At 42.4% G+C, this 72089-nt stretch overlaps 1 protein-coding gene and 2 pseudogenes across 1 annotated transcript; all 3 read right to left on the bottom strand.

Moving 5' to 3' along the window:
• Positions 1-29209: 29209 nt before the first annotated feature.
• On the bottom strand, positions 29210-51489 carry LOC147891309 (uncharacterized). The gene is made up of 6 exons (XM_087389916.1): positions 51339-51489; positions 50484-51297; positions 50208-50312; positions 48935-49020; positions 29566-29640; positions 29210-29421 (listed from the first exon to the last, which is right to left on the bottom strand). Exons 2-6 carry the CDS (start codon positions 50679-50681, stop codon positions 29355-29357), a joined length of 531 nt encoding a protein of 176 aa, XP_087246042.1. The 5' UTR covers positions 50682-51297; positions 51339-51489; the 3' UTR covers positions 29210-29354.
• A 2360-nt stretch (positions 51490-53849) lies between these two features.
• LOC147891308 (uncharacterized) lies at positions 53850-56526 on the bottom strand (annotated as a pseudogene).
• A 3-nt stretch (positions 56527-56529) lies between these two features.
• Positions 56530-57355, bottom strand: LOC147891307 (uncharacterized; annotated as a pseudogene).
• Between the last annotated feature and the right edge of the window lie 14734 nt (positions 57356-72089).

Genomic DNA, 72089 nt, shown 5'->3' with positions numbered 1-72089 from the left:
AGATAGATAGTGTCTTCTTGCTCCCTATCATGGGAAACCTTGCTTTAAATCTAGTATAACAACTTGGTTAATAATTTATAAAATTCATATTTTGATGCACATAATTTTTTAGATGGTGCAAAAGGCATGATATTCATCTAAATCATACCTTGTCATTTGATTTGAAATGTAGCATTATGCCATTTGGATTTGACAAATAAAAAGATGCACGGATGTTAAGAACTCATCTTTTGGGTCAAAACAAAAGATACAGAGATGTGAAAATGTCATCTTTTGGGCTTACAAATCATGCAACAAGCAATGGAAATCACAATCAATAATTTCTAAAAATTTTGACTTATATTAAATCCTAAGAGGGACAAACTCTAACTGAATGATGTGGACCTATGGCCTCAACTTGACCCAATTTGTTGGCCTTACAAGATTGCATACACTAGACTAGCAGTCGCTCTTATCACTAACTACAAGCCCATTGAGATGCTCTAGTTGACTCTGATAAGAGCTCCAATACCATCACCTCTTTGCAAGATCATGGCCTAAAAAGGAAGAATGATACCACCATCTCCACAATTATAGAATCCAAGAGATCGATGCATATGTCTAGGACAAGTGGAGAAGATGACCAAGTGGAAATCATGCACAAGCCAATCACCCAACCTACCAATCAATTGCACTACCCTTGCATGCACCAATCACATTCCTTCAACCAACTTTGGCTTTGATGTATTGAAGCCAACCATCATTTGACATCTCACCAAACAAGGCCCATGCCAAACCTTTTGGAATGAATGGTTGATGCTTCCTCTATTGCACATACGTTATCCTTTGAGCTAGCCTTAAGTTGCTCATCCCTTTGCTTCTTGTAGCACTGCTTCTCAATATGACCTTGTTGTCCAAAATAATGACAGAACTTATCATCATTTTGTGCCTTGCTAGAACCTTATTTCTTCTCCTTACTTTATACATTATTTCACCACTAGGTTGCAAGGACTCTTCCCACATTTATTCACTTAGTAATAGAGAAAGACAATCTAGATATTTAGCACCATCATCCATGTGCCTAACACTATTATTATATCTAGGGGGTAAGCTCTTTAGCAAGATAGTCTTTTTATTTATCTTCAACCCTATTCCCGAGATCATTGAGTTGCTTCAAAAGTTCTTGCATCCGGTTAAGGAAATTCCTTAGACTATTAGCTTCCTTCACAATTCAAGTGTTAACATGGCTTTTGAGTGTTTCATTTGCATCCAAACAATGTCTCTAGAATAGTCCAGTTCTCTCTGTAGTTTTGCTTGTGTCAATGTGATGAAATAGTCAGCTCCAAGTGCCTGTCCCATTAAACCAATGGCCTTCTCATTCTTGTTCTCTCATGTTGATATTCAATCAGCTTCATGAAGACCACTTTTGTGCCTCTTCTCAGTACCTGCAAACAACACTCCTTAGTGCTTTCTTATAAAGAGGAATTGTGTAGCTAGTTGCTTTTCGATATGAATTTCATGTTCAATTTGACATTGGTGCTCTCAAGAGCCATTTCCTTCCTCAAAGATTTCATTTCCACATTGCCAAGGAGATACTTCTCAAATTCTTAACACCTGAATGATTATACGCAAACACTCAATAGGCTTACTGAATTGGTTTGGCTCTGATACCAATTATTGGGTTTTGGAGACTCTACACTCAAGTATCACGTTGTATATAATAACTCCCAGAGTTTGAGTTACTGTTTATACATAAAATGACTATATACATCAAAGAGCTATTGAACTTAGACAGTGTGATCATCACAATTAAAAGATCTCAATGGAAATAACTGTGAAGAATTTTTCATGAAAATGACTTATATTGAAGAGACATTGATGACTCAAGGAGGAGAAAACTCGACTTATATCGAAAAGACATTGAAGACTCGAGGAGGAAAAAACTCTAGACTATTGACCTTAAGATAGAGTAGCTACTCTTATGATTAACTAAAGGTCCATGAATATGCTCTAGTCAACTCTCATAAGAGCTCCAATGCCACCAACACTTTGCAAGCTCAAGGCCTGAAAAAGTAAGAACAACACCACCATCTCTCCACAATTATAAAAGCCAAGAGATCCATGCAAATGCTGGGGGCATGTGGAGAGCATACACAAGACAATCACCCAGGGTGCCAATCAATTGTACTACCCTTCCATGCACCAATCACATTCTTCAACCAGCTTTGGCTTCAATGTTTCCAAGCCAATCATCATTTGGCAACTCACCAAAAATGAGGCCCATGCCAAAACTTTGAGAATGAACACCGACGAAGAATGTCTACCACTAATCCACCCCATGAGGGAGTACCACAAGGAGACATACCCAACAAGAGAGAGAGGATAGGAGAGGACAAAAGAGGAGGAAGGGGGAGAGAGAGAGAGAGAGAGAGAGAGAAAGAGAGTTCTCTCACATCAATGTTATAAAGGATATAAAGCTTTATGCAAGTGCCACACGAGTAAACCCCCCAATTGGTGAAAAATACCATTAGTTAGGGGTGTGCGATAGAAGATGGGGGGGGGGTTCTAGATAGTTTCACCACTGGCACCTGCATGTGCCACATGTGCGGTGGAGGATAGTTAGGGGGCTATTAAGAGCCCTCTCTTGGCTAATCAAATTAAATCAAAGCAGGGTGTGCATGATGAGAGTAACACGCCATGATGTGGAGGCGATACCATTGTGGCATGATAAAGTTGTGTGTGTGGAGATGGAGGCTGATGCGCACGAGGATGAAGGGGAAGAGGATGGCTAGGGTGTGAGTGGTTCTGCATGGAAAGGCTAACGATGAGGAGGAATCAGATGGACTAGAGTATGATGTAAGTTCTATCGTTGTAAAGGAGATTTTATAGTAAGTCATGTTGTCGCCGATTGAAGTTCTGTCATAGCAAGTCATGTTGATGCTGATTGTTTTCAAACCTTGCAGGATGAATAAAAGGAGGGAAATCCCTACAAAGAGCAGTAAGAAGAGTGAAGGGCCAAAGGTGATAGAGCTCAGTGTTACAGTAGGAGTGGTAAGTGGGGCCGTTGATGTCAATGGTCTACATTCAAGAATCAATAGATTCTTGGAGGAGGTGTGCATGTCAAGTTTTTGCACCATGGAGAGAGGTGGTGCACTGTACCACCTTCACTTTCAAATGGTAATACATATTAGTGCATGCATCATATAGAGTGTGAATGAAATCATCCAAAGGTATCTCAGTTGGGATGTAGAGTGGCCACTCAATGGGTTGATAATGTGTCGAACCCTCAAGCAACGAAATCTACATACTATACTTACCAAGGCATGTTGGGATACTATATGAAGGACTTTGGACAGCCTCACTTCAAGAGAATTTCCAAGGATGTAACTTCAGCTGACTTGCAAGATGGAATTGAGTTGTGCATATGCTATGGAGCTAACGAAATGAAGAATTTGTGTGTGGTAATTTATGTTCTAGAGGATTGGATTTCCATGGAATTTGTTACAATAGGTTTGTAATTTCGTGTATTACTTCCGTCAGGGTTCAGGAATTCTGTTTAAGCAACAACAATCGAACAATTTTAAAGAAACGATTCAAATTTTCAATTATACAAAAGATGCAACTCTTATTCACTCCAATAAAATGCTATGCCCAAAGGGCTTACAAAAGTACTTTTTGCAAAAACTATTTACACCCATGGGGCTCAAAACCTTTTCATGCGATGTGTGTCATAGTATGGGATGGATTCACGAGTGGAAGAAAGTTAGGAGCTCAAGGTACTATGCTGGTGCTGGATTCGCTTGTCTCAGAACTAAAGATTGGTCCCTTCTCTGGGCGATGTTTCCTCATCGATTCCAATGACTCATTCTTACTTTCATTTCAGTCACTGAACTCTCACTGCATAAAGAAAAATTATGGTCCTATGTTTCCTTTGCATTGCATCAAACCATATTTGTAATACCTTGATCCAAAGTCAATCACACCCTTTATGTCATTGTCAGCTCGCAAGGTTGGCTTGTTCATGCATTGTTGCAGTCTAAGCAAATGGTACTCACATCACTTGGCATGAGGGCAAACGATGCAATCATACTCTTCCACAAGCATTGGGCTCATGTACTATCCATACCTTTCCCTTGAAACAGAATCACCCAAGATGCTGTTGGTAGTAACTTCCACTTTGAAGCATTCTCAACAGGCACTTACTTAGCATCAGTGCATGATGGCAACCCTTAAGTAAAGGCTATGTACATCAGAGAAGGCCTTGGAAGAAGCAAAAGCTGTAGTGTTAACTAATGCTATTGTTCTAAAGCAACTCAAAGATGAAGTGGCAGGCTTATGAACAACATTATAGTACACGAACCCTTTTGTCATCATCCTCAGATAAGGGGCATACTGCAAGCAATGCAATTGTCAGCAATGATGAGTATACACATCTCTTTTGCAACTTTGGTGGTCATGGAAAAAATGAAATGCTTCCCCCCTTTAATGAATCATCTATTCAATTTACGCAACTTACAATCTCATTTGTTCCACTTCCGTGGTCTTCTCCATGTAAGCATGTTGTACATGAGAAAAAATAACGCAATGAGAAATTGTGAGAGGTCTAGGGTGCACGTAAATAAATCTTGATTTCTCCAAGAAGATAAACATCAAGAACAATTAGTAAATAAAATCATCACATGTACTTCCTTTAACGAGGCCCTGTAGGTTATCATATGGAATGTAGAGATACATAATTTTTTAATAAAGTAGACCCATTAGTACATGTCCCCCACGATTTGGGCATTCATTAGATTTTCAAAATATGTGATGATAGAGGTTTATGTCCCGAAGTTGAGCTCTAAGACAACAAAGATGTGTGGGACGAAAGCACAAGCTGCAAGGAATCGGGGTCATATGCCAATTGAAACCGCCGCTTGTTAGTGGATATAAATGTCTAAATTCAATGATGGCTCCTTTTCTTATGGCACATTGCATGCATGCGCTAACAAGCGCATGTGAGCATGTGCACAAATGAGAGAGAGAGAGAGTATTTTTAACTATACACATATAACTAGTATAACTAAATTGCTTGCACGTTTATATTCCCCCATTATGTGGGTAATCTTGTTGTGTTCTATCAAGAGATTTTTTTTAAACTCCTTTTCCGAAAAAACACTAATAGAAGCGCGGTGGGCAATGGGCACTCGGTTCAATTAAGTGGCACGTCCAAAGTCTGGCAAGAACATTAAAGAAAGAGCAACGCCAAACAGCCGTTGGAGAGATTTTATGCCTCGAGGGGAATTCTGGGAAGAGGTACGTTGCCAACACAAATCATTTGCCAAAGGCGATACGAAAATTGTTGTGTTATCTGAGAGGAAACCTCCGAGACAGATCCCTCGGACCTCAATGCTTGGCCAAGCTGTCTAATAAAAAAAACTAAACCTAGAAGTTGGGAATTCAACTTGGAATTGTATTTTCAAAGCGTTCGTTCAGGACGATTTGACGTACAATCGACACTAGCGAAAGATGCTGCTCCAAACTTGAAAGGCCAATAGCTGAATAATAAGTAGGGAAGATACAATAATACGACACGGCCGGTGCTGCGATCACGGAGACATGCATGTCACATGCAATGCAGCGTGAATGGCTTTTTGTAGAAGCTGATTTCACGTCACCTGGAATAGCATTAAGAATGTGCAGATTTTTTCACGGACTCACCTGGAGTCAGGCCTACCAAACGAACAGTAGAGGCAGAATAATAAGTTATTTAAATCATGATTGACGTTACGCAGTTTGTCCGCCATCGTTGGGAATATTATATCGGATAAAACTAAGAATCGTGTGGCTGCAAGGTGTGGGCTGTTGAGTGGAGGACGGGATGGACATGTCACATGTGCGTGTTTGAGGCAGGCTGGCAAAACAACGCTTTATGGGCTGGCATTCATGCTTAAATCCAAGGTCTGAGGATTCGGAAATATCAATGTAGGGTCCTGGTTATTGGCCATTGCAATGCTCGTCAGCAAGAAAGGTTGGTAGAGACCAGTCGCCATGGCTGTGTGGTGGAGCTTTTGAGCTCATGCTCTGATGCGTTTATATCATTAGATGCCGTCGCTGCGCAGTTAATATCCTCCCAAAGTTCCTCAACCCACATGGGTCTTGACTCTTGTTGTTGTAGTTGTCAACTACCCTCGCGCTGTGAGACCCCGTTGTGCATTCGTCTTTTGAGGATTTGAACCTTTGAAGTTCTCCGCGTGAGCATTAGTAGCTCCCAAGAGGGGTTGAGCGTAAAAATTGCAAGCACTACGTCAAGGAAGATCAGCAATATTTTACATATATACACACACACACATGTGTTTGTATACTATGTGTGCACACACACGCACACATGTATGCATGTATGTATGTATGTATGTAGTAGCACTAAGGGTTGAATGTCAATAGTTTGTTGTGGAGCTTGAGGCAATAAGACCTTTACAAGAGAGTTATAATCTATTAAACCATCCCTACAATGCCTGCCTAGAATCCTAGGTTGGCCTTCAAGCTAGAGATCTAGCTCGACATCAGAATTATAGGCCAAGATTCATGATTGAGTGTGCTAATACTCTCTAATACAATCCTTAGGGATGCATTATTAGAAAAACCTACATACAATGTGCCTTCAAGGATTACTTTCTTTTATAACTTTGAAAATTAAAGAGCTCTCAAGGAAAAGACAATAACATGTACCAATTATCAAAAGAAAATTAAATAATATCATCATGCAAGTAACAAGAAGAATCTTCAAAGGCATCTCACAAAATCATGAGTAAAAGGGGTCTCAATTTCCAACACAGTATTCGCTACAAGAAGCTACTAGAAGTTCCATGAGTGCTATTTGCTTTTCCCTAAGTACTCAAGTAATACATCTCTATAATAGTAGATGTGTGCATAATCTCAAACCATCATTTCTTGATAGGTATGTGCTAAGGGCCGTGGAATTTATTGGCAAGCAACCAAGCTTGTGTTCCCTACCCACCTACTGGCCAAGCTTGTGACTATTTTCATTCCCTACCCACCTACTGGCCAAGACAAATGTGGGTCAGCAGGTCAAGAAGGGGGATGAGAATAAGCACTCCGAAGTGCCCCTTTTCTCATGCCCCTTCCTGTTGAGAGTTGTGGTGCCATGAGCACATAGATTAAAGGCTAAGGTATGGTATAGGAAAGAATTAAAGTAGCCACCCTAGGATGTGGACTACATGATGTGGAGATGTGGATTGAGGATATCCACAAGGAGAGATGTGGATGAGAGGATCCCACATGGTTTGACTATTCTAAAGGCTCTCTCTATATAAGAAGCCTATATTGTATTGTTGATGATAGAGATTGCAATAAATCGATTGTTATCTACCTTATGTCTCTCTCATGGTGTTACGATCCTCCTTGATCCCTCACTTTCTCATGGTATCAGAGCTTAGGTCTAGCTCTCCTAGATTAGTTGTAGGTACACCTTAGGTGCTCATGTTTTTTTTTTTTTTTCTCTTAGATGTAGAGAAAGAGTGATCTTCACTTGAGCTCTTCATTCCCTTCATGCTATCTTGTGAGAGTATTCTTAGAGACAGAGAGGTAGACTATCTTCAAAGTCCTATCCTTATTACAACCATTGACCTCTATAGTAGCTATCTACACCCACCTTCAATTAGCCTCTTTCAAAAGCTCCCGGCTCTGTGGTTGCGCAACAAACTTTAGTCTCTCCAGCCATGCCATAGTTCTAGACTACGAATAGATGGGCCACATCAACAACCAGGCTCCCACTAGTTCGAGCTCTTGTAGCTCATGCAAATTGGCTGCAATGACTGCAACAAGGCATCTCCTGCCCTTCCTCATCATCTCGTTGTCGTAGCAGCCGCCCGCCATCTGATTCTACGACTCCCAAGCTATCTCAAGACAACACCACAGCCGCTCACGTCAGACTTTCCTCCAGCACTCACGGACGGGCGACTCAAAGCCAATGGGCTCCCACTTCCACAGCTGACTCCAACAGCGACACATTCTACAAAATACGCCTCTATGTTCAGCTTACCTCGTCAATCGATCTTCACCAACACAGCTCTTTAAAAGCCTCCATCTGCAAGCCTCAAAAGGAGCGACGCTCATGACAAGCTCTGCGTATCCATATGCCTTGCAACAAGCCCACCGGCCATTTGTTAGCTTTTCACTCCTTTATTTCTCATGCACGTTTTCTTCATTGAGGTACTTGTGTGAAAGTGGAAAAAAGTGTCAACAAAAGAATTTCTTATGGGATATTAACCAATTGAAGGGGAAGGTTTTCATACTTGGAAGACCAAGTCACTTAAGTACCTCTTAATGTACAAAGGTTTGTGGCCTATATCCAGTGCATAAAGCGGATTGACATGACTACTAATGAAGAGGACATTGAAGAGGAAGCACTAGTTATTATTGCTCTTAAACTTCATCCCAAACTTGATCATTTATAGCGGGATGCTATGTCATCAAAAATGACATGGAATGAGTTGGATCCACTCTATGGAGCAAGTGGCAAGCACTCCCATATTGCAATCAAAGTCAAATTCTTTGAAGTTATTCTTGTCTAAAATTAAAAGTTGAATAATTTTATTAGGCACCTCCATAGTATCACAACACAATTGTCCACCATTGATGCTAAGGTGGAAGAGGAGGATGTCATTGTAGTGCTCTTGAAGAGCATGACCGAACCTAGTGCTCTTGAAGAGCATGACCGAACCTTATGAGAATCTCATCACATAAAGCATCTCCCTAAGCCCAATTTGGAAAGGGCAAGCCTTATCAATGGGTCATGGAAAGAAGAAAAAGTTTTATGCTGGCTTCAAATGTAATTTCGACAAGAAGAAGGGTCATGATGAGGCCCACTATTTTTTGAAGTGGTGAAATTGGTCATCTTGCAAAAGATTGCAAGAAGCCTCATGAGGTGGGAAACTTTGTACGCTCATCGGATGACACCTCTAATGGAATCCTCTAAGTGAAAGATGGACGTGCATCTGCCACATGGTATGTAATGTTGCATGTAATTCTCAACATGTAAGTTTCACAACATGTTGGCATTGAGAGGGGATGTTGGAAATCCCTTTCAAATGTTGTACGTAATTCTCAACATGTAAGTTTCACAAGTTGGCATTGAGAGGGGATGTTAGAAATCCCTTTCAAACATAAGCAAGATAGTACATGGGTGAGTAGGTGTTGGCTAGCCAATGAGATGCAGGCTAGAGGTTTTAGGGATGAGGACCCTAATCCTAATTTTTTGTATAAGAACACACATGGGTGGAGTGTGAGTGTGGAATGAAATCCAATCTTGAAGTTGGATAATCTCTTGTTCATTCTTGCTCCCTCTCTCTCGTGTTTTCCATTGAGATCCTTCTCTTGCATTGTGAGCTTCCAACCTCCTTGAGTGTTTCTTCTCTAGTAGATCATTTCAATCCATGTTTCTAACAAGAGCTGCATTCTCATCTTTTACATCCTATAGCCCAAGTCAAATGGGAGTCAAGGAGGAAAGGGGGATGAAATTATGGGCTCCCTTCCCTTTTGCATCTATGCTATGGATGATATATTTATGGGTAAACACATGGTCTATATGAAGAAAATTGTATGATATACTTTTGGGTTATATATTTGTGGGTAAACACATGGTCTATATAAGGATAATTGGATCAATTTCATTTCTTTTGGGTTATATATTTGTGGGTAAACACATGGTCTATTTTTGTGGGTGAACACATGGTCTATATAAAGATAATTGGATCAATTTCATTTCTTGGATGGTTCCTTGTTGACAAGATAAAGTATTTTTTTAAATTAATTCCTAGGATCTCTCACTTGAAAAGAATACGATTGGAATGGGTGTATTTTTCCACTAGGCTACCAGTGGAGTTCCCTAGGCACAAACATTCTATATTGGAATGTCTTCTCCAAAGAATTTTCATATGGAGTTACAAAGATTGTCTTCGAATTCACTATGGATGAGAAATATAATCACTCTTGATTTGGTAATAGTGATGAGAAATATAATCACTCTTGATTTGGTATACCACTTCCCAATCATTCATCTTCATGCAAAGAATGTAGATTTTATGCCACGTAGGGCATACACACTACTTGTATAGTTCAACTATCTCTATAATTGTGGTGAGACTTAAAGACTATCCCTTTGAAGTTTGACCCCCCAATGATCCTCTTATGCAAGAGATGTTTTAATGGTGCAGCTTATAGGTCTAGAAATTATTAATGGGTTCCTTTTGGGAGAATGTTGCAAATTGAGACACCCAAGATTGACAAAGAGTAAGGAGATGTGTCGTTAAAGCAAGGAGAGTTTTCGTTAAAGCAATTATTTGATGCAAGTAGGACCTTCTTTTTTGAGGAAGGCCATAGGTTCCTTTTCTATCATACAAGGCTAGGTAATGTGTTCATTTATGGGGTGTAATAAAATCACAATGCCTTTGCAAGTGAGTTGAATACTTGACTAGAATTTTCTATTATTGATGCAATGGATTGGTGTCCTTCCCTCATGACTATCTCAATGATATTCTTGTGAACAAATGGTTGTTACTGTGGAAATTCATGGGCCTTGGCAATGTGGTCATTGATATATTCTCTAGCATCGACAAACTTGGCTGACAGCGCAAGGTCATGTTGCATCATTTTCATGGCATAGAGAAGGATGAGAAGTTACAATGTACCTTAGAGGATTTACCAATTGTGGAGTAGAATTTGTGACATGTATTCATATTGTTAACAATGGACCTATGATTTCTCCACTATGAATACGAAGGGTCCACATTGTCATATTGATTATTTTCTTCCTATTTTCAGGTTACATATGAGCATGTAAATACATGTACACACACACACACATATGTTACATATACACACATATATATGTATACATATACATAAATATCATATATATGTAACTACTCATGTATATTCTCTAATTTAGTTTTATATATATATATTCATGTATATTTATATATAACCATATATATAATTATTCTAGATGTAGTCATATCTTTCCATCAACCTTACATAGGGCATACAACCTTACTAACCCAACCTGCATATGGCCACATAGTGTAAGCTAGCCGATCCCAACCCAATGTAGTGCAAGGAGGTTGAGGGGGTAGGAGCGTCTAGGGTTCAGGGGGAGAGAGAAGAAGGATGAGGAGAGTCTAAGGAGGTGAGGGGAGGTGCAAAGGTATGACTAAGGAGGGGGACATAGTAGCTTAGTTACTCACTTTTTTTAAAAACTTGGGAGGAGGAGGGGGGTAGGGGGGGCTACTTTTTCACGGGTGGGACAGAATGATTAATTGAAATTTTTCAATTAAAATTTGACTAGGGGACTATAATGGCACACACACATATAATTCAAGAGGAGGAGATCTATTGTACAATGCTTCCATGTGGCATAGTGGAGGTCCCACAATCCTTCAGTGCCGGATATCCTTTACCAATAGCTAGACCATGTGGATTATTTGTCCAAGGACCTACTTTCCTGATACAATGCCTTGGGATAAGCACACAAAATTGGCCTTGAAGGCCTAGAAAATACACTTTGATTGTTGGACATCTCTATTGTCAATGTGTAGATGGAGTTCTTGGCAATGGGTTATGCCACACAAGCGAGCACTTGTGTTGCAAGCAGCTAACTCAGGTCCATCAAGAGACATTTCCAAGGGGAGTTAACTACCATAAAAGACTTACAGGTAGGCTTATAGTGGTAAACCTTGTTCAAATATGCTCAAACTAAGTGTATGCAATGTGATGTCTATCAATGCATTAGATGGTTATTTGCCAATCAGTCTATGCAACCTACTCATCCATGGGAAGCCTTTCAAAGATGGGGATTGGAATTTGTTGGTCCTTTCAATCTTGTTAGGTTTAGATAGAATAAATACATCATTGTCACCACTAGCTATGCTATTAAGTGGGCAAATGCTAAGGCACTCTGAGAAAACTTGGCTAGGAACACTACTAAGTTCATTTTTTATATATGGATGCCCTTAGCAACTTGTACTATCCACATGGCAATGGGGAAGTTGAGTCAATAAACAAAACACTTAAACTCATCCTCACAAAGACAATGCGATCTGCTAAGGGTGAAACTTCAGCCTACTCGGTGGGCATATAGAACTACTTATAAGATCACTACAAATCTTACTCCCTTTCATATGGCCTTTGGGTTGGAAGAATTTGTTCCCTTAGATTTTATTGATCAGGGTCTTATTATTGCTATTGAGCATCACTTGGATGAGTAAGAAGCAATCGAGAGGTGATTGCATCAGCTAAGCCACCTGGATGAGTTACACCTCCGAGCAACTTGGATGAGTTACACCTCGTAGTAGGTGATACAACTAGGAGAAAGGCATGGCATGATTGGCATATTGTGCATAAGCATTTTAAGAAGGGTATGCTTGTGTTACTCTATAATGCTAATTTAGGGCCCCTCAAAACTAATTTCAAATTGAGATGGTAGAGTCCCTACCTACCAGCTGAAGTCTTTCCCAATGGGACAATTCCAACTTGAAGATTTGCAAGAGAATGTATTGTCTAAGTTGAACAATGGGAGTAAAGTGAAGCTGCACCAAGCAATGGGCTCCTTGGATAGATAGGATTTGAATGCAAACCACTCGATCAACAATGCCTTGGTGAACTTCACACCAACGAGAGTGCCAGTTAGCTATTTGTTGGTAATAATGGAAGAGATAAATGGCATGCCGAAATGTGGTAGTTTAAATATTGTGGGCACATTAATGCAGAATCATCATGCTAAAGAAAGCATGCAACCATTGATCTAATAAGATGTCTAATTGTAGATTACATTTGGCCCAGTCATCATCCCCATTTGCATCCTCAATCTTAAACTGCTTCCACACTTCCTTCATCTACAACAACTTCCATCTTTTTGTCATCTTCGCTAGCTTCTTTGCTTCCATTGTGCCCAATCATTTATTGTGCTATCTAGTCTTCTTCTCCATCATCCTCATCCCCATTCAGTTGTGCTATGCAGTATTCTTGATCATGGAGGAGCACAAAGAGCGGTCGAATTTCTTGAGGAGGAGGAGGGCACCCTTTGATGTGTCACCTCCACACCCCATCAAAAACTTCAAAACTGACATCCTCACAAGGATTTTGTAGGCCAATAATCTCATGAAGTTTGCAATTCTCTGTGAAAAAAGCTATGGAACAAAGTGTTGGCTAAAGAAATTTTGGATTCCTACAATGAAGAAGACTACAGTGTCATCATCAATGACCCCCATCTCAGTTCACGGTTGTTGCTAAAGAAAGCCTTCAAGCTCAAGTCATGTTCAAATCCTGGGATGCTTGCTGTTGCTGATGCTAAACGGTGTGGCATATACTTTGATGATGGTAGTTATTCATCCTCACAAGGCTACTCATCAGCAAAGCATTCGATAAGAGCCTAAGGACAACGTGAAGGTTTTGATATGAGTTCATCGGGCTAAAAAAGAGTGTGGGTTATGTCCTATGATAGTATGTGGCATGGATGATCGATCACATGACGATGGAGGATAACTTAGCTATGGATGGGCTCACCATATTAGAGAGGGCATTTGAATCACAACTAAGGGTAGTATGCAGAGACCAAATGCACTGGAAGCTCGGCATCTTTGGATGCTACAACACCGTCTATACCATGGCCAAATGCACTTCTATCACCAAGTGAAGCAGGCCCATCAGGGGCCCAAAATCATGAACACCTGGAAGGGGGTGAACGTAAAAATGAGGACTTGGAGCAAGAGAAGGGTAAGGAATAGGAACAAGGATAGGGACAAGAGGATAACAGCCACAACATGAATGGGAGCTAAGCAACCAAGATGACCAAGAGCAGCATATTGACAAAGGTACTGAGGAGAAGTCACAGGAGTAGGAATAGTAGGATAAGGTTGCGAGAGATACATAAGAAAAGATGCCAGAGTGGAATAGCAATGAAGGCACCTCTAAGCAACAAAATTAGGACAAGCTAGAGGGGAACAAGGGCATCTTCGAGGGTTTGGAACAAGATTTTGCTAAGGGGGCAAAAGGCGAAGGAACACCCTAGCAATAGGAAGAAGAGGTTCCACCCTAAGAGTAAAGGAAGGCTGAAGGAGTGGATGAGGGCAATGTCGAGTAGCCCTCATTGAAGCTAGCCAAGTAGCAATTTGAGCAACAAAGGGGTGGTACAACTTGATCCACCACTATTACCTTGCCATTGCCCCTTGCCTCTACCAAGCTTGCCCCATGCTAAACCATTTCCCCTTGATCTAATGTTAACTCAAGATTATCATTAGGATCGAGTTGCAACAACTGTTTCCTAGTGGCAACCTTGGGGGGCCACTAAGAAATATGTAAGATAGCACATGTGAACGTGTGATCAACATAAGGGGTTTTATGTTTTTATGGAGTTACAGAAAACATACATACATAAGGGGTTTTTTAATTCAAAAAGTGAAAATTTTCATACATAAGCGATACTTTAATCATTTCAAAATTTACAAAAGGGGTGTATATAGGTTATGAAAATCTGTAGGTAGGGGGAATCTATAATACCCATTGATCATATGTGTTATATGTTTGTTATACTCTTATTACTCCAAAATTTTGATAAAAAGTCATAAGCTTTTCCTTTAGATGCAGCACCAGGAGGAAATAACAATGTTCTTCAAGGAGGATATATTAGTTTGAGATGGGTCGAGGCTAACTTGACTATAGACTGCAAGACTCTCCAAGAGCAACTGGGAAATAGAATGTAGTCTATGATGAGGTGGTCCAAAACTACCCCCAGCTACAGAGCAAGCCCATATCAAGACTTTGGCAACCTTCAATTCTTGCAAAGTAGATACTTAGAGTGCTTGTTGCCAAGTCCAAGAGTGAGGTCATGGTCACCATGGGGAAGAATATTTACTTGACACATGCATTGAAGAGTATGCAACAAAAGGTCTCGACCCCAGACAACACCAGGAAGCTCGGTCCCAGATAGAAGTACTCAAAAAGTAAAATGCATGGCTACAACAAGCTATTGTTGTTGCTAAAAACAAAGATCTCAAGGAGGAGAATGCCACTTACAGCACGCAACTTTGGAGCTTTACACCCAACTTCAATCACTCATCCATCTCCTCCAAGCTCTCAAAAAACACCCAAACAAGATGCCTCATGATAGCCATGATACCACGGTGGTTTGGATTGTCAAGCTAGTGTGTGTGAACTACCATTGCCAAGTAGCCACATGGGTACCTCGGAATCGAAGTTAATTGAAGGCAAATGTAGCTCACAAATAAAGGTTGATGTAGGCTCTTTTAATGCTCAACCTAATAAGCTGAGTAGAGTGCAAGAGCACAACTACACAGATGTACTGCAATTTTGAAGATGCTTCAATACAAGTTAAAATTTTGACTGACACAAGTGATGTGGGAGTGCTGAGTGAGTAGACTTTGTAGGCTGAGATCATTTTGCCAACACAAGATCTCCCCATTAGCTATCCTAGCTTTTGAAGTTTTGCATCGAGTGGGGTCGGGAGGAGATGCCTATATGATATCAGTACTATTGGCGGGGCAGATGGAGGAAATGTAGTTCACTACCGCAATCTATGCATTAAGGTGTACTTGGGCTATTGTAGCCTATTATATCAGTATACAACATAGCAATTAAAGCCTTCGACCATTTTGTCAAAGAGAACACCTAACGCTAGCACAATATTTTCAAGACAAAGCTCCAATTGATAGTTGCTCGGATTCACCAATTGCCTGATCTCCCTTCTTATTACTCCAACATTTTGTGGGAGCTTGAGAATCTTATTAACAGTCATGTTATGAAGGCAGCGGCAATGTGAAATAACAAGATCTAGGCACTAAGTGGTAGGAGAGGGGTGACCCAAGTCCAACACTATACTACAAATTTTGTAGCAACACTGGACATCACCAAGCCACACAAAGACCCAGTGGCCAAAGTGTTGACTATGGATTGGCTCACAAACTCAGAGCAGCCCCCAATTGACATCAACTCACTGTATCTATCGCCACCTCAATTTGAAGCTGAGTGCCCAACCTCTCCTCCCCAATGCTCTACAATGGATAAAACTAGCCCTTCTCATCTGCCAGCTCCTCCGTGCCCCCACTTTGATGAAGGCACCATTGACATTAGCAACCACATGGCTTCAACCCACGAGCATCAATGTTTGAGAAGTGACTAGTCCTTGCCAGTTTGTGAGGACATGACTAAGAGTAGCCAAGGCAAAATGTTAGCTCTCAGGTTAGGCTAATATGGAGCTATAAGCTGAAGTGCAATCACCAAGTGCCGACCTACATGGAAGCAGTGGAGCCTTGACCAAGCAACGTTTTGCAATAGACATGCAAAAGATTGCGACAGTTTCACCAATCAGCAAAGAGGAATGATGCACCAAGCACCACCACACATAGAAGGTAGTTTCATTTAGTTTGGTTGAATTTTTTTATACACTCTCACCGAAGTTACTTGGTTGATATTTTGCTGGTTTATAATCCATAGCCAAAGTCACATTTTCAAAGAAAAACCTAAAAGTCAAAGAGAAAAACTTGAAAGTACTTGACTAGTTTCTTAACATCGTGGTACTCTTTTATATAAAATTATGGTGTGGAAGAGTGGGGGTACCAAATCCAAATTATAGCAAATCCATTAGGAAAAAAGGGAGATCATTTTGGATCCCTATAAGATTCATAACTTCTTTTTTCTTTCATCCAAAATAGCAAAAATAATAAAACACTCAATAAAATACATACAAACATGTCAGAGGATGGAGGGATAAAGATATTCTTCTATATTCAACCCTCATATCCCAAGATATTTTGCATTCAATGCTCCTATAAGCCAATTCTTATTATGATCAATTTTGCAACTGTCTAGAAAATTCATTTAGCTTCTCTATTAGGACCACATTAACTAATACTTCCATATCCTTGTTGCTCAGAAAAATGGCAACATGCAACCACAACACTACAAAACTGTCCAATAAGAAATGACACCACCATCTTCATATTGAGGTAGTGGTACAATATGCACCTCTACCAAAACAATAATACATATGTTTGATGCAAAGAGAGAACATGAGGAGGGAAGGCTTATAGCATATCGACTTATGGCAAGTTTTTTAGTAGACATTTATCCAAAATGTCTACTCCTCCATTTTCTAATCTAACAACATTGCTAAAATTTGTGGGTGATGGAAATAAAAGTATGCATGGATATATCATAGCTCAATCTAAAGTTGCCCAAATGTATAAGTGTTTATATGAGCAAGAGGTGAGCACAAAATTGCAATAAATAATTGAAAGCTCCATATTAAAAGAGCAACTATAGAACAAAATTGAAGAACATAAAAAAACAAAGGAGAAGCTGTAGAAATAAAAAATGAAAGCAACTCTATTGGGGAATAGGCTTAGAAATGGAAAATTTTGCAACATTGCAGAATTAAAAGCAGGCAATGGAGGGTGCAATTGGCAAGTTCTAGAAGCAGAGTAAGTTTTTTTTTTTGCTTTCACTATTTTGAATTTAGAACGAATAAAATGTTTAATATTGTTGTGTTAATGGAAATTGAGAAAAACTCTTATGTGTGCATGCTTGTTGTATAAAAAGGAGAATGTTGATCCCAATGCCCTTCTAGTGAAAAAAATGAAAGCATTATTGTCAACTACTATTGCAATTAGTATGCTTGAGGGAAGAAAATTTAAAACCACCAAACATGATGTGCAATAGTTTGTATTGATGTGAACTTAATCTAAGGGGCTCTTGATGAGAGTGGAGTTAGCAACAAAGGTTACTCCTCTACAGGCCCCCCAAGCACTTGAGGGGCTATGCTAGACTTGGTCAATATGACTCCAAACATGGTCATGTTTGTAGTCAAAACGATTGGTGTTATATGAACAAGTCCATTTATTATGTTATAGTGTCTACATTCTACATATTTAAAAAGTTTTGTTGAAAATTCTTTGTTTCATAAGAGCTTGAATGTATCATGCTACACATGGGCATACTGTTTTTCCAACCATCATTGTATATCAATAGTTTGAACATGTATACTTATATTAATAATGAATAATTTCAACAAGAGCATAATCAATTATACTAAAAGGGCATCGTTATTAGCTTCATGTGAATGGGAAGATTGTCTTAAACAAATATTTAAAAAAGGATCCCTAGAGCTTGGCTAAGGGCTATGCCAACACAATCCCTAGCTGAGCTCTGGGGGATCCATCACACAAGTTCATGGTGACATGAATGTGATTCATAATTGGTGTGCATAATGGGTGATCCATGCACAAAATTCTTACTTTAAGGCTCAAATAAAGATAGCAAGAAAACCCTTAATCTCACAAAGTTATAAGTTTTTAGTATTCCCTTTCAAGTATTTTCCATTCACAACTCAAAAAAAGCTCACAAAAAAATGAAAAAGCTCACATGCAAAGCTCCCAAAGACATATCCCTCTGGATCGTGCTAAGTCTAGTCTACAAATCATTGGAAGAACTAAGGAGGCTCAAAGTACACTAAACAAGACATGAGAGGGAGACATAATTAGGCACACTCAATCTATTTAAATGTATATCAACAATACTGATAGGATTCTTATATAGAGAGAGCCTTTAGAATATTTAACACTTGTGGATCCACATCTCTCCTTGTGGATGTCCTTGATCCACATGTTCACATCATTTAGTCCACATCCTAGGGTGGCTACTCTAATATGTTCCTACATCATACCTTAGCCTCTAATTATGTGCACATGGCACCACATCTCAACACCTCCCCTTGGTGCCATCATCCATTAGCTCTTGCAAGGTGGTCAAATGTGAGTTACAAATCCATCACCTCCCCTTAGTGCATACATTGCTACTTAAGGTGGTCTAGTGTGGTTTTTACATGTCAATACCTCCCCTGAGTGCTTGCATGGCTACTTGCAGGTGGTCAAGTTTGATTACAAGAACATAGGCTAAAGGTGGAAAGGTTGTTGCTTCTGTTTGCTTGATGCATGATGCTTTGTTCCTCCATGTACCTTAATGCTTATGTGTGGATTCCATGTTCTGTGATATGGTCATCTCACGCACTATTTCTTTTGGCATGCTTTTTGCATTTATGCATTCTTTTACCATTTGTTGCAAAGGTCTTACCATGAGCTTAGTTTTGCTTCAATGGCAATGTCTAATTGCATACAGTGATTCTAACTTGACAGCTACGTAGAGCTCAAAAAGGTTATCACTTTTCCTTTTTGGAGCATGTGCAAATTCTTCTTGGCTTGCAAGTTATGGCTTGTTGAAGTTTTATGAAGAAGAGGGGCAATTGATGATGTGGCACATGGATTCACATGTAGCATTCCAAACTTTTCTTAGTAAGATGCTGACTGCTTGGTTGGCACAATTTATGTGGCATGCTAATGTAGCACTATAGATAAGAACTCCCATGTGGCCAAGTCTAAACCAAGCCTTGACTCAACTTCTATCTAAGCCTATCTACCAGCTAACCTTATGTGCCACGTGTCATTTCCATCTGGCCAAAGATCTAAGATCCACAAATCTACTATGATGGAGGCTTTTAGCATCACTGAGAACAAGGTTTGGCTATTACCCTTCTACCTCATCATATATTGCATTGTAGGTGGTTGGTCTCTATCGCGTTTGAAGCCTTTACTATGTCTGTTGGTCATGTGTCATGGCTGTGTTGAGTTTGCATTTGTCATCATCATAAATCCTCAAATCATCTTGGTTGGTTGTTTGCATCAATTACCTCTAGGTTGTTGATTGCTGCTCCTTGTGGTCTGATTTCCATTGATGTCCTACGCGTTGGCTTCTGCCTCATGCTTGTAAGCTTCTAGCCTATGGCTGTTGTGCATCGTTGAAGTAGCAACTACCTTATGCTGAGTCTGCTTGTCGATCATGCTGAGGCTTTGAGGGAGTTGTCTAGCATCATTGTTTACTGAATCATGTGTTGGGAGGCTGTGTAGAAGTCGGCATTTGCTGAGACGATTGAGGCTATTGTTGGAAAGCTTGTTTGGGCCACCGTTTGTGCATCATTGCCCTTGAGTCTTAGCGAGGCTTGGCACTATGGCTATCCATGAAGAGGCTATTGTCTCTGCATTGTTGCACTTGTACTACTAGTGCTACACTTTGAGATGTCATCTTGTCAATGAGTAGGAGGAGATGTTTCTGAGAGAAACTATATGATATAGATTAACCTCCAAACAAGAAAGCATAGATTTTCCTCAACCTTGAATGCTTCATTGCCTAACGTGTGTTGGAGATGCTTTGCTTGCATCAATACGGTAGCAGAATGGTAGTGCAATCTATTGTAGTCTTCCTTTCTTTGTAGTATCTTTTCTTCACAGGAGAAGTCAACTCTGTGGGTAGATTTCAATCCATAAGGGCTAATCTATAAGGATATTAGTGTGCCATTATTTCTTCTCTATACAACAACATGATAAAATGAATTAACACACACTAATCTATCCACTAGGCTTTATAACAACCATAGCTCTGATACCATGAGAAAGATACGAATCGTGCTAAGCCTAGTCAACACCAGATCATTGGAAGAACTAAGGAGGCTCAAAGTATAGTAAGCAAGCCATGAGAGGGAGACATAAGTAGGCACACTCAATCTATTAAAATGTATATCAATAATACATGATAGGCTTCTTATATAGAGCGATCCTTTAAAATAGTCAACACTTGTGGGATCCTGTGATCCACATCTCTCCTTGTGGATGTCCTTGATCCACATGTTCACATCATGTAGTCCACATCCTAGGGTGGCTACTTTAATACATTCTTACACCATATCTTAGCCTCTGATTATGTGCACATGGCACCATATCTCAACAATCGACAATTCCACAAAGAAGTAGTTGGCTACTCGGTTATTGCAACAACATGGTCAGAGACCCCTGGTACATGTACTTGTCACCCCTAGCCAAAAGCATAGAGCCCTTTTAAATTTTCCAACTCCCAAAAACAAAGATGGTATGAAAACCAGCGTCATCTAGTTGACCCATGACTCTTGGTCAACTTAGGCACATGTCTCACCCTTTTCAAAACAAATGCAGACCCGTTTACAAAACAAAATTTTATGTCACTTGATGCCACTATGCACAAGCATAGTTATTTCCAAGATGCACACAACCTGTCTTTCCACTGTCATAAGTAGAAAATCATTCTCTATGTGGAGGAACATGGAATGGAGCACCAGAATCCAAAATCCAATCCTAGGAACATGCATCATCTGAAGTGGTAAGCAACTTAGCAAGTAGAGTAGACATGAAGAGAATGTCATTGTCACTTTCATCAGTGACTACATTGATCTCCTTGATCTTCACTTTTCCTTTGTCCTCCCTTGCTCTCTTCTTATTTGCACCCCAATTTGAATTCTTTTTCTTATCCTTTTTCTCTCTTTTCAGCTTGTAGCAGTCCTTTTTCATGTGGCCCTTCTTGCCACAATGATAACACTCAATGTTCTATGCCCAAGATTTGCTACAAGACTTCCCTCTTTCTTGGAACCTCCCCCTGGACTGTGATCTGCCCCTTTGCACATTTAAGGCTGCATCCTGTTGGGGTAAGTATGATCAAGGGCTTGCTCTATGGTGCATGTGTGCATCTAGGGGAGTCACATGTGTGTTTGTGTGTGTTGTAAAGGCAGATCAAGTGCTATGATGTGTCTAGTGTGTGACCTAAGTGATGATGTAAGACAAAAATCTTTGACAGCTCTGTTCTCTACCTATAAACCACCATTGCCCAAACCCTCTGAGATGCAAACTCCTCTTGTATGGGCAAACTTCTAGCTGCAAGCTTTTAGTGAAATTTTGACTGTATGTGAAATGCCAACACTCACACTCCCTGATGCCTTTTCTTGCAATGCGACTTGCTAGAGCAGCCATTCCAAAATTCCTCTAAGCCAAGCTTGCACAATAGTATGAGCTAGCTCTTATCCAAATTTAAAGGGAAATGGTCCACCAAGGAGGGAGAAACAGTAAAAAAACCAGTCGACTTTCAAGCTACTAGCTATGGCAATGTGATGCAGCATTTTGACTCTCCCTTGCTAGTAGCCCTTCTTTGGTATAAGGCCCTTCTTCCTGCATAAAGCTATAAGCTATGAGAATTGCACCCTCCAAGTTTTAGTCTCTGTTTTGGATAGTTTTGACAATGTTGTGAGTTTGATGCTACATTAGATGCTACTTTAGCATTTCTGATGTTTTAAAGTGTTGAATAGCTTCAGTACAAGTATGGCTATAGCTTTGCTTTAAGTTGCTACACTTGGATTTGCTTGGAATGCTTTCATTTAGCCACCTCTATGAAGCATGCAAGTGAAAGCATCATTTCCATTATGTTTTGTAGTATGGAATTTGGTTACAAGCCTTTGCTATTCTAAATGCTTGTATTTTGAAGGTCTTCAACTCTTTCTAGCCTTGTAAGAGAGTAGACACTGCCCATTCTGGGTTAGACCCTCTCATGGCTACCATCTTGAATATGGATAAGTTCAATGGTAAAGGCTTTCACACATGGTAGATGAAGGTTAAGTTTGCATTGATGAGGGAAAACCTTTGGGGGCTTGTCAAATTGGCTTCAACTTCTTCTTCAACAACCTCTAATGCTAGAGAATCCTCAGCTCTGACATGCCTGGCAAGAGATCTTGCTGGAGAGGAGAAAGCCTATGGCATCATTGCTCTTGCCTTAGGAGATGACTATATTCATCACATCTCTGATTTAGAGTCTCCTTCAGAAGCTTGGCAGAAGCTTGACATTATTTTTGGTGCTAGCTCTCACATCTCAAAATTGTCACTTAAGATTGCTTTCTTTGAATTGAAGATGGTTAGTGGCACTCCTTTGGCTGCTCGTGTCAATCATATGCAGAGTCTCATGACTTAACTTGCTTCTATCAACTCTTCAATCACTACAGATGATGCAATGGCAATGTTGCTCAAAAGTATGCCTGAAGATTATGATCATGTTGTTACCATTTTGAAAAATCTTCCTAATCCTAATCTTGAAGGTCTTATTTCTGCTCTTCAAGAAGAAGAAAGGCACATGGAACTCCAGAGAGGCAATGACACAGCCTACCAGAGAGGCAATGACATAGGCTATGCCATAAAAATTCAAAGGGGCAAGTTTTCACCTTGCAAACATTGTGGGAAGACTAATCACCTCTCAAAAGATTGCTTCAAGATCAATCCATGCAAACATTGTGGGAAAAACAATCACCATGAAAAGTATTGTAAAGCCAAAAAGGAAGAAACTACAAAGAAACTGCCAATCTACTTTCATTTGATGAGTCTCCACATGATGAAGACTATGCCTTTTGGGCACTTTGTCTTTTTGTTTATCATCACTTGGTCAAATTTTGAGGTTCTCTACCTAGAGTAGTACTCCAAAAAGAATATGTAAATCAACTCTGTTCACCATATGATGTAGACCATGTGATATGTGTTTTGTCTATCCCATTTCTGTGAAACTCACACCCTTGGGAACCCTTGCTAGCATGAGATCCTAGCCATAGATTAATCCTTGACCACCATGAGATGGCATGAGAAACTATGAGACTAGATGAATCCTTGACACTACAAGAGGCAATCCCTTGAGGGGGCTTTTTTGGGGTAAGTATGATCAAGGGCTTGCTTTATGGTGCATGTGTGCATCTAGGGGAGTCACATGTGTGTGTGTGTGTGTGTGTGTGTGTGTGTGTGTGTGTGTGTGTGTGTGTGTGTGTGTGTTGTAAAGGCACATCAAGTGCTATGATGTGTCTAGTGTGTGACCTAAGTGATGATGTGAAACAAAGGCAATCCCATTGATGTAGGGACTGATTCCCACTGATGTAGTGGCTGATTGCCACTTCCCATGGAAGGTATTACCTTCTCCCCCTTTCTATAAAAGAGAGTGTTCTCTCTCACAATCATAATAGAGATTTCATTGTGCTCTCACACCTCTTGCAGGATGCATATATTCTATCCTATGGTATCCTACACATCCTACTTTTTGCCTTCCATGGATTTCCATCTAATATCCTTGGCCAACAAGCTACCCACAACATCATCAAACTTTAGTACTCCACCAGGTGCAGAGTTGCTAACAGCTATACGGAAGGTATCCCATGAGGATGACAATGAACATAAGCAGAATATTTCTTTTGTCTCCATCTCAAAATTCAGCTTCTGAGTGTGAAGCTAGGTGAAAATAATATTGAATTCATTCAAGTGAGAAGAAATGGACACCCCTTCCTTCATCTAAAGCTCAAATAACCTCTTCATGAGGTAAACTTTATTAGAGGCAGTTTCCTTCTCATAAGTGGCACATAATTTCTTTCACAAATCTTCCATAGTCTTCTCATTGACTACTATGAAATAAACTAACTCTACAAGATGAAGTCTAATAGTAGACTTTGATAATGCATCCACTCATCCCAATCATCCAGAGACATAGTTGCAGGCTAGCTACAATCCCTTCCACAAAGAAAAGTTTATCCCATCAAACTTTTAATGTTGAAAGACTCCTTTTCAGACATGGAAGAGGATTTCATGATGCAAATAAAGCAAAATCCCAAATGTTAGTGCCTACAAGAAAGAATCACACTAAATACCAGGTGCACCCAAATGTGTATGCCACAATAGAGTGCAATATCACCAAAACTCAAAGCTCGAAGCATCAAAATGCACTATGCATCCATATGACCAAATCTAGCCCAAAACAAAATGCCAACTGTGATGGCAATCCAAATGCCAATAAGTGCTAAATGCCTCAAGCATATGCATCAATAATATCTCATCCAAGAGAGCATAGCACTATCAGTGCATCAATTGCAATTTATAAAAGGTGCCCTCAACATAAAATTGCATCCATGTGCAAAGCATCCATCAAAATAGCATCCCACAAGGCAATTTGGGCTTATCAGTGCATCCCACAAGGACCACAATGCATTTAAATGGCTTGTAAAGCATCCACTGCAACCCGATGCAAACCACAAATGAGTGCACACAACTCAAATTGTAACTAGAGTGATCTGCATAAGGTATGCCCAAAATCACGGTCTCATCAACGACCGATGCAGCAAAATAAATCATGATATGCCTCAAAACATGAATGTCACACATACCCGGACTCAATGATGTAATCTACACATTTCTCCTTTCTACCGCAACTCCAAAATCTTATCCGGTGAGGGAGTAAAAGCTAGTCGACCCTTGTAATTGACTTGAAAATGAATCTTAGGCAAACTAAACATAAGGGGGTGACCCTTATCTACCACGTGGCATTCACAAAGAAGGTCTTGGAACATTGGAGAAAGCTGTATAGAGAAGGAGATGATTAAAAACATAGAGATTCACAACTATCTAACTCCTCAAATTTGTGAGAAAAGTTGCAGATAAGTGTTTTACGCTATCCCAAATCCACTAGAATAGACAGAATTGGATTGGGTGACATGTGGAGTTGGATCCAACACACGGGAATGATGACAAAACGAGATGATCACTACTACATAGAGAGATAGATCTCTCTCAATCCTCCTCTAAATCTCGCAAAAGCTTGTAGGAAGGGGTTTTGAGCTGTCTTGAACGTGATGGAACACACGAATCATGAAATGGTGACCCAGAAGTGCACACACAAAAAAAGGCATCATTTCTCCTCTCCAATGCCTGTTTTTGCAAAAGCTATATCCTTTGCTAGAGAGCTTGGATTGAAACAAAACAAAAAGTAAAAATGTAGCCCTTGAAGTCCTCTACAACATTACTAAAGACTTCAAGTCAATTTTTTGTCTCAAAATTTGGATATCAACGTCGCTTCTTGGCTTGCTACCTCAAGAATGCTTGATCGAAAACCTCACGTGATCTCTTCACCGTGCTAAAGGAAGGAGACTGAGAACCCCAAAGCTCTGGTACCAGTTGTTCTGAGCTCACAACAGAATCAACAAACAAGAGAGAGTGAGAGCCAAAGAAGGACACACAGATTTGTGTGTGTTGAACCACCCTTATCTTCTTTGTCATTCATTCATATATATATGTATGTTGAGTATTGTGTACATAATCTACATTAAGGCACAGTGGCCTTTAATCCCCATAGGATTGGAATATGTTAGGGACCTCAAGACCCTCAAGTGCATGTTCAACATAAGCAAAGGAGGCGATACAAAATCTCCATGCCTTTACTGCAAGGAGCCAACACATGTCATGGATTGTAAATGGTGGAGGAAATCACCTAAGAGAGTTAAGATTTATCCATAGTTCAAAGTCATCCTTGACATTCCTTTATACAATGTACATGTATGCACATTGCATGCTTTATGTGGGATCATTGAAATTTTTGTTTTTTATATATTGGATTTGCATGGAAGATTTGACTAGAAAATCATAGGAAGGAGGGACTTAAAGCATTGGAAAAAGTATTGTATGGGTCTCCATGAAGAAGATGTTCATATTACAATAGACCTTAAGAAGTCAACAAATGGAAAGGATGTTCCTATCAAGCCATCTATTAGTGGAGTCAAAGATAGAATTTTTTTATTAAAACCACAAAGAGAAATAAATCTTGGTACATGATCAAAATATGGTTTGAGAGTGAAGTATGGCCTTTGGAAGCTAGTACATAATGCTGTCAAAGATCATGAGGTAGATGGTATTGCTAGAAATGTTAAAGCAAAAGTATGGGAATCGTTAGACAAGCTATTCATACTTTGTGACAAAAAGACATGGATCAAGAATAATCACCGTGTGTTACAAGGGGAGCTAAATGTTTTTGAAAATTCAATGAAACAAGCAAGCATGGGTGGCTCCATGCCGATACTAAAGGACCACATTCAACAAGTACTAAAAATGCTCTCCCACATGAGGATGCACTCTTAGACTATATTTGCATGTTTAATATCTTGCAAAGGCATTGCATTAAACCGATTCAAGAGTTATCTTGCCTTTTAGTGGTTGAGATTGTTTTTTTTGAATACTATATGAGGTAGATTTTTAATACTATATGAGGTGGAAAGCATGCTATGAATTTACTTGGCTCACCTCTAGAAAATTATGGAGCTAAGTTAGTGTACTTATGCATAATTTCTTGTTGTTTTGTAGGGTGAGCTTCAAGATTTTATGAAAAATACATGAGTAATTTTACATATGTTTTTTCATATAATGCTCTCTTTTCTCATATCATCCATTATCCTTATCCATGATCCATTGTTGTAAAATTGCTTGGTAGCAAGCTATATAGATTTGGGAGTGCAACTTGCTAGTATTGTGGCAAACAAAAATTTCAAATAGATTTCATGATTTCTACTTATCCCTATACATGAGCTTTATTGATCTCTTGACAAGAACTATATGGAAGGATGCACACATGATACCTTCACTATGGTATGTGCTAACTAAGCACCATGTACAAAACTGGATTGGTATTGCTTCATCAAGCAATTTTAAATGGTTGCTTGCGAGGAGATATATCCTAGAAATGGTTGGTTATAATTTTTTATCAAAACTACGAGGATAAGGATATAATCAAGTTGCAATATGTTTATCATGTCATAATTTATTTATTTTTGTAGGTGTGGGAATCTAGAGCAATTGAGTGAAGTTTTGATAGGATCATCTCCTACGCTACATGTGTAGCATCAACATGGGAGATTCACAAGGCAACATCTCAAACATTGAGTTATTTACTAGCTCAAACTTTCATTCTTAGTATGAGCACACAAAAAGTTTAGCCCAAAGAATTGTTGTAGATGAGGAGTGTTCAACAACTAAAGCAAAGAAGATAAATCAATGGGAGAAGAAATAAATGAGACTATGCATTGTTGGACAAGGCCTTAGCAACTCATTACATCATGTGGATTTTTCTAAGACTTGCAACTAAAGCATGGACCAATTTGGACTTGCAACTAAGAGTTGTAGGGATTCCAAATGAAAGTGAAGTACAATCTAGAGATGTGCGCTACCAAAAATGAAGCACTTTTCGAGATCAAAGTTCAGCATTCAAGCAATTACAAAACATTAACACCAAGATGAATGATGAGATGCATAGACTATACTACTTTTCGCTCTATCAAAGAAGCATGTAAGTACAACAACGGCTCTACGTCTTACATAAAACAAGGAGATGATGTTAATTGGCACACCATTAGCATGTCTTAATTAAGACGAATGATCAAATCAATCTATTGTTACTATTAACATCGATCAAGCATATTTGACTCGACAATTCAAACAATGAAAGCTCAAAGATGAGGTCATGTCCTCCTGTGGTGGAGCTGATCGTATCACCAAAAAGTGATATGAGCACATGTATCTTGAAGGAAATGAAGGCAAGGCGAAATTGTCAATATCCTCCTCCTATGGTGGTGCAGACCATATCATCAAAAAGTGTTAAAAAGGCATGTACCTTGAAAGAAACAAAGGCAAGGCCAACTTGGTTGATAAAGCTTCAAAAACTTATGCATCAACATTAGTCAATCCTAAAAGGTATTGTTTGCTTTACTAGAGAGGATGACCAATTTGTCTTCTAAAATCATGTTCTTTTGTACCAAATCACCTACTTGTTGATGGAGATAGCATATATTACAAATCACTACTCATTTAAAAGAGAGCTCTTGAGGGGAGGGATTTACCATACACATTTATGGTCAATATTAAGCTTATGTAGTCGTGAGAATAAACTAGACTAATCAATGGCATCCACTATCAAGATGGCCAATAGTCCAAATGGCATGAGAGAATTTAAAAAGTGCTACCCACTTGAAAAGGTAAGGAGCTCATGCTAACTATTGGTGTTACCAAGGTTGAGTCCTTGATGGATCATACTTGAACTTTTAATCACTCAGTGATTGGATTTGTTAACGACCATCTAATAAACTAATGTTTTGTCATTAGATCTTTAATAAAATAAAAAGGAAACTCGCTCCCAAAAACTAGATAGTCTCACAGAGTTAAGACAAGCTTGCATGTTGCTAAGCCACATAGTTGCTAAATTTGCATAAGCATGGTAAGCTAAAAGAAACATGTGTTCATAATTGCTAAATGCATCCAAGTATGCTAAGCTAGAGGACACATGTGTCCTTTATTTTAACTACAATTTTGTTTGAAACTTTCAACTTGTTAACACTCTAGAAGTATAATTGAACCTAGTTTCACACAAACTATTTACGAGAACATTTATGCACTAGCCTTATCCAATTATGTCATCTTTCTCTCATCAACATGAAGCAAAAGAGGCACATGCAATTTAAGGATGCGGCATACAATCACATGGAAAATAGTCTAGCAAAAGATAGCTAAACAGCCATGAATCTTCAATAAACAATTTAGTCATGCCAAGATACTCGATGTCTTACAAACATGCTCCAAAACTTGCCCATTATCTTCCTTTAGAAATGGAAACCATTAAATCTAGTATGGAGGTGGATTTTTTAGCAAGGGATTTGCAAGCCGAGCTCTCAATTTCTCGATTTCTTCCCTGTTCCATCACAGTTAAAGTTATACTCCAAAACAAACATATCCAAAATAATAATGTACTGACTTTCAACGGAGAACTTTGTTGCACAAATGCAAATCTTGGAAAATAAAAGATGAGGTGGATTAAACAGAGGTCTTCGCCAACCTTTGAGATTTGTCCTTTGAAGTGTTGATGATATGTGTCAAATGCTCAAAGAATTCATTCTCAAAACATTGAGGGCTGCAACAAAAAAGAATCCACTGAATCAATGACTTTCTTGGACATATCGAAATTGCTTTAATTGACAATTATAATACTTAAGGCCCATCTTCAAAAACGTGTGATTAGTAATTAAGAAAAGGCCTATAAAAAGCCCTTAAGATCAATTATATCAAAAGGATCCCATCTGTTAGAAACATTAATCTCCAAGGGAGTGATCAATGTAACAAGAGTTCTCAATGCAGCTTGCTCCCGCTTCGTGTTCTCCTTCACTTCCAACCCCCAGAAGGTCATTCTATCGCAAAAAGCTTGAACCTCAGCCTCCATTTCGTTTTTGGCTGCACGCTACATTTGGGAGCTATCCAAGGCAAGGCACTTGCACCTCCAACCTTTCCAGCACAAGCGACTATCCCTCTACCAAAATCGACAACTTTATGGCTGATTTGAAGACGATCGACCTTTTTTTTTTTGGGTTTTCAGCCCTCCGATAGCTGAAGCACCAAGTTCGAGGCCAAAACCCAAATTTTGGAGCTTTACAGAGCTGCCCTAGTGGATTTCTTCTAGATTCCACTAGGTTTTGTTGCATTTCTAACCTCCTCATTTCAAAGCCAATTTAACATCAGCAGCTCTAAGGATAGGCACCTCTAGGCAACTATCAATTTGTGTATGCAAGAGACACACAAGATGATCAAGCAGTGATCTATTGTGACAATGGGAGTTGCATCACTATTGCACACAACCCAATGCTCCATGATCCCACGAAGTATATTGAGGTGGATTGTCATACTATATGTAAGATGAAACCAGGTGTTGGAGCTTGTTCGGTGTTTGACAGAGGAGAATGTATCTAACCTCCTATTAAAGGCATTGTTTCAGGAGCAACTTGAACATCTTCACCATGTGGGTGATCGCCTAGGAGGTAAGGGATCTTTGCTTGTTGATATGATGATACAAATACTATTGTACGCGGTTGACGTAGTCCTCACATATTCCTCAATAGCAAGCCTACAAAGACTTTTAAAGGCCTAGAGGCGTTTTGCAAGGAGAGACTTGACTGTCAACCTTGGTAAAACCAAGGTTATGATTCTCAACACCTGAGGAGCAATGCATCGACAAACCTTCACTTGAGGGATGTCCATGGGGATTGTGCAGTCACAAGCTTGCCTAGGGTTAGTCTTCACGGGACCACTATTCACAATGACTCATGCAACTATGGCACGGCTTATACGAAGGCAGGAAGCTCTGGCCCAGCTAGAGCAATAGTGCTTTCAAGCATACTTCCAAGACCCCCCGATGAAGGGATGGCTACACTAGTGAGACCGCCAGCCATATATGCAGCACCCTTCTAGGGGGAGTGATCTCTCAACAGCCAATTGGCAAAGATTTGAGAGGCTAAAGGTGATTATGGGACTCTAGATGATTTGGAGCAAGCCTTTAGTCCCTCATCAGAGCAGAGCCCGCCATTATACCATACTAGATTGATGCCATCTTTCAAACGATGATATATCCTCACAAAGGTTTGGGCTTTGCTAGTTGGAGACTATCGAGGTTGGCACTAAGTCATCTAGACGACTAGTCGAGAGAAAGGTTAGCACGGATTGGTACACACGCATATGCAGATGGTTTAGCAGTCAAGGTATTCAGAAGGACCGACTCCCTCCCCTTTAGTACAGCTTGGATGCCCCATCCCCCCTATTCCCACGAGATGAGACCAACCGTATCATATAGTTGGATCTACTCCAACTCCATACGTCATAGACCTTTTTTTTTTTTTTTTTTGGGAGGGGGGGCTAGGGGGGGAGAGCAGGAGTTTCCCACCAAGATCAAGTTCTCTCGCAACCACTTTTTGAAAGTATCAAAGGATAGAGTATCAGACCCCAATACTGGAGGGCAAACAAGTCTCACATGCACTAAGGATTGCCATTAGACAGATGCGAGTCTCTTCCCACCAATTGAGGATTGAGGCGAGGAGAGCCACAGGCACACCTAGAGAGCAACAGATCTATAGATTATGCATAGTAGAGGAGGTGGAGACAAAGGATCGTTTCTTATGTTCTTGCCCAATCTATTATGAGGTCTGTGGACAATACATTATCTCCTTCAAAAGGGGCACGATTTTGGGCCACACTCTCGGCTGATTCACTTTCAAGACTAGGTCTACATTGGTCTTTATCTGATTCAGATGCAGCGACACAGAGAGACCCTGCTAAGATAGATCAGATAGCAAAAGGTGACAGTGTCATAGGAGACAGAGATAGATCAAACACAACATGTGAAAATTTTCAACACATTTGAGTCTGCCCCAAGACATAGTGGAGTGGAGGAGGAGCTGGCTGATATGAGAGCAGAGTGGATCAGTGGGAAGAGAAGACGCGGAGCTATCGAACCAGAGACACAAAAACCATGCACAATGCAGAGGCTAACCAAATCACTCACAATGGACGTCCAATCCATCCATGGCTCACCCAATATAGAAATTATGTAGACCATGCATGACCCAACAAAGGGATCCACGTGATATCTTCGCACTTGACCGAAGAGCTGCCCTGGCACCAGGATCATAGATGACACTTGGTCACATCTCTTGTCATCTCAAGACTTTTGACTTTTTGTGTTTTGAGCATAGTTAGGGGAAACGGGGAAACGGAAACGGATTTCTAGGAGGGCTGAAACGGGGAAATGCCACGTCAACAAAGGGGATTTTTAGAAAACGGGGTTTTGAGATGAGAACACACACATTTAGAATGCTAAAGCCTACAGATTACCTGTAACTTAAAATATAGTGCATAACCACAATGTCACTTAGAAGTTAACTTAGAAGGCTGAAAGAGGGCTGAAAGAGGGGGCTGAAGGAAGGTTGAAAGAGGGTTGAAGTTTGAAAGAGGGCTGAAGGAGTGGAGTTTGAGCTTTGAAGGAGGGCTGAAGGGGAGTAGATGATGATAGAGGGCTGAAGCAGCCTGCAGGAGAGAAAGGAGTGCAAAGGAGTGAATGGCGCTCAAGGAGGGCTAGAAAACCTTGAGGATGGAGAGGCTTCCTTGAAACGGCATTTCAAGCCTAGCTCGGCTCTGAAACGCGTTTCAGCGTAACTATGGTTTTGACTACTAGTCTTAACTTTTTGAGTTTCTTAGTATAGCACTCACCTAGCAAGCCCAATGCCTCGTCCACATAGTGGCTTGTATGAGTTACTATTTTTTATTGTACCTTGTCTCATAGGCCCGAGAGGCCTCTTGAAGACGTTAATACATCTCTCTCTCTCTCTCTCTCTCTCTCTCCCTCTCTTCTTATGTCCCTTGTTTTAAACCACTTAGCATAGTATGTCAAAATGAATTTGGAAGAATCAATCAACAATAAATGTAACTACTCGTCTCAAATTTCTTTGAGCTTCTTTATGAATGATCACGGATTGTTTCTCTACCCATCGCATTATTCAAGCTTGTTGCTTAAGATCTAGGTCTTTTACTCTAATAACTAAGTAGTGAAATATATCCACGCAAATCTATCGTTCAACAAAAAAAATTATATTTCTGCAAGAGGAAACCTCGTCATGATAAAAGCCTAGTATACTAAGCAAACATGCAATATGTGTGTGCGCGAGCACGTGCGCGCATCTACATATACCTCAAGAGGCCTATCAAACTGGGTTGAGAGCACGATCGGGGTAAAGCAGGGATGCCCTCTCTCACCGACTCTCTTCGGGCTCTACATTGATACGATCACATCTTTCATAGACCGCCTAGGAAGCGAGGAAGCACCACTAGCTGACTTGATGATAAGATTCTACTAACGTGGATGACATAATCCTCTTGTCATCTTCGGCAGAGGGACTACAGAGACATCTAGATGCCCTAGAGGTGTTTTGCAAAGAGAGAGACCTGATGGTTAACCTTGGGAAGACCAAGGTCATGATCTTCAACACCTCTTACACAGTGCTTCACCGACATAGCTTTACATACCTGAGTCAGCCAGTGGAGATTGTGCATTCCTCCACATACTTGGGTGCAGTTTTCACAGGGCCAGTTTTCAAGATGACCCATGTAGCCAGAGCACGACTCACACGAGGGCATGGTGCTTTGGCCCGATAGAGCAACAGTGCTTCCAGGCGCACTTCCAAGATCCACTGACGAAGTATTGGCTTTTCAACACTCTAGTGAGGCCGACTAACATGTATGCGGCACCTTTTTAGGGGAGCGATCTTTCAGCAGCAAAATGGAGGAGATTTGACCAACTAGGATGATTCGGAGTAAGCCCTCAGTCCCCCATCAGATAGTACAAGCAAAGTTTGCCATGACCCCTCTCCAGGTTGATGCCATCTTTCAGACAGTGACATTCCTCCACAAAGTTTGGGACCTACCTCGCGAGAGACTTTCGAGACTGGCACTAGAGTCTTCCATACGACTAGGGGAGAGTGGGATCGGCACAGCATGGTATGCACGCATCACCGCATGGTTTTCTAGTCACGGCATTCAAATGGACCAACTTCCCTCGTTTCAGTATAGCATGGATGCACTGTCCAAGTTGATCCCACCGGATGAGATTAACCGCATCATACAGTTAGATCTCCTTCAGCTCCACACATCTAGTACTTGGGGGGGGGGGGGGGACCAGGACTTCCCCACCAAGACCCAGCTTTACTATGACCATTTCTTGAGAGTATCAGAGGATGGGCTCATCATCACACCTCAGTATCTCGAGGAAAGAGGAGTCTCACACACGCTTAGGATTGCCATCGGACAGATGCGGGTCTCGTCCCATCAACTGAGGATCGAGGCAGGGAGAGTTGCACGCATACCCAAAGAGCAACAGACTTGTGAGTTGTGCATGATGGGGACGATCCAGACAGAGGAGCATTTTCTATGTGTCTGCCTAGCCTACTATGAGATCCGAGGGCGCTACCACTGCCTTTTTCAAAAAGGGCACGGCTTTGGCCCACTCTCACAACTGATGCACGTCCAAGACCAAGCCTGTATTGGGCTCTACCTAATGGGAATGCGACGACATAGAGAGGCGCTACTACGACATATCAAAGAGCAGCAAGATGGGACCACCGAACCACAGGGCACTGAGGTAGACAAGGGATATGTCGTCGTAGTATGAGAGAGAGAGAGAGACGTCCGCAAGAGGCCCATCCTGCTGCCTACTACTAGGGGCTCTGCCCCCGCCATCGTCCATGGGGGTAGATCCCGTGCCCTCGCTAGGTCCCCACTGAAGTACAAGGGGGCACCCTAGAACCCGCTCAACCACCCCGATAGTGTGGGAAGCTGTTGTGAGGGAGGAGAAGAAGGGGGGGGGGAGGGGAAAAAAGAGCATGGCCTCTCCATCACAGCCCAACTCCCCTCCTCCATCAAGCTGCCGCTCAGCCTCTCCCTCAAGCTACTCCGAGGGCCACGTCTAGCCCCCATCTTTCTACCTGCAAAGAAAACACACAAAAACAGAAACATGACAAAAGATAGAGGGAGACAGCAACAACAGGGACAACTCACACTTGACTATATGAACAAACGCAGCAACCGGAGCAGCCAAAGGTGGATAGCACTGCCACACCAAAGCAAGCCACCAAGGCCTCCACACAAGCGGCCTCAACTTCCACATAAACCCCCATACCGGACTCCACATCAACCCCTACATTGACCCCCACAGCAGCCTCCACATCGGTCTCCACATCATCACCATCACCAGTGACATCACTCTAATCACCTAGCTCAGCCCTAGGGGGAGCAGCACCATTGTCAATCGGGAGCAGCCACTTGTCATTCGATTCCGTGACACCCAGGCGAGACTAGCAGCGCTCCAACATACATCGGCCCTACCGGACCATCCAAATATATATAGCTATGGGATGAGGACCTGACACCCCTACAGATTGAGGAACGACATGCCCTTTTGCTTGCAACAGTAGGATGTGGCCCGCAAGGAGGGGAAATGGGCTGTTGTTCATGATGGTAGACTCTTGACCCCGACCCTCGTCGGGCACTTGCCTGCACTCCCACATAGAGGAGCGGGGTCTATGAGACCTAGGATACCGAGACCCTATCATGTACCATTTGGAACTGTAATTTGTACCTTATGGTTAGATCCAGGAAACTTCTCAGAGTCATACACACGACGAGACAGTCTTCTACACAGAGACACATCAAAGTCCAAAGTGCCCGCTGCCGATCATCAGCGGCTACACATGGGAGTCAACCTTTAGAGACGAGACGAGGTAGACAAGCGGAGTACGAAGGTCCGGAGGAGTGGGAGTAGTTTACAGATCATCCCTCCTTGGAGTCATCTCAGTGGAGAGGAGGGATGTACACTCTAGATTCTTATGGGTCCAGATCCGGCATACAGATAGCCAAGATCTTTATATAGCAGTATGCTACTTTCTGGCTGAGACATCCCACTTTGCCAGGTGTAATGAAGGCCAAAAGTGGGTCAAGTTAGTGGGGTTAGGATAATTAGTATTTGGGGGTGTTTGCTAGATAGAGGGGTCTAAATAGCTAAGGGGGTACTATATAAGTACCATCCTCTCATGTACTTGGGGACCTTTTGATGTGACATCTAATCCTATCTACTCTCCCTCCTCCTTCCTACTACCTGTTGCCTACGCTCACACTCTCTCTTCTCCCTCTATCTCTCTATCCCCTCATCCTTCTCTCTCTTCCTCTCTCCTTCCCCTTCTCCTCTCTTCCCCTCCCTTCCCTCTGCTATTCTCTCCCCATCTCCAAATCTGCCCCTTACCCCTTCTCTACATTGGTATCAAAGCACCTTCCTAGGACTCTAAGCCTTTCTTCTCATTCCAAGATGAATATCTGGAGTTGCTAGCAATACTATGACGACCAGCACTGAATAGCTACAGCAAGACCAGAGGAACACCATCGTACAGCCGTTGAAGAAGCTAGACGCCATCATACAACCGTTGAAGAAGCTAGACGTCACCCTTTTTGTTTAACATGCATATGGAATGCCTGGACGTGATGCAGCTTCTAGCAGGCTCTCCTAAATCAACGAAGGTTTTCTGCTGCCGGTGTTCCGTCCGTTGAGCCTGTCAGGGTCTTCCATCCACTGAGCCACGTGAGGCCATTTGTCATTCGTCCGCTAGAGACTTGTCTACTGTCCGTCCTTTCATCTGCTACCGTCCGTGCGCTCCCGTCGTTGCTGTTGTTGCTCCCGTAAGGTTGTTCGCTGCTGCTCATCCATGCCACGCCACATCCTGGCGCCAACCCATCGCGGGTCTCCTGCAAGCACCATCTCTGTCGCCAAGCCCACCCTGCCATTTCAATTACCCACGCTGTTACCATGTCACCATCGCAATCACCGTGCTTGCCCTCGCCATGACTTTTCCGCCGACGACACCGCCTTGCATCAGCGTTGCACGGCTACAGAACCTTAGCAATTGCTAAGGTCTGCAGGTTAGCCGGGGTTTAGGTTAACTACGTTAGAGGTTTGGGTTAGGTTAGGTTTAATTAGTAGGTCAGTTAGATCTAGTTAGTTGGGGTTGGTTAGGTTAGTAGGTTTGGTTAGCTAGGTTAGGTTTAGTTAGTTTGGGTGTAGGTTAACTAAGGTTAAAGGTTGGGTTAGGTTGATCTAAGACAGTGCCCTGACAGTCCTAAAGGTCTTAGGCTAGAACTGTCCTAACTGTCCTAGGTGACTTAGGTCTCCCCCCCCCCCCCCCCCCCCCCCCCCGCCCCCAAAAAAAAAAGAGAGGCAAGAAAGACAACTCGTCACAGCCCCTTCTTAGGGCCTTTTACAGCCCCATTTGGGCTCTTCTGGACTCAGCTTTGAAGCTTCTTCATCAACCTTCCTCTTGAGCTTCTCCATTAACCTTTTCAGTGTTTCACACACTGTATCTGGTGCTCATTACAGCAGATCTTTGCCTTGCATTCGTACTCGCTTGTGAGGGCAGCCACCTCTGTCAGATTAAAACTGTCCTGTAGGGAGCTAGCCTAGTGCATGGCAAGTTCTTCACCCACCTTCCAAGCCTCTCCAGCACTTTGAGACAGGTAGGAATTGAGCACATGTGCATGCATTTGGCACAGTGGGACAGCAACAAAGCTTGGTCACACACTATGGGACAGCCACATGCCTTTGGAGGGAACATGGGGCAACGTGCCTCGACTTTTGGGCAGCTTATGCAGGGCTTTGAGCAGTATGCAGGAAGCTTAGGGCAGCTTCACAGGAGGAAGATTCATAGCCCAAGGGAATCCTTCTGATCACCATCCATCATGTGTTGTACCCCATTACATTGGATGTGTTCCATCAAGTATTTTTTCCGTTTGGGCTTATTGATAAGATTATCATGCATCAGCTTTCAGGTGGTCTTCAAGCTGAAATACACTTTGCCAGTGCATTGCAAGCACAAAACACTCTTCAAGGTCGCAATATATATGACAGTGGTTGTACCTTACACATTCAGCTGTTAAAACCGACAGAGTTGTCATTCGTGGGGTCATTCCATATATACCTTTGTAAGACTAGAATAAGTCCAATCATACAAAATTAGATTTCTTGTTGTTCTAAAGATCAAAAATCTACAAAGAATGTAAAAGAGAAAATGAAAGAGAAGAAAAAAGAGGTAAACAAAAACTTTTATGAAAAACAAAAGGAAGACATACTTAGCAAGCAAAGCAACACTTATGTCGTCATCAGTGCCCAAGCATAAGCAGCTATACTGGGTTTCTAAAGACCCACGGAGTCTCTTGGGGTCATTCCATGCTAAAAGTGGAGATACAAATGCCATAAAGCAGCCACTTGTTTTTGGAGCTATGATGCCAAGAGGTGTGATGGCAAAGGCTAAGCAGGCCGATAAAAATAGCCACCCAACATCTGAGGAGAATGCACGTATGCCAATGCTGGTAACGCAGCCAATGCAGCCCAGCCATCCTATGCCTCTCACTCGTACACAGCCTAATCATGCTTCAAAGCTTTTGAACATGCCTTTGTATGCACAACACAAATCTGGTTATTTCCAGGCGATTACAGCTGCAAATACAAATGGGATTTTTGGAGATAGCCGCTCCGATAAGAAGAGCAGCCCACATGATGGAAGCAAATATGGACAGCAAGAAAAAGAGGGCTGTTATATCAGTTTGCAGGAACAAAACTTTGATCAGGATGATGCCCTGGCACTTCAGCATACTAACACCTCTATGCAGGGTGATGGAAAATGCTTACCTGACAGTGACAACAACGCAGGCCTGATGGGTGAAAAGGTAGATGATGAGCCAAGCAATGATGAGCAAGTCTTTAATAGGAATCAAGATGCAGATGTTGACCAGCAAAGTAAACATGTGGATGCACTTACACTTGATCTTTCTAGGCATGCAAACTTTAAGGGCCTGATGATGGTACCACCTCCTTTAGTCGCATTCCCGCCTCTGAACTTGAGCAACCCAGCCGTCACCATCTTCCAGTCGTCCCCCTCATAATGAGTGAACAACCTGGAGTCTTCCAGGCACCATGCTCTGAGGGTCTGTTTCAACCCGTCCTTCCTTTGGCAAGGTCTGCAACCAATGAATATTTCCAGACAACCTGGACCATGAACACTTGCTGAGTTCTCAAGCAGGTACTCTTCTGGCTTCAGTACTCTTTGTCCACCACCTTCTAGCAATCTGCGTCCGAGATTTGAAGAAGCACCAATACTTCCCCTTCTACCTTCGAAGAAGGCCAATTCCTTCCAATCTCTTATCACCTGAGACAAATGAAGAGCAGAATCTCCCCACAGCATGCTATAAAGACTCAAATGCAGAATATCAAATACATACCAGACTGTTGTACTGCCTGAATGTTCGCTCTGAAAGCAAACCCTGTACCTCAATGAGGCACCCGCCAAGATCCTGTGTAATCCTGTACTGTCCCCTTCTGAAGTCCAGCATCCATCTGACCATGAGACCCTAGGGCTTTCCATGGAATCCACCCTCGTGTCAGTGTCAACAGCTACACACCTGGAAGGTACCAAGCACTCAATACTGTCCTTCACCTTCACAAAGGCATCTGACTCCTCCTCGACCCAACTCTCTATGTCAGACATCCTTACTGTGATTTCGGGATCAACATACCTGACCTCGGTAACACTCGGTGATGTCACCAGGAACAATTCTTCGATTACCACATTAGCTTTGGCCTTACCCTCTGAATCTGGGTCAGACTCCTGTTTGTTTTTCAGATCCACCTTTTTCTTTCTGCAGTCCTTTGCAAAATGTCCGAGTGTATCACAATAGAAACACTACTTCTTGTGCTTCCTCTTCGAAGTCCCCTCGTCGTCAGAGTCATCTTTATAGGACTTGCCACTGTTAGGCTTGCCCTTCCCTTTACCTGCGGAATCCTTCACCAACATCGCGTTGTCGTCTTTGTCCTCGTTGTAGAGCTTCTCCCGAGCTTCCTCCTGTAGCAGTAATGGACAACTCCTCAAATGTCAGAGGTTTGGTCCTCTGTCCTGCTGTCACAGCCGTAACAAAGCTCTTGAAACTCTGAGGCAATCTCCTCAGTACCATCAAGGCCAAATGGCATGAGTCTGTCTTCTGACCAATTGCTGCCAGCTGATCCTGCACCACCTTGACCTTCGTCAAATGGCTATGTACCGTATCGCCTTCTTCCATATCAAGATTGTAGAGTTGATGCTGAAGAAGCACAATCCGGGAGGTATTATCTGTCTCGTACAGATCCTTCAGGGTGGCCCACGCCTCTACTGACGTCTCGGCCAGCTGGATATGCGGAAGAACAGAGTCCGCCGTAGTCCCTATGATTATTGCCAGGGCATGGGCATCTCTTTCTTCCCAAGCTTCAAGCTCCTCTCTGTCTACTGCCATGAGTACCTTCCCTTTACTGTCCACCATGTCTTCCGGCTTCGACTCCTCTCCCGTGGTCAGCTTCCACAACTTTCGAGCCACTAAATGACTCCGGATCTTCACTTTCTAGATCGGGTAATTAGTCCCGTCCAGGTTCCCAAACTCTCCAAAGTTAGGGATAGTGAAAGAGAGAAAACTGGAGGAGGAGGAAGGGATAGCAAGGGCTGAAGAGGCTGTCGACATCTCTGCTGTATATACCACTTAGCAAAGTCAACCAAACTCAATTTCAGTAAACCAGAACTCTGAACGCACCTGACTGAACCTGAGTCACCCTCCTTCTCGCAAGGGCACAATCCTCCAGTCGTGGAAGTCGATTCCCTAGAGCTTCTGAATCAGGGTCGTCCTTCAGCAAGGTCCCTACCTTCAGGCTCCCACACCTGTTAGCCTCCTACTTGTGCTCTGATACCATGTTAGAAAATACCCAACAGAGGGTACACGCAGCGGAAATAATGCCCAGGAGCTCACACAGTATGCGGTGTGGGTGTGGAATCACAAACTTCTTTACTTATGTGCATTCAATAGGTGTGCAGACTCATCAATAGACAATGAACCAAACTAGATAGAGAAACCACCAAATAATATATTTCCGTCCACAACTATGGACACAATACAAGAGAGACAGATCCAGAGTCCCACCAATGGTGTGGTCCTCTGATCTTACCACAAAGTCCTTCTCCTATCTGCTGGCTATCTCTAGACTAGAGTCAGCGTGCTCCACCTCGAGCGTGAGTAGACTTTCCGTCTAGAATGATCCTCTCCACCTTGCTGTCTGGAAACCAGCCTAGGTGGGCAGCCTCCTGCAAGCTAGGTCTGCAGCACAAGGTACTTCTTTCTCCTCCTGACTGTAGGCCCAAAGGTAGCCCTGCTGCTGCTCCTTCTGCTGGTGGAATTGCTGCTGCAAGTGATGTTGAAATGAGGCTAAATGGCCTCTTTATATAGGCCCCAAGGCCTGTACCAAAAAACCGACTCAGTCTGTACAAAAAACCGACTCAGTCTGTATGAAAACCGACCCCACAGTTCCCCATTTATGGGACTGTGGGCTGCCCTTTTGGGGCACTCATTACAAGGGCCCTTGGCCCATCTTTCAAGGGCAGATGCCCCATAAATATAGGGTCCAGTCCAGCCTCTAATCCCCCTCTTTGCTGCCTGACCCTGCGCCACTGTCTGCCTCCATGTGAGGCCTGTTCCAGCCTGCTGTGCTGGCCTGCCAGGTTTGTATCCAGGCCCCAAAGTACTGCTATTCCTGCTGCTGTCAATGCGCCTTGTTCAGGACTTGCTGCAGGTCGGGATCCTGCCTGCAACCCTTGCCATCCAGGTCGCTTCTTCCGTGACTGCATCCTGCCATGAAGACGCCTTGAGCTGCCTCTGCCAGTCCCTTCACTAGCACCTGGGTGCCACGCTTTTGTGCTTAGGTTCACCCCCCCCATGCTCTCCTCATATGGGAGCTTACAGATGGGGCGGTGACCTCTCCAACAGAAGCATCCGTTCTCTTTGGCATAGAATGCTCGTGTCACTGCATCCAAGCACCTGCCATATTTGTTGTTGTCCTTCGCCATCCAACTCGTCTTCTGCTGCCCATTCCCACCATCACCTGGCATGGAATCCTGGGACTTCTTACTGTTGACCTGCTTGGGCTCAAAGTTCTGAGCAAGCTTGTATGCACACTCATAATCCTGTGGCCTAAAACTTCTGACATACCACTGGATGTCTGTGCGTAGAGATCTTGCAAGGTCGTGTTAGTGTTGGAAAGGTCACCTGCCCATCTGTAAGCCCCCAAATGAGGAGAGCATGGGGGAGGTAGACCAAGGCATGATTAGGCTGCTACATGTGCAGCACAAAGAAGACCTTGTGCAGGAAAGATGGCGGGGGCATGTAGCCCTAGATCTAGCCTGGCAAGACAAAGCTTCATGGCAGGCGTACGGCCTGCAACAGGGCCCTGTGAAGGGCGCGCTGATATCAGCAGGGTACGGCCCCAATGTACAGAGCTGTACGGAGGCTTATTGGGCTGCTGGAAGCCTGACAGAGGGCGGAATCTGCACTGGCCAAAGGCGCCTGCATAGCAAGGCCTTTGGGCCTTGTATGGAGCCTGCAACAAGGCTGGAACAGGGCCAGCAGGAGGGCAGAGGCCTGCGCCTATGGCGGGCTGACACGTGGCCAGGCGGGTCTGTAGAACAGCCCCCAAACCAGGTCGGTTTACAGACTGGGAGGGGGCAGACTGGGAGGCCCTACCAGGTCGGTCCATTTCAGGGCCCCTTGGGCCTATAAAAGGAGAGGCATTTGGCCTCATAAGATCATCATCTGGAGCAGCACTTCAGCCAACAGATAGGAGCAGCACTAGACCTACCTTCGGCCTATATCCAGGAGGTGAAGGAGGTACAGAGAAGCTGCAGACTAAGTTGAGAAGGGCTGCCCACCTAGGCTGAGGTTCCGGAAAGCAAGGTGGAGAGGATCACTCTAGCCAGAGAGTCTACATTTGCTACGCAGGCTCAGAGATCTAGAAGTGCTAGGCTTGTAGTAGAAGGACCTTTTGGTATTGTATCTTGTCCTAGTTTCTGGACGGACGGAAATATCAAGTGTTGCTTCTATATTTGTTTCTGATCTTGCTCTCATTTTGTTCACATTTGGTATCAAAGCAGGATAAGCTCTTGGACCAGCTCTTCTTGCCCGTGCTTCTACTGCCCATTGCCCGCAAGCTCAACCTCCTGCTCCCTCTCTTGCCCGTCCGTGCAGATCTGATGCCATCTGTACACCTGTAAGGATTCTGTACTGTTTTTCCATCGCCAGCCCATGCAGGTTGCCGTACATCTACTGCCTCAACGCCGCCATCCGTCCAACTGCTGCATCAGCGCCGTACAGCTCATTCCGTACAGCCCCATACAACTGTACCGATTTCATACGACAATCTGTGAATTGCTGTACTGCTAGCTCCCGCAGCATTCCATACCAGATCCTGTGTGTTCCGTACAGCTGCGCGTGCGAGCAGCCTTGCTGTACTGCTAGCTCCCGCATTCCGTACAGCTCCACGTGTGAGCAGCCTTGCAACAATCATCCTCCGTACAAGTAGGCGCGCCCGTACATTCGTACGGCTTCCGTACAACCAACTGTACTTTCGACGTACAGCTCCCGTCAGTTGTCCATACAGCCGTACCGTACGGACTGTTGCAGGTTTTTGAGCAGGGTACTCTCACAGGGTGGTTGCTTACAAGGTCTCCTTGCACGATCCAGTTGCAGGCAATTTTTTGTGCATCTAGCCATTGTTTGGCTATGGGTTGAAGGCATTTCTGTGTAGCAGGTGTTGAGCACATTTGGGCTTTGACAGACAAATTGCAAATTTGGGGCTTTCAGTCAACTTGCCCTCTTTCGCTTGCAATTTCACTCCAAATTTTGGGGCTTTTGGTTGCGAACTGCAATTTTAGGCATTTTTTGGGGTTTCAGGTAATTTGGCAGTTGAAAGACCATTTGGGAGGTTTACAAGCAGTTCTAAACTTAGTGTGAGTCGATTTGCAAACTTTTGTCATTTTTTTGGCAGACTTTGGTTGTGCATTTTGCATCCCAGGAAGGGATTTTACTCGTTCAGTTTGATGTGTTTTTTAGTTTATCTGGCAAAAATAGCTTAGAACAACCCCAATGAGGTGTTTGGAGTCCTCACACAAGAGGATAAGTTGGATGGCACCAACTACTCCTTGTGGAGTTTTATGGTTCGCAACATCTTGGTTGGCAGACATCTTTGGGATTATGTCAATAAAGATGAAGCAAGGCCACATTCAATGGCTACACCTGTCACTCCTATAGCTGGAGGCAGGGGTAGAGGTCAAAATGCAGCACAAGTAATTGAAGCTGCTGCTTCAGTGACTCCCATAGCAGAGCGGAAAAGATGGGATTCTAGGGATGCACAAGCTCAATCAGTGATTTCTCTTTCTGTCAAGAGATTCATTATTCCTCACATTTGGTCTTCTCTATGTGCCACGTATGAAGAAAAATTTGCTTTCAGTGTCCTCTCTCAATAGAGGAGGATTTCAAGTTATATTCAATGATGCTAAGTGTGCAGTCAGAGACAAAGAGAATGACTATGCTTTGATGTTGTCTAGCACTTTGTATCAGGGTCTTTTTCAACTTGACATATATGAAAAAAGATTCGATCTTACACTTTCAGTGAGCACTCCCACTGCTGCGATGCAGAATGCGGAGTTATGGCATGCCAGATATGGGCACATGAGCTATGGTAGCTTAATGACACTTCAGAAGCATGCTATGGTTGATGCATTGCCTCCTTTAGAGTCACCTCCTCCTCATGCATGTGAGGGTTGCATCCTTGGCAAGATGCATAGATTTCCTTTTAAGAAGAATGGTGCAATGAGGGCTACACGTAAATTACAGCTCATTCACAGTGATGTCTACAGTCCCATGAGGACACCTGCTTTTGGTGGTTATCTCTATTATGTTACATTCATAGATGACTCCACCAATTACACTTGGGTCTATGGTCTTAAGGCAAAATCAGAAGTGTTTATGCATTTCAAACACTTTGTGGCTATGGTTGAGAATGAGACAGAACTCAAAGTGCAAACACTTCGCACAGATAGAGGGAGGGAGTATATGTCTCATGAGTTTGAGACATTTTTAAAGGAGAAAGGCATCACGCATCAGCTTACAATGAGGCTTACCCCTCAACAAAATGGTAAAACTGAGCACAAGAATCGCACTCTTATGGGGATGGATAGATGCATGCTTACCAGTAAAAAGTTGCCTCAAAGGTTTTTGCTCGAGGGCCTCATGTGTGCAAACTATGTTTTGAATCTGGCTCCCACAAAGGCTTTGAAGACAATCACTCCCTATGAGGCATGGCATGGGAGAAAGCCTTCAATCGATCACTTCAGAGTTTTTGGTTGTGTTGCATATGCCCACGTGCCTGTGGAGTTTCGACATAAGTTATCAGATAAAGCACTTAAATGCATTTTTGTTGGGTGTAGTGCACAAAGCAAAGGCTATCATCTCTACAATCCTGCTTCTCGCAAAAATTTTGTGAGTAGAGATGTTATATTTTCAGAAAATTCAGCACATACACATGCTGAATTTACAATTCCAGCTTCTTCAGAAGATGTTTTTGAGGGGATGCTTCCTATAGCATTTGGTTCCCCACCTGAGGCTCATGCTGAAAATCAGAATTTACAGCAACCTCCCCCTCATCCACATGCCCCGATTTAACCACACGCTGATTTTGTCCCTCCGCACGGTGTGGATGAAGTTGTCAGGCAAGAGATTCAAGAGATACACGCCGCCAAAACAGTCCCAAATTGGTTGCTACAGACTCTTAGGGAGAGTAGGCTTGAGGCTCTTCATGAAGGAGAAGAATCTGACTCGTTTGAAGAAGCAAAGGATAATGTGCATTGGATGCATGCCATGCACAATGAATTGCAGTCCATTGAGAAATATCAGAATTAGGATGTTGTGGATTTGCCACCATGGAAGCATGCCATTGGTACCAAATGGGTTTTCAAAGTGAAACGGAAGCCAAATGGGTCCATTGACAGGTACAAGGCAAGGCTAGTTGCCAAAGGCTATGCACAGAAGAAGGGCATAGATTATGAGGAGACTTTTGCTCCTACATCCCGGATGACCACCATAAGGTCAATTATTGCCATGGTTGCAAATTTTGTTATGAATGTCCCTCAGTTGGACATAAAAATAGCTTTCCTTAATGGGACTTGCAGGAAGAGGTTTATGTCAAACAACCTCCTGGATTTGAACTTTCTAGCAATGCACTTCAAGTTTGCAAGCTTAACAAAGCTTTGTATGGGCTGAAACAAGCCCCACGTGCGTGGTATGCCAAGATTGATGCATTCCTGGCAAGTAAGGGGTTACATAATAGTCCCACGAAAAGCACCCTCTACATCAAGAAGGATGGGGGGGATATTTTGGTCATCATTCTTTATGTAGATGACATGCTGCTCACAGGGTTAAATGAGGAAATAATTGCAGATTTCAAAGCTGAGTTAAAAGCTGAATTTGACATGACAGATTTGGGCTTGTTAAATTTTTATTTGGGGATCCAGTTTATACAAGACAAGCATGGCATCGTTATGTCTCAATCCAAGTATGTTCAAAAACTCTTGGATAGGTTCAACATACATGATTGTAAGCCTATAGCCACTCCCATGGAGCCGGGGCTGAACCTTACTATGTATGATGCAGGTGAATCAGTGGATGTCACACATTGCAACCAGGTTGTTGGATGCCTCATCTATTTGTGCAATACTAGGCCCCATATTCAGTATGCAGTATCTCAAGTGAGCAGATATATGCACAGCCCAAAGACACACATTGGCAGGCTGTAAAACGCATCTTCCGTTATTTGCAAGGCACAAAGTCTTATGGCTTGATGTTTCCCAGGGGGGATGACTTGCAGATGCATGCTTACAGTGATTCAGGTTGGGCTAGAGACTATGATACCAGGCAGTCTACTAGTGGTAATTGTTTCTTTTTTGGCAAAGCTTGCATCTCTTGGCTAAGCAAGAAGCAATCTACAGTGGCTACTTCCTCATGTGAAGCTAAGTACAAGGCAACTTTCACAACGATAGTTGAATATGTTTGGCTACAATGTTTGTTCATTGATCTTCGTCTCTTATTGGAGGGTCCTTCTCCAATTCTCACTGATAGTCAGAGTGCTATAGCAATGGCAAAGAATCCTATGTTTCATGCTCGGACGAAGCACATTGAGGTTCATTATCATTATGTCAGAGAGAAGTTGCATGCAGGGGAGATCAGTATGATCTATGTGTCAACACATGACAATGTTGCAGACATCTTCACCAAAGCACTTCCACATGAGAAGTTTGAGGCATTTCGCAGTGCCCTAAACTTATCTCCTTTTGATGATTGATCACTACCTTGTACACCACATTGGCACTACAGGGGGTGTTAGAATTATTATCATATTCTAGGCAGTGGGGTCAATGTATTGTAATAAGTAGGTTAGGGGCACTTTTCCCTCATTGAAGTTTTTCCCCCTAACCACAGTCTAATACCTAGTTACGGTTAATGGATAAGATAGGATTTTGCTACTTAGACAAAACCCCTCACTTCTCTTTTGGGGTTTCTATCTGAAATTTGATCTCGATGTGATTGTGAGTTATGACGTTTCTTCGAGTTACCATTTGGACATATGAAGGTTCTTATTGTTTCGAGGGTCCTTTGGACAGGCTCAGGTGGTATGGGACGCCTGGGTTACATACGGGCCTATGGATGAGTCGAGCTGTAGCCCATGTGCTCAGGGGTGGTCGGGAGGATCGAGGTGCCTGCGCTGTTGGATTGACGACGAGATTCTAGGTCAGTGATAGGGTCAGATCTTGCGGGGTCGTGTCACTTTGTTCCCTCCTAGCTTGTGTTGAGGGATTGCCCCCTCCTCTTCGCTTCCTAGAGTAATACATTGGTCTTTTCTGGTTCACTCAAGGTATGCGAGAGAGCTTCATCGAGTGAGTTGTGGTAAGCGCTTATGCATTATGAAGCAATACCCATATCTACTCAGCTGATGCAGTAATTGGGAGGCTTTGGGCACTATCTTGCTGCATGGAGATGATCCGGCCCCATCTATTCTTCACTTTTTTTCTCCAGTGTTACAGTGACCTCACAGAATTTGAGGACAAATTCTTTCTTGGTGGGAAGGACTGTAACAAAAGGGGTAGTTTTGTGGCTTTTTAATTGGTTTTGCAGTTAGTACTTTGTACTTTAGGCTGCTAGGAAGATGCCACATGGCAGCATTATCCCATACACAAAGTTGTAAAACAGTCTGCCTAAATCCTATAAAAGGAGTGGCTGCTTCATTTGTACTCAGCTTTTGATCAATACATGTTATAATGCCAAATTGAATTCTTACAATAAGAGCTCTGGACTCCATCTGAATTCAGTAAGGAATTAACCTGATTGTCCTTGTGCAGCCCCTCACAAGTACTGTTGTAAGTCCAGCCCCTGACTCTCTCTCTCCAACTCTAAAAGGTACTTCCTGTTCACTTCAGCATTGTACTCCATGCTACTAAATGCAGATATTCTAGCCTAGGCAAGTACTTTCGGTTCTGAATTACTCACTTCTGCCTTAGGCTTTGAAAGGGACTAGTCTAGGACTGCCTTATATATAAGTTAGAGTTAGCCACATTGAGGGCTATTTCTGTTTCATACTGTCTCTTTTCCCTGGCTTCAAAGTAAATAAATTGAGCCTCCATGTGAGTCAAATGACTGAAGGCCACAGTTGGATGAACATTGTCATGGGGGACTCAGGGATTTGTTCGGATTGAAATTTGATCTGATATCTAGGTAGCTGCCAGCTCTTAGCTTGGATCACTTCTCAACGCATCTGATTGATGCTAAACTGCATGAAGCCTCGAGATCAATCTGATACACTTTGTTGCCAAGACTCAAGAAAACATAAATTAAATTGAGGCAACCTGTTGTTAATAAGCAGAAATATCATTGAAATGATCGGGGAAGAGAATTACCGATATCGATTGGCCACGTCCCCAAATCTAGATGCATCAGCAGAGGCAGCAGCCAATAAAATGCTGGTAAGCTCCTCCAATGGTAGCTGCAAAATGTAAAGACGAACATAGTACATCATGATGCAAAACAGGCACACCCAACATGTGGAGAACCTAGTCATTCACTAATTTATCAAAGCACTATGAACAAAATAATCAACAAGTACACATCAAGCATCATGTATGTTGCAACTTAAGAAATTTCAGAACCTAAAATCACCGGGAGACATAATATGTCATGTAAGTAAGATGTTAACAGCCAGATGCTTCTCTAGAATTTTTTAAAGACAATGTGATGACTTAATCCAACGACAACAGTGTAGAGATGTGCTGAAGATCCATATATATTTCTGTTTTGGAATAGCACTTGTTTCTTTATTCAGTCATTCAGCTATGTTCCATGAAATTTTGCCAACCCAAAAAATACCAGCTTTAAAAATGCTTCAGAGATGGCAATAAAAAACGAAGAACATAAATTAAAGTGCCAACATCTTTGACAACACTTCAGTAACCGTGAGCCCTTAAATGGACATTCAAAGCTGAGAAGGGCATACATTTCTCTCCTAGAGATTAGCTTACAGTTGCTATGCGAGAAGCTCAAGTCCATGGGATGAATCCATGACTGGATTGCAAAAAGAAGCACTGTGCAATACTCGAACGTGAGGAAGCTACAAGATGCCCAAAGGCGACTGCCATTCTGAAACGGCAATGAAAGTTCATGGGATGCAACTACCACTCTGAAACGGCAATGAAAGTTCATGGGACGCCATTAGAGCCCATGGACAACACCAGGCTGGTCAAGAGATCAGCAGACGTTTTAGCATGGGCGTTCCCATGCCAAGAAGTGGCATTTTAAGGAAATAATCTGTATCACACAAAAAAGTATAACAATCCTGTCAATGACTTCAAAGCAAGGCAAAGTGGCTTTATGGACAGTTGTGACAAAAGGAACCTTTTGACCACCCAAAGTCCACCGACATGAAAGGGCATTGATGATACCTACTGCAAATAAAAAGGTGAGATATTGCTACACGAGAACCGGAGAAAGCTAGCGAGCCGATGTGAAGGCAAAAGATGAAGAATGCACTTGATGCGCAGCAAGGGGACCTCAACAACAAATCGCTAGACCAGTGAGTGCAAGAATCACGGTGAACACGATGCGCATGTAACATAAACTGTGTACAACGCTTTTTAAAAAACAAGGAGCCCAAATTATTGTACATCAGAACCAGACCTTAGTTTCTCGCTCAGCAGTTTCTCCTTCGGATTCTGACTCAATCCTCCAACCTATGGGACGCTCCCAAGCAGTCTCGTTTGTATCGGTATTCCAATAATATGGCTGCAGAACGTATTACACTCGATTATGACTTGGCCAGAGACAAATGATAGGTTATTTTAGTAACACCACAAATTACATTGGAAGAACTGAAAGAAGCAGGTGATCAACTGTAAGACAAGTAGACATTGATATTACAAGGAAACCGAGGAGGCCATGCTGTGGACAACTTACGTTACCCGATGAAGGATCAACAATTTTCTTCCAGACGCCAGAAGACGCAGAAATCTGCGGCAAGCGGGCAGCGAGCGAAATGCAATGTTTTCGGCTGAAATGCAGGCACCTAGGGAAGACGGCAACAGAAATTCTGGATTGAAGGGAAGAAGCGGCAGGCAAGGTGGAAGGAAAGGAAGAAGAAAGAAAGAGAGCCATTACGGAGGGATGAGAAGTGGATGAATGGGCGGAGCTGACGAGAAACCAAGCTTAAGAATGAAACAGAACCATGATATGGTGTCCAATTTGAACGCCGTAGGCTTGTTTCAATCGTTTATAAGAATGCAGAAATGGATGTTTCACGTTGCAGAAATGCTTTGCAGCGTGAGGAGGATGCTTTGACTGACAAAAACATGCATTGCCGAGCATGTTTGTGCTTGCTTCTCCACGATTCTTCCAGAGCTGTTGAGCCAACCTGTTGCTTCAAATCAAAGAAAGGACCTGCAACAATCTGCTGCCGCACAACCTCTTGCTCAAATCAAAGAAACTACCTGCACAACCTCTTGCTCAAATCAAAGAAACTACCTCCACAACCTCTTGCTCAGATCAAAGAAACTCAGAAATGTTTTGCAGCGTTAGGAGGATGCTCTGACTGACAAAACCATGTATTGCCGAGCACGTTTGTGCTTCTTCCACGATTCTTCCAAAGCTGTTTGCACCAGCCAGCCTCTTGCTCAAATCAAAGAAACTATACCTGCGACAATCTGCTGCTGCACAACATCTTCTTGCTCAAATGAAGCCAACTGCTACGACCTCTTTGCAACAATCTAACAATCTGCTGCTGCACCACAATCTAACAATCTGCTGCTGCACAACATCTTGCTAAACTAATGCAACAATCTGCTGCTGCACACAGCCTCTTTGCTCAAATCAAGCTAAACTACCTGCAACAAACCCTTTTGTTCAATCAAGCAAACTATATGCACTATCGGATAAGGAATTGTTGCACTCAATGTTGCAAACTCATGTCCTTCAATTCAAAATCACAAAAGGAAGCTCCTTGGAGGGGTTCTAAAACCCACCTAGAACCAATTACTACTTGGAGCAAATCATCATGGTCATTATGCCAATCAACATGAACAAGGTTATGCTATTCAAGGGCAGCCTCACAAAATTCTCACAAATATAAATATGGGTTTCCATTCTCCATTCATTTAGAGACTAGACCTATGTTAATCCTCTCACACATAGAATATGGCTTTACTATCACCCATCCCTTGAGCATTGTAATGTTGTTCCATATCAAGCACATATGAATATTCAAAAAATAACAAACACAAGGCTATCATACTATCTATTAAAGTATGCTATGAAAATAGAGCCATGGGGTTGAAGATGCGGAACTCCTTAGACTTGAGAATCTAGATTCATTGAAATTAAAAATGATATCCACATCACCAACAAAGACATCATCATCGTGCTTGCAAATTCCCACTTGTTCACTCGAGGGCAACAAGGGACATAAGTATAGTCTAGAGCAACGAAGATGAGATCATTGTGTGTGTAGAGTAGTGGCAAAGTTGCACTTGTAATATCTTGAGCCTAAAAGATGGTACAAGGAACCTTGAAGGATGAGGATAGCCAAAACCCTCTCTAGAAAAGATCCAATCATACTTGCAAAATTAGAATCTAGAGAGAGAAATACTAAAACTAGAGAGAACAACACTTTTTGAGGTCCCCCCACGTTGTGGAGGGACTCAAAAGGTTCCAACACTTTGTGCAAAGATCCAAAAGGTCCCCCCCCTTTGTGGAGGGACTCATGAGGTTTATGTAGAAACCCAAAAGGTCCCCCCACTTTGTGGAGGGTCTCATGAGGTTCCCCCACTTTGTGTAGAGTCCCAAGAGGTCCCACCAAAAAGTGGAGGGACTCTTGTCCAAAAGGTCTCCTATAGAAGAGGTCCCACCTTGGAGGTACCTATGAATTGTGTAGAGACCAACATGTATAACAAGGTGAATGATATTCAATCATTCATAAGGCCTCCCCGAGATAAAAAAAGTAAACAAAAAAGAATCCAGTGGAAATGGTATGGAGGAAGACTTGAGGAGATAAAGGGGGGAGAGAGAGAGAGAGAGAGAGAGATATTAACGTCTCTAAAAGGCCAAACGGCCTATGAGACTAAAACAGTTGATACATCTGCTAGTGTTGTCTCATCAAAGAGAACAATAAAATAAATAAGCTGAAGGCTGAGAGCTACTAAAGGTACTTACAGTCAAAGGGACTGCAAGTGACCCAAAACTAATGAAATACCAAGCAAGTATTTACTAAAAGTACCAATTAATCAGCATAGGCAGAAAGCTAATCAATAAAAAGGTTGCACTCTTCTTATGTCAAAAATCCCAATCATGGGCAGCTCTAGGATCTCATAACTCTGTGCCACACGTTTTCGGTGTTTGGCAATGATGGCATGGATCCGATGAAGATATGGGTGCCGGGCACAGGGTCTTGGGGGCCTGGGCCTCCGTGACCTGGATATGGCGATGGCTCGGTCCAAAATCACACCACTAGAGTGTGGCAATCTGCCTGTGTGTGATAAGGTGGTGGTGGCACCAGGGGTTTCTGATGGCGGGGAGGGCATAAAACTAGTTGAGGGGCTGGCAGTGAAGAAGTCTCTGAGTGTACTTTGCCTAGGTGGGGCTGGTCTCGGCTGTCTGTCTCCCAACAAAGTCTCTCTATGTGTCGTTTGAGCTCTGATAAAAACAAACCCAAGCATTTTTTATCTTCGTACTCCATCACCCTACGGAGTGGGCCAAATCCCTTTCTGAATAGACAGTGGTATCTTCCTCAGATTTCATAATATACTGTGCATCTACATATGTAATGCTCCTCTGTCTCCTCCTCCTGCTGGCATAACTGACATATCCGATCCTGAGGGGCTGTGTGGGTGTATCTCCCTGTCTCTATTTTGAACTGATGTGATGAGGTTTGAATTTGGCCAATAATACTACGTAGCCCGTGAGATAGGTGTGTGTCTGTATGCTAGCCTGGCTATAAGTTCATCTGGAGATAAATGAAGAAAATGGCTCTGGTAGTGTGCCATCTTCTTCCTTAAGGGCTCATGTGGTCTAGTCCAGGTTCTCTCAGTCTCCAACTTGATAATATCAGCTCTAATGATCTTGTTTCAATCATGGCGAGACAGGACAATCCAAACTGTATTGAAAGGGTGGGAGTGCATCCTTTGTCAACTCATGCTCTACAAACCATCTCTATAGTTGAGCATACTAGCACCATGTTCGACCCTCCTCTACTAGCTGCCTGGATGATATCATAGCCAACCGTGCATATCTGGAGCCAGGTAGATCCCACAATCTATGTATGCAAGTTACTACCTAGAACAGAGCCTCAGTCACTAGTGGAGCAGCTGCTAATTCAACTCGTATTATCGGATGTGGTACAGATGACTTGCTCTGGATCATGCGGGCAATCAATGTCACTAATGGCCTTTCCAATCTCCTCCACTCAGTTGCACCCCCTACACTGGGGCCCCATATAGCTGCACCATAAAATAGTGTGGGCACCACCAATGTCTCAAACAACCATAATTTTGTGCGTAGCTCTTGGAATTGTACATGTGCACAATGTCTCTCTAGTGCCCCCAAAGCTGCATAGCCTCTATCCAATCTGGCATCAATCGCGGCTCTCAGTGAAAATTGTGGACCAGAAAAGATCACCCCGAGGTACACATAAGATTGTACCTACTCTACTGTCTCACCTTTGAAAATGAACCATTGTGCTGAGCGCGTCACCCAAGCCTGTGTAGTATTAAATACCATCACCTTGGTTTTCCCAAGGTTTACTGTTAGATCCCTGTCCTCACAAAAAGCTTGTAGCGCATCTAAATGTCTTTGTAATCCTTCCGGAGAATCTGCAATCAAAACTACATCATCTGCATAGAGTAGTATGGGTATCAACGCTCCTGCTAGGCTGGCTCCAAGGTCCTCCTATCCTGTTGATATACTCTGAGAGCTCATCAATGTATATGCCAAATAGTGTGGGAGAGAGAGGGCACCCCTGCTTCACGCCAATAGTACTCATAACTGCATCTGACAGCCCTCTAGGTGCTCTAACTCGGCCATCACCGTCTCATACAAGGCATATATCCCCCACTGCATCTCATGTGGTACTCCAATATCTTGTAGTCTTTGCATCAGCCTGGTCCATGGGATTGTGTCAAAGGCTTTGCGGAAGTCTACAAAGCAACAATATATCCTTTTATGATGATGTTTGCCTTCTTCTATGAGTGCCCGGAGAGTCAGGATGTGATCCAAAGTGGTATAACCTCGCCTGAAACCTGCCTATCCTATCGCTCTGTGTTCATGCATTGTTGCCCATCTGCTCAACTCCATTTCCAAGATGGATCCATATATCTTGGCCAGGCAGTGGCCAATCATGATAGTCCTGTAATTGTTGGGCATCATCGGATCTCCACTCTTAAAGAGCGGTACAATGGTATGCTCTATCCAACTAGGGGGGAATCCTTCACAAACTGCTCTATTAAACACATGCACAAGAAGCGGTGCCACAATGTCCCATGTGTACATGAAGTGCTCTCCCGCTAATCCATCATGATCCAAAGCCTTTCCATGTCCCAATCTGTCAATGGCATCATTGACCATATGCAATTTGAAGAAAGAGCAATATGTAGGCCTCGTATCCTGTGGGCACGAAATCGGTGGCTATCCTCGTATATCATATAATGACTGCGCATAGTCAGCCCAAGCTTCTGGTGCTACAATCAGTGTACCAAGCTGTCTCTCCTAAAACATCCTCCATGCCTTCTTGCTGTTCTGTCCCAAGAATAGTTGGTAGATCTCTGCCTCCAATCTAGCTAAGTAGGCCCATTTCTTCTTCCGTATTAGGCGTGAGAAGATGGCCTTGGCTTGCTTGTGTGTCCGAGTGTTTGCAGCAACCTCCTGCTGTAATTGTCTGCATCATACGACACTCATCGTCATACCAACTATTTTGTGGGGCAGTGCTGCAAGGAGGGGTGGATGATATTGTTGTGTGTGGGAATGCATACTGTGCTGACACATGTAATACCTCTGTCAAACCACAGGTGATCTCCTCCAGGGGACCATGAGGGTCTAGCACCATAATTTTGTCCCACAATGCATCCTCCATGAATTGGTATCTAGCTTGTCTCTGAAACGAAGGCCTGACTGCCCCCCTCCAGCATCCTCCTGACACAATAAACCTCAATATAGCATGGTCCGCAGCCACTCCCATGGGTTTGCTAGATACACTGAAATCACGGATCTGTGGAATTAGAGACAGCAACCCCATCAAATAATCAATTGTGCTAGCACCTCCTTTCGGGTTCTAACATGTAAGAGCATCTGAACCCTGCCAATAAGACAGACCATTGAAGATAATCAATCTGTGGGCACTCCCTAATGCCAAGAAATGTGTACCATATTTTGTCACATCTCCCAAGTCCTGTGCCATCCTATGCAAACCAACCTCCTCTGTGTTGATCTCTCTGTAGATGGCATCACTCGAGTCGTATATTGATGTCTGCCTCAAGTGTGTACGGGCATTAAAGTCCCCCACTAGCAATATCTCCCCCATGCTCGCATATCTCATAATGTCCTCATATAATGGCAAGTACGGCGACTCGCCCTCAGGTGCATATCTCGAGTAGGCAAGTGGAAAGTAGCATGCAGCTACATATAAATACTTGGGGTCCTCTCTGTCCACTCGGATCCACATGTATCTAGCTTCTACATCTCTATGAATGACATGTACTATGTCTCGCAAATCCTCTCTGTACAATACTGCTACTCCCCCAGAGCCTCTAGTCCCTCCTGCCATCCGTGGCTGTGGACGGCATACTAATTCCCATCTAAAACCTCTGACATCTAGAAGTTTTCTCCCCTTGCACTGGTGTGTCTCTATGTAAATAGTGATATCTGCATGCCTAAAGGAATCCTCAAAATAGCCTGCATCTAGCCTCAAAGAACCATTACTGTTCTATATACTGAACCTTAAAGTCTCCGAGGCCGCATACCATCATGTGGATCTCCTCTCTGTGATGATAACTCTCCCATCTCTGTACACGGCCCACTTGCCTTGTTCCCGAGCTTCAAGCACCTTTGGCATGCATTCCTTCCTATGTGCCACTTGTGTAGGAGTGAGGTCCTCGTCTAAGTAGATCTTCTGACCTTTGAGGGCTGTCCTTTTGGACAAAAATGCCTTTTTTCCCCCCATGTCCTCAAATCGTAAAATCAAGGCCTTGGGCTGGGCATCATCTTTTCCTACCCGCCATGCAGCAGCAATAGGTACACTTTCTACCCCTATCTTCAATGCTAGTGCCTTCGCATCTTTAGTGGCATCCTCTTTTTGTTCCCATCCCACAATTCTAATATGCAAGATCCGAGCCTTTCTCCTTGCCTCTTCCTCCAATGTGGCATTCATGACCTCTATTTTATTAGCTGTTACTCCTCCGTTTTTCTTGACCACTTCAATCCATGGTGCATTTTCTTTCATCTCATTGCCCACTTCTTCTGCTTTTTTTTGCATCTTTAGCCACCTCGGCCCAAGTATGCACCTCTTTTTCAACATTTGCTTTCACTTCAAGACTTGCCTCCATGGCTGCAATTGCCTCCCTGCTTTTCTGAGACTCTTTGTCCATGGCCGCAGAGACATCATTTTTACAAGCCTCAAGTTGTGATTTCAATTCCGCCATTTCCTTATCTTTTACCGATTCCATGGCCCTTGTCTCAGCATTTACATAATCTTTCATAATCTTATGCATATCCTTTTGTAGCAATACTTGGTGTACTTCCACTTCAGCCCACAATCTGGATTGCATTTCACACAATAACTGTGCTGGCATGTTCGCTTTCAGTTTTTGCATTTCAACCTTGAGCTACTTTTCCATTTCCTTCTTGGCTTTGCATACTTCGGTTTCCATCTGCTTCTTTATTTGCTCATACATTACTTTTGCTTGTGTGTGGACTTCTTGCATAATTTCCTCCCGCATGGTGCGCATCTCTGCTCTTACCAATTTGTACATCTCGTTATATACTACTTCATCAATCATCTTGGGGGTTTTTCCCAATCTCTTTGAGCTTGGAGAGAGCGTCCACCATTCTCTGCCTTTCCGGATACAAAACGTGGGGATTTTTTGTGTCTTTCCTAGTGTGTGAAATTCAGCCTCATTTGTGATCTCTGGTGTGGCATCCCCTTCATTAAGAGCAGCCATGTATGTTTCCACCGCCAGAGAGAAAGAGAGAGCATAAACTCTAGTAGGTGTAAAGCAAAGGCAAACACCGGCCTCAACCAGAGAGAAAGAGATGTCGCTGAGGGATTACCCTTACGGCTGCTCCACTAGAGTTTCTTTGGGACATGGGAGTCTCTCACAGCTTCTCTTGGAAAGGAGAGAGAGAGAGAGAGGGCGAGGGGGGGACAGGGGGCAGGGAGAGAGAGAGAGAGAGAGAGGGGGGGTGTGGGAGAAAAGGTGGAGATCCTATGTAAGAAGACTTGAGGAGATAAAGAAGGGAAGAGAGAGAGAGAGAGAGAGAGAGAGAGAGAGAGAGAGAGAGAGAGAGGGGGGGGGGGGGGAGGGGTGAGAGAGAGAGAGAGAGAGAAAGTCAACCACTTTAAAGGCTGCATTGAAGTCGTAGGAATGCACTTCCAAAAAATTCAAGAAATGCCTAATTTCTGCTTTCCCAAAATTACATCATTGCTAAGGCTACCCAGAGGGTAGGCCAAATATCTCTCAATGGAATGAAGCTCCCACTCTTTGTTCAGTTCACTTTAGTGTTCATGTGCTTGTTCTCCTTGGGTCCATGCTCCCTCAATGTGACAGCATGCTCTAACCTTGCAATCTCCCATCCTCCCCCCTTCCTCTCCTCTTCCTCCCTCCTCCTCTCCCTCCTCCTCCTCCTCTCTCTTCCTCCCTCCTTCTCATCTCATCTCCTCCTCCTACTACTCCCCTCTCCTCCTCCCTCCTCCTCCTCCTCCTCCTCTCTCCTCCTCCCTCCTCCTCCTCTACCCTTCTCCTCCTCCCCCTCCCTCCCCTCCTCCTTCCTCCCTTGATCCCCCTTTACAACCCTTTATCCCTTGAAATCGCAAAGGAGATGAGCTCTCCACTCCTCAACCCTGGACTCCTCCTAAACCTTGCAACCCTAGATGAGTCCTCAACCCTGTAACCCTCTTTGAACCTTGGAACTCCTAGTTAGCTCTCTCAACCTTATCCCCGTTCTGAACCCTACAACCTCCTCTAAACCCTCAAACTCCCATGGAGGCGAGAGCCTCCACCCGTCATTGTGATCAAGCCCTCTTTCTCACCTACATGAGTATGAGAGTTTCTTTCCATGCTTCAGCCTACACCTCTCACCAGATTACAACCCAAGGACCTGTGCTACACTTGTGAACACGTATGCTACAACGAGCAACAACACAAATGTAGGTGACCAACACCCTTGGAACCTAGACTTGGGAGAGACAGTGAGAACATTTAGGCATCGTTGTTGGGGAGGTTAGCTCCTAAAGTGAAAGACAAGCATATGTTTGCATGTGTGAAAAAGAACCCCCTTCGAAAAACCATTCAAGACACATCCCTCAAGGCAAAGGAGTGCAAAAATGCTTCCGATTGGTGCAAAAGGATGAGATTTACATCCTAAGCAAGGTTGACTTACATAAGCAAATTAATACACTAATCACAAAAAATAAACCCTTAAACCCCTCACATCTTATAAAAGCACCCCCCCCCCCTTCATTTCTTTCTCATCCATGTACAAGTTCCATCAAGCCCCCATATTTTCAGTCTACCTTGATTTTATGTCCTTCAACTTCTATCCACCACCACCACCACTTTTTACGTCTAGCTCCTCCCTTGCCTCCTCCACTTTCCATCCCCTCCATATCCACCTCCTCCATCTCCATCGCCTATCATCTCCCTCCCTGCGATCTCCACTTTTTTCATCCATTCCCCCCCTCCACCATCACCTTCTCCCTCGTCAAGCTCCTCCCTGCCCGCTCCATCTCCCCCCCTCCATCTCCACCACCTCCATCTCCACCTCCCATCATCTCCCTTCCTATCACCTGCACTTTTTCCGTCAAGCTTCCCCCCCTCCATCTCCACCTCCCCTCATCTCCCTCCCCATTAGTTCCACTTTTTTCGTCCATCCCCTCCACTAATCCCCCTACCTCTCTCCACCCTACCATCTCTCTATTTCTCTCTACATTCCCTTTCTCTCTACATCCCACCATCTCTCTACCTCTCCCTACATCCCCTTCCTCTTTCCTCCCCACCATCCCCCTTTCTCTCCACCCTCTTCCTCCCACTATCTCTCTACCTCTTTCCACCCCACCATCTCCCTTTCTCTCTCCAACCCATTCCACCCCACCATCCCCCTATCTCTCCACCCCCTTAGAAGAAAATTCTTGAAGAATCCAGAAAAGTATCTTAGTCTCTTTATGGATGGTATGGATCAAAAGAAGACATGTTTGCCTCACTCCCACCATCTCTCTATCTCTCTCTACACCCCCTTCCTCTCTCCACCCCACCATCCCCGATCTTTCTGCACCCCCTTCCTCTCTCCAAACCACCATCTCCCTTTCTCTCTCCACCCCACCATCCCCCTATCCCTTTCCACCCTCTTTCTCCCATTATCTCTCTACCTCTCTCTACACCCCCTTCCTCCCTCCACCCCATTGTCTCTCTCCACCTCACCATCCCCCTACCTCTCTCTCCACTCTCTTCCTCTCTCCTCACCCCTCATCCATTCTCTCACCCCCCCTCTCACTTCTCTCTCTCCACCACTTCACCCCCCATCATATTGGTCACCACCGTTAGAGCCCCCCTCATTGTTGCTGCCTCAGCAAACGTGACACCTCTGTGCCCACCTAGCAGTGCAGTGCTCGATGCACATGTGGCATGATGCCCGACACTACACCACCTATCTTAGAGGGCTTCCCCGCATATGCTAGTGGGCCTGGGATATCCCCACTAGCATAGGTAAGTCTCACAGCCCATGGAGGGTGAACATGCTCAACTGGCATTGTAGCTCCAAGCCAGCATCCTGAAATCTCGACATTCTAGCCTAGCATTGCAATGCCTAAGCATTCTCATTGGCCCAAACAATTTAACAGCCATGGGATTGGTTATGACAGCTTGCAAAACCTCCCTTGAGCCTCATTAAATGAGACTTTGGACTTCATGGGGTTGCAATTTTAAAAATGCTCGGTGGGCATAGGGTTGCTAACATTTTCAGTAGTGGGAGCAATGTGTGCCCTCTGAGGTGCTTCGACACTCGTGCCAATGATGCATCGACGCCTAACACTTCAGTGCCTAAGGCGCAACGTGTGAGGCCTTTGATGTCCGTGCCATCGACATGATGCTCAAGGCGCCTGAGTAGCATCCATTGCCTCCCTCTCCTCAACACCCACACTAGTAATGCCTGCCTTGATAGTGTCACTGGCCCACCCTGCACCTGCTCTGCCATGCCACGGTGATCGTCTTGTGACTATGCCAAATCCGTTGCCCAATGCCCCATGCCTGTGCACGCTCATGGGTGAAAGAGAGAGAGAGAGAGAGAGAGAGAGAGAGAGAGAGAGAGAGAGAGAGAGAGAGAGAGAGAGAGAGGAGATAGAGATAGAGAGAGTATAGAGTGAGGCAGATAGAGAAGAGAGAAATAGATAGAAACTACTCTTAGGTTAGTCAAACTAACCATAATACATTAGGTTAGGTTAGGGCTCCCCATAAAAGGGGAAAAAAGAGCCCTTTATCAAAAAATTAATCATTTTTCTCCTTAGTTTAAGGCCCTTTTTCTTGGTCATTTGAAGCCCAAATCGGACCCGTCAAAGCCCATCTTTCACACATAGTATGTGCAATCTTATTAAATACATTTACCCTAGTTTTGGACATCGTTTCCAAGGCCACTCATTGCCCCCAATGTAGGCTCATTCTCAAGGCAAAATCACCACAACTTCAACAAAATGTATTAGAACTGTTTGCAACCTTCACCCTCTAGTTCATCCATTTCGAAGGCAGTAGTTTTATAGCAATTTTGAAGATTGTTGGGAAATTTTGTCAATGTATTACTTGAAGGGAAACACTTCATTGACAATTGAAATTGTTCAATGACATCATCAATTGAAGAATTTCAACATCAATAACCAATGAAATCATGACATCTTCAAGTCCAATCACCTTGTGCAAATCAATGGACCATTCAATTGATACTTCAACCATTTCACCAATCCACTTTGCATAAAATTGATAAGTTATTACCTTAGTTGTCCTATTTGGGTCAAGGCAATAAAGGTCAAATTAGTAGTGCATTCCAATCCTTGTACTTCATTACTCTACAATAGTACATAACCTCAACAAGTGTAAAATCTCACAATGGAACCCATATGGGATCAGATTCTAAAAGGCTATAGGAGAACCATTTGATTGGTATTGCAAAATGGATGTGGAAATGTAAGCTCATGGCCTATGCTATGACAAAATTTTATACAACAATTTGCAGTCACTCATGGAGCCATGATGGGTCTCTATCAAAGTGTGTCATCTGCAAATTTTGGCAATCAAGAAAGATCAGATAAAGGGATTTGACATTGCCAAGGGTAGCTCAAAAGAATCAAGATACTATGACATATTATTTCTACAAGCTAAAAAACATATCATAGGAAGAAATATGTCACTATCAAAGCACCAGTTATTCAAAAGTTTTGTCAATTAAAGAGCAATTGGATCACTATAACTACAAAACTATAATAGACGTACATGATGCTGCAATGATGATTGAAGAATCAATTGAGAAGGATCTAGAAAGGATTGAACCAATATTAGAAAGACGGGTTTCCAAATTGAATAATGACACAAGTAAGGTCGCCTCTAACTTCGCTAACACACATAGTGCAAAACCTATAGAATCATCAAACACATTAGATAATAATGAGGGTAATTTGGCAATGGTTTCGAGAGAAACCCCTATCACTAACATGTGCACAATGGAAAGTCAATCAAGCAAAAAGAAAAAAAATAAGAAAAGAGCTAAGAAAGGTAATGTGAATGTGCAATCAAATGATGACTCAGAACCAACCTGCACAAAAGCAAATTGCCCAAAGGGGGAAGAAATCCAAAGCATTGCACTCAAAGTTGTAACACGTCTCTTGGGTGATGCAAACCCAAAGTGTGGCATTCAAGAACATCTCGATCACTAGGGCTCTTCAAGTACAACACTTCTACATAAAATCTCAAATATAGGTGCCAACCATATATCACAAAGGATGCACAAAGCATCCTTTGGATAAATCTCAAATATAGGTGCCAACCATGGAAGTAGAATTACATGAGGGCCAGGCACTAGAGGTTCCCCAAAGACAACTACTAAGGTATAATAGTTGGATCCACACTCTCGTATCAAAACCCTCAAAGGCCTATTCTTAACACATTCAAGAGGGGAGAAAAAGAGAGAATAGGCCCACCACAAGATCTGCAACAACTCTAGACTATTTCCAAGAGCATGTTCAAATAATGCACAAATTTCAAAACACTTGGCAACAACAGTTGTTGACACAGCTCATGCAATAGCTACAAGAGGAACATGATCAAAATAGAAAACTTGTTTCATGCCATGCAAAGCAAAACAATGAGATCCGAGACTTGAAAGAGGAGCTCACTCAAGTCAAACAAATGCTAGCGACTCTAGCAAATCACTCAATCAAATGGCTACCCAACAAAATGTCAACATGGAACTATCAACGGAAAAGGCACTAGTCCTTCAACAACAATGAGTATTCTTACAATCATATGTAATCCAAAAAACCAAGGAAAAAATCTATCTAGATACAAAAGAAAGATGTGCACCACTTTGTACCCAATAGACATAACATTTGGATAAAATATTAAGGTGGGCATGGATTCCGAATATATGTATAAAGAAAGTGGAGAATTCCACTATCCTAACAACAATTTCAAATATTGATAGACCATGCAATGTTCTTAAAGAAGTATGGGTACCTCAACGATAGTGTACAGAGCCTACAAAGATTGCATCTATATCCATGAAAATGGGACACATGCCAAACATGAAGTCTCCATTTACAAATGTTCCTCAACATGAATATCTCTAGCCCCCATCCCAACCACAAATGGAATGCTTTCAACACATGAAAAGAATCAAACCCAAGAGATTGAAGCAGTGCAGATACAAATCTACATGCATTATCAAAGATGGAAATATTAACAGAGGCATGCATCATTGAAGGATGGAACACAATCCAACCATCCACCTTACAAAATGAAGAGGTTGCATTGAACAGCTTCAACAAAATTCAAAGGCCAATGTGATATAAGTTCTCCAAGACACATGTTCCCAATGATTTTCTCAAGCACTCAATCTCAAAATCAACCTGCAATCCTCACGAGTCCTTAGGTGAATAGGTGTTCTTATTGAATATTTGCTTTAGGCAGCACAAGACACCCAACATCACTTTCATAGTCTTTAGGTGACAAGAGGAAGCACCACATATGATATTAATGCAAATCAGTACAAAACCAGGTACACTCAACTCAAGTTATTGACATTATCAATACCAAAAATTCACCCATGAGCTCCAAAGCCATACATGCAAGTCCTAAACCTCATCATGAAACACCTCATCCTTTACTCTCTTAAACATTCCTCTCGAAAAACAATGAATCAAATTCCAAGATCCAAGAAGACATATATTCGATATAAAAAGAATGCGTCAAGCAAAAGAGCATGTTTTTGTGAGCCAAATTTGATGCCAGACAAGGTAATCTAACACAAGACCTCTCAATATGTGCATCTACATACCATGTACAAGACAAAGACAAGAAATGCCAAAAATGAAAAAGTAGGTACACAAGCAATCTACAAGAGCAAAGAAACTTTGCACACACTCAACAACAAGGCAAGGACTACTCGATGGCACAATCACATCAAAAGAAGATACATCAAACCAACCCTAACAACCAAACAACTCCATGGAAGGAACAAAGTTCAAATATATTCCCACTCAAAGAATCAGATACCCGAGAACAAATAATCAAATCGGTGTGGGGGAATGTTCACTATATGGCAACAAGGGGCAAAAGTATAGTCTAGAGCAACAAAGATGAGATCATTGTGTATGTAGAGTAGTAGCACAGTGCCCTTGTAATATCTTGAGCTTTGAAAGATGGTATGATGAATCTTGAAGGATGAGGATAGCCAAAATCCTCTCTAGAAAAGATCCAATCATACCTGCAAGACCAAGATCTAGAGAGAGAAATACTAAAACCAGAGAGAAAGACTAAAAGCCTACAACTTTTGAGGTCCCGCCACTTTGTGGAGGGACTCGGTTCACCACTTTGTGTAGAGACCTAAAAGGTCCCCCCACTTTGTGTAGGGATTCATGAGGCTCCCCCACTTTGTGTAGAAACCCAAAAGCTCCCTCCACTTTGTGGAGGGTCTCATGAGGCTCCCACACTTTGTGTAGAGATCCAAGAGGTACCCCCAAAAAGTGGAGGGACTCTTATCCAAATGGTCTTCTACAAAAGAGGTCCCACCTTGGAGGTACCTACAAATTGTGTAGAGACCTACATGTATAAATATCTCTCAATGGAATGAAACTCCCACTCTTTGGAGTACAATGTTCAGTTCTCTTTAGTGTTCATGTCTTGTTCTCCTTGGGTCCATGCTCTAACCTTGTAATCCCCCATCCTCCCCCCTTCCTCTCGTCCTCCTCCTCCCCTCTCCTCCTCCTACTCCCCTCTCTTCCTCCCTCCTCCTCCTCCCTCCTCCTCCTCTACCCTTCTCCTCCTCCCCCCACCCTCCTCCTCCTCCTTCCTCCCTTAATCCTCCTTCTCAGCCCTTTACCCCCTAAAGTCATGAAGGAGATGACTAGCTCTCCACTCCTCAACCCTGGACTCCTCCTAAACCCTACAACCCTCTCTGAACCTTGGAACTCCTAGTTAGCTCTCTCAACTTTATCATGATTCTGAACCTTGCAACCTCCTTCTAAACCCTTGAACTCCCATGGAGGCGAGAGGCTCCACCCATTGTTGTAATCCAGCCCTCTTGAAATGTCTCCACCCATCGTTGTACTTCTTGAAATGTCTTATACGGGGACTCATACAAATAGAAGAAGACATTGAAACAATTGTTGATTAATGTTACAAGATGCACGTGCTTATTGATCAAAATCGGCACCAACTAAAAAACATGCTTTTGCAAAAGAATCCTTTGCATACACTCGGAGAAAATTTCATCACATTAACAGACCTTGATGAAGGGAATAACATTAACACAGGACTTGAATCTCAATCCTTCAAATGATGGATGAGTTTTAAAATTTTGAAAAAGCCATTATATCATTTGTGCAACAAGAAGTTTACAACAAAATTACTACATTTTGTGGAGGACTTCATATAATTTGTGGCACATCAAAATCAAGAAAGACTTGCATGATCAAATACATAACTCACAATTACATAGACAAAGGAAAATCAATTGTCCTTATGGCCACAACAAGGTCAATTGCACTAAGACTTAGCCACCTGAAAACCACTATTCATCACCAATTTGCTGTACTAAAGAAGAACAACATGTTCCATGTGTCACTTCCAATAACCGACAAAAAATACCAAGATGCAAAAAGTGCAGACCTCATTTCCATAGATGAAATCTCGATGATGACTTGCCAGATGCTAAACATGGTTGTCAAACAATTATGCAAAGCTAACAAACAAACATTACTACTATCATCTGAGAAAGAGAAACTGTTCTTGTTCAGAGAAATGGATCAACTACCACCTATTTACAAATGCAAGGGTCTAGAGAATTAGTATTGTTGAAAGTGCCATATTAATAACTTGAGTCTCTAGACAGTTGCTACCTTCTCATTTCTCCAATTGAATTCCTAAACATCATTAGAATACAACCACCCAGTGAGGGAAGCGATCTAGTACTACATAGGTAATTTGATCATTGATGAAACTTAGGTACCTCAATTCATATATGAGAATACAACTATAATATGTATACACCAAAATGACACATGCCACTACAATGAGCTCATTCTACACAAACAATTCAATGCAAGAGGCATCACAAATGTCACTATAACTTCGAATGTAGAAGACGTAATCGAGTTACAAGAATGGTTAGGGGATTTTGATTTCTAATGAATACAACAAATTACAAAGTCAGAGCAAGTATTATGATATTGAAAACATTGACTTTTCAATTGGACCTCAAATGCTGCGATTGCAATAGACATTGCATTACATACTAACAACAAAATGGGCAACATCATGAAAATCCATGTGAAGATCTTATCAGCCAATGAAAATATTACAATCAAACGATCTAAGCACAAACTTAAAGGTCAGAACTCAATATGGCATTATAAGACAGCCTTTCCAATTACACTAGCATATGTAATTACTAAACAAAAGTCACATGGATGCATGCTCAAATGGTGCAATTGTAATAGACATTGCATTACATAATACTAACAACAAAATAGGCAACATCATGAAAATCCATGCAAAGATCTTACCAACCAGTGAAAATATTGTAATCAGAATGATCTAAGCACAAACTTAAAGTGCAGAACTCAATATGGCATCATAAGCCAGCCTTTCCAATTGCACTAGCATATGCAATTACTAAACAAAAGTCACATGGATGCACACTCAAAGAAAAGGTTCTTGTTGTGATACACAAATCATTCACACTTGGACTAACATATGTCATGCTCTCTAGAGTCACAAGTCGATGACACCTATGAATCCTAAGTCAAATCATACCATTAGACTTCATCTCCATGCTGTCTAAATTTTAATTATGTAAGGCTACATCTAACATCAAAAAAATCCGAGAATTATGTAAAACTACAAGACATGAGATTTACTGCTCTTGCATTAAACTCTTTACGTAGGATCACCACTCGATCACAATCCATGCAACAAAGGATGACAACTTCAGATGAGCTATAATTGCTTCAATCATTAATGTTTCTAGCTTTTTCCTCACATTTTTTGGGCAATCTAGAATCCTTGATCTATAGATTTTCAATCAGTTCAAGAAGAAGAAAGCTCGCTTGGCACAATAGGATCAAGAAAAATCAACAAAGAGAACAAAGACATAAACATATTACTTGTACATACCACAAATGTGCCTTGCAAATTTCACTGGAAAAGAGCCTTAAGAATATATTTATGGATGGAGCTCACTACAAGATCTTAGAAAATTCATGGATGAAATTGAGCGTGACTTAGGAAAATGGAAAACAAAACATGGCAAGAAAGACATGATGGCTAACGGTCAACAACTTCTTCTTTTTGCAAATTATGTGTACTTTTTAACTTCCTAATAATCGGGGAAATATAAACCATAGAATCCAATACAAAAACATTGTAGGCCTGACAAAGTACATCATGCAAAAGATCACAGGAATGACCGATCTTGTTACTTCCACAATATCAAGGACAAAAGTTCAAAGTATAATAGATGAGCATTCAGAGGGTATTTTAGCTTTTTGCCTTCATATTGTACATTTTGATTACAATTTCAGTTTAAATGAGCTCCTTTAGATAGATCAAAAGATAGTGGATATCATCGAGAATGAGTTTATTGACATGTTTCAAAGCAAATAAGCTAAAACAAAAAATACGATTGAATGTGTAGTGGTGATTCTTGATTTTTCTTTTTGCAAACAAGTATATAGAGAGAATTTTTATATTTTCCCAACTCAAAACAAGAGCAATCTGACACCACAACTATGTACATTTTATATTCCAAAATTTAAAAGTTCATAGGTAGCAATATTTAATGCACATATGAAAGAACTCATTTTATTTCACTGTGCTACTTTGCATAGGAAATGCTGAAGAAGACAAAGAACAAACTACACAAGGTCCATATCATATATATGTTGAGATATCGAGCTCCACTCATGATATGCCAGGGTGACCGTTGTGCATTTATGTCACCAACTTGTTAGCTACAGATGCGGTTGGTACACCGCCCATGAATAATAGCTGGATGACAGCTATCCTTATCTACTCTAGTTCGTGGCTCAGTTAGTATGCCACCTTAGTTAGCTGAGTTTGGTTTGAGACCCACATATAGGGTTCTTCTATTTCTTTATACTTGAGTTCTTTTGGCTTACACAACTAAGAAGAGGAAAATTGTTTTCAGGCTCCACCTCTGTGTGTATTCCCCCATTGTGTATGTGAGAAAGCCATAAGTGAGTGAGACTCCTTCCTTCTCTCACACTATCTTCACATGGTATCAGAGCTTGGTTTGTGGTAAGGAGCTTAAGAAAGCAAACCAAGTTCGCGATGTCCTGGTAAGAGGACTAGTGTTGCTTTCCTTTTTCGAGTTTGGGAGAAAATCTCTACAGGTAGCATAGCCGGAAGTGCAAGAGTGTACTGTCTCAGATTGAGATGCCCTTTGCGGTGTGGTGAGAGGGCAGTATATGCTGCGGAATGGGGCAAAGCCCTTGGTGACTTTATTTTTCTGATTCGAGGCCATTTCGAGGCCCATTTTGAAGGCGGAAGTTCTTCGCAGGCACTCAGAAAAAGGCCCTGTTTTTGCTGTGTGACCACTGCTCTGCAGGTCAGTGAAAAGTTGCCATAGAAATTACATCGTATGCCTGTGCACAGAGATATTGGGAGTTGCAGAATCATCCTTGTTGCCTGTTGATGCAAAATCATCACTAGGAAGTGACTGTGTGGTCAAATATCACTTTCGTCAGTTTTGCAGATCTGCCTGTGTGAGGCAAAAGCTGTGTTTTTTGCAATGACAAAATATTTTGCGGTGTTCTGTAATGGCGTTTGATTCTCTTTCATAGATTGTCACTGAAAAGCTTGACAAGAACAACTTCCAAGCATGGAAGTTTAGAATGACGAATTTCCTTGTGGGAAAAGGCTATTGGGAGTTCATTACAGGAAATGAAGAAGAACTAGTTCTTCCTAATGTTCTCAATCAACAGGAAATGCAGGCATTTAAAGGATGGCATGAGAGAGACAGAAAAGTTATGTACTAGCTTTCTATCAGTATTTTGGATTCTATGATTGTGCATATTCAGGATGCAAGTACGCTAAAGGAAGCATGGGATACTTTGGCAAAAATGTACAGCACAAATATGCAAGCCAGGAAAATGCAGCTCAAGTAGGAGTTGCACAATGTGCAGAGAGAAAATATGAGCATCAATGACTACCACATGAAGGTGAAGAAAATTGTAGATGCACTTGCTTCCATTGGGTCACCAGTGGAAGATGATGATCTAGTTTCTGTGACCTTGAATGGTCTAGGAAAGGATTATGCACAGTTCTGGACATCCATTGCCATCCATGAAAAATTTCCTAATTTTGAGGAGTTGTTTGCTCTTCTAATTTTTGAAGAGTAGAGAAATGGTGGTGCATCTTCTGCAGGAGGAACTTCAAAAGAAACTGTCTTCTACTCAAATACTGGAAGAGGTAGAGACAGAGGTAGAGGAGGCTGATCTGGAGGCCGTGGTACAAATCAAAATATGCAAAAACTCAAGAAAACCAGTCCTTTGCAGGAGGACGTGGTAACTCTAGAGGCAGAGGGAGCCAAAGAGGTCGTGGTGGATGGCAGAGAGGTCAAAATGCAAACAGCAATGTTGAATGCTACTATTGTGGTAAAATGGGCCATATGGCTAAAGACTGCTACAAAAAGCAGAATGACATCATGAATGGAAAGTTGCAGCAAGGGAATTATGCATCTTCTAGTAGGCAAGGTGATGACAGAAATGAGCATCTGTTTATGGTGCAACACATGACCAATTCTGTGACAAGTGCAGAAGAAAGAAATGATGTGTGGTATGTTGAGTCAAGTGCATCAAACCACATGACAGGTCATGCAAAATGGGATGCAAGGAAAATGGAAAGACCAGGATTTGTGGACACTGGTGATGATACTACACATTCTATTATGCAGATAGTTAAAATTCCTTTGTCTATGCAGGATGGGAAAAAGAAATACCTATCTGATGTATTTCATGTCCCGAACATCACCAAGAACCTAGTTTCTATTGGTTAAATGGTTGAGCAGGGGTTGCAGGTCAGATTTAATCCTCATGGATGCTTTGTTGAGGATATGAAAAATAACGGTCGCTTGATAGCAAAAGGAAAGAAGAAGGGCAGGATGTTTACATTGGATGCGAACATATCTGAATTGAGTATAGCAATGTTTGCACATGGGACCGGTGTAGTTGCAGATATTGATATCTGGCATAAACGCATTGGTCATGTTAATGTACAGCAACTTAAATCAATGCAGGCCCAAAATATTGTTGCAGGATTGCCTAAATTCAAGGTTGCAGAAAAGCGTAAGGTATGTGAAGCCTGTCAATTTGGAAAACAGGCAAGGAAACCATTTCCTAGGCATGTTCAAGAGAGTAAGAAGCCATTGGAATTAATCCACTTTGATGTGTGGACTACTAAAGCTGCATCTATTGGAAGCTGTCATTATTTTGTCACTTTTATTGATGACTACATCAGAAAAGTTTGGGTGTATTTTATGAAAAAGAAAAGTGAACTGTTTGGGCACTTCAAAGCTTTTGAAGCTATGGTTGAAAAAGAAATAGGCTTGCAAATAAAATGCCTAAGGTCAGATGGAGGGGGAGAGTACCTCTCAAATGAGTTTACAAGGTTCCTGCAGGAGCATGGCATAAAGCAGCAATATTCATGCAGTCATACCCCACAGCAAAATGGACTTGTAGAAAGGCAAAACAGGCATATTGGAGAGGTATCCCGAGCCATGCTAAATGAAAAAGACCTACCAGATTATTATTGGGCTGAAGCAGTTGCTACAGTAGTTTACATAATGAACATGACTCCCACTGCAGCAATACACGGCATGATGCCAGAGGAGATGTATACTGGTAGGAAACCAGATATTTCTCATTTGAAAATTTTTGGTTGCATTGCCTATGTTCATGTGCCAGATGAGTTGAGGTCCAAGTTGGATCCAAAAGTTGAGAAGTGCATCTTTATTGGTTATTCTCTGCAACAAAAAGGGTCTAGATGCTATAACCCTTCTACTCGTAAGTTTACAGTGAGCAGAGATGTTGTTTTTGATGAGATGAGCAGCTGGTATAAACCAGTAAATGTGATTGATGATGTAGATGCACAAAATGGTAATGCTACACAGAATTCACAGCAATAATCACAAAATATTAGTGGACCTGTAGTGTCCTTTAGCAGTGGTTCACATACTTTGCCATGGACAGGCAGATTGAGATCAACAGAATCTCCTCAAAGCAATGCAAATAGTGGTATACAGGTATCACAAAAAGGAAAATAGAAGGTAGATCAGCCCATGTTTGATGTGAATGCAGGTCACTCTTATGTGGATGGTGAATCCAGTGGCTCAGAACAAAGCATTGATGATGAGTTGGGTATTCCTTCTGTTGTTACACCTGGAGTAAGGAAGACCAGGGATGTTTTGAGAGCAGCTGGTAGTGAGCCTATTTTGCGCAGGTCTACCAGAGTCAAGTATCCTGTGGATAGGCTGAAATATGATGGATTTACAGCCATTCACTATGCATATATGGTCAAAGTGATACAGGAA

Source organism: Dipteris shenzhenensis, chromosome 18 (assembly GCF_047967505.1).
Source record: "Dipteris shenzhenensis isolate YYH24624 ecotype China chromosome 18, Dip_SZ_1.0, whole genome shotgun sequence".
Classification (NCBI taxonomy): Eukaryota; Viridiplantae; Streptophyta; class Polypodiopsida; order Gleicheniales; family Dipteridaceae; genus Dipteris; species Dipteris shenzhenensis.
This window is presented reverse-complemented; position numbering and strand designations above follow the sequence as displayed.

Excerpts from the sequence above, each read along its gene's own strand:
- LOC147891309 (XM_087389916.1), bottom strand. The coding sequence starts at position 50,681 with ATGGCTCTCTTTCTTTCTTCTTCCTTTCCTTCCACCTTGCCTGCCGCT. Across the intron at positions 50,313-50,483 it reads TTGATCCTTCATCGGGTAAC|CCATATTATTGGAATACCGA; the intron begins GTAAGTTGTCCA and ends TACGTTCTGCAG. Across the intron at positions 29,641-48,934 it reads GACGTGGCCAATCGATATCG|CCCTCAATGTTTTGAGAATG; the intron begins GTAATTCTCTTC and ends TTTTTGTTGCAG.